Genomic DNA, 71,406 nt, shown 5'->3' on the forward strand with positions numbered 1-71,406 from the left:
CACAGAAACATCTATAATAACGTTGGATCTATAATAACGTTGGATACCGTGGCCTAACCAAGTTGACACACAAAATTAACCATCACAGATGGTGCTAGGAATTGAATTGCATCTCCCAAAAAAAAAGATACACTGAAGTCCTAACCCCCAATCCTGAGGAATGAGATATTATTTGGAACAGGAGCTTGACAGAGGTAATTCAGTTCAAATGGGTCATTGAGGTGGGCCTTGATCCAATATAACTGAAGTCCTTGTATAAAGGGAAATTTGGACAGATGGCCAGATATGCACAGAGGAAAGATCACATGAGGACACCCAGGAAAAAGATGTCACATGACTGAGGTGATGCATTTATAAGGCAAGAGAGGCCAAGGAGTGCTGGCAAAGGCCAGGAGATACAAGAGGTGAGAGGAAGGAGTTTGCCCTGCACCCATGACAGAGAGCATGGCTCTGCCAACACCTCGATGTTGGACTCCAGCCTTCAGAACTGTGAGACAGCACATTTCTATTTTAAACCATCTAGCTTTGGGTACTTTGTTATGGAAGTCCCAAGGGATTAATACTGATGGATAACTGGGAACCTTGCTTCCAGATCTGAGAGACCTCAAGCACGTCTGGGGCAGGCAGGAGGCTGAGCAAAACCTTTAACAGTCCCTTCTTCGTGAGCTCCTGTCTCTTCCCCATGGACCTTTGACAAGCTTTGGGGGATACAGGGCCTTCCCCGATGACTCAGCGGTAAAGAACCTGCCAGCAGAGCCCCTGCCCATCCGCCTCTGAGGGCTTTGGGGGAGGCCCCGACATGCACTTTGTATCAGCGTCCCAGCTTCCCTGCACCGCCCCTCCCCGCCGGTCTTCCACGGTGTTGGTCCCTGCTGTCTTCCCGCCTCCTTCTCTGCTTCCTCCTGCAGCCCTCCTTGGGTTTTCTTTTGATACCAGTTTATAGTCTTTTTTATAAAAGCGTTTGATTTTTGTAACAGGCAGCCCCACCCCAAGTCTCCCTCCGCCCTGCCAGGGGCCCCACAGAAACCGATAACATTTTGCCACTTGAAACAATAAAGTGTTTTGGGAATTAAAAAAAAAAAAAAAAGAATCTGCCAGCAATGCAGGAAAGGAGACATGGGTTCAACCCTGGGTCAGGAAGATCCCTTGGAAGAGGGTATGGCAACCTGCCCCAGTATTATCGCCTGGAGAATCCCATGGACAGAGGAGCCTGGTGGGCTACCGTCCATAGGGTCACAAAGATTCAGACATGACTGAAGCAACTGAGCACACACAGGGGAGACAGAGACCTGAAAGGAGCCTGGAAAGATTCTACTTTCCCCCAGAGAGGCAAGGATCTTCCCTCGATTTCTGGATCACCAACTGGAATGGGAATATGGGGGTCCTTGGGAGGCATAGGTGCCTGGCCATCTGTGGAGGGAAATAAGCAATGATGCTGGCTCCCCATCTGTGTGACCACTCACCCTTTGGGGATGAGCAATCCAGTGGAAGCCACACTGAGTTCCCCAGATGGGCAACCATGGGGACACGGGACCAGACAAGCCTGGGTGAGTCCCAGCTCTGCCAATCACTAGCTAATGATAGCAATAATGGCTGTCATTTTCTTGAATGCTAAGCACTTTAGGTACATATCTCATTGACACATTCTAACAGCTTATTTAACAGATGAGAGGCTGGAGTTCAGAGAGGTTAATAAACCTTTCCAAAATCACACAGCCAGCTAACATTCTAATACAGGCAATCTGACTCCTAAACCCCAGAGTCCAAATTCATAACCACCATACTCCCTCAAAAACGTACCATGGCCCAGAGTAAATCTCTGTACTGAGCCTACCGGCAGGTCAGAAGCATGCACTCTGTTAGACGTTCTTAAAGGTACAACAAAAAAAAGCAAGATAGGGCCTTGGCCTTGAGGTGTTAAAGGTCTAGTGACAGAACACCCATTTGGGAGTACTTGTGACTGACTTGTGCCCCCTTCTTCGGGAGTGTGGAAAGTTTAAGTTCACCCACAGGGAAAGCTCTAGCTACTAGGAGCATCACCATTTTTAATGAGTTGGCATTTGGCCCGCTATACACATCAGCAGGTGAAGGCGTCTTATTAGAAGAGTTCTGTGGGCATTGAGAGAGAGTTGGCAACTCGAGGAAGTTAGATCATTATTTAAAATTCTAGGCAGCAAGTCCAAATTGTAGCTCATCACTACCCTAGGCAAGTCACTGATTAATTTAGATTTTATTTCCCCTGGTCTTTTGTGTTCTTTCACATTGGTGCTGCCTACCTGACTCGCAGGAATGGGTGGGGGTGAGGGCTGGTCACATAAAAGCACTGTCGCATTTGCCAACCAAAGGCAGTGTGCCTTCACCAAGTTATTAAGACAGTACATCAAGAAATGGCTTCAACATTAATCACAAAGGAGAAATCATGAAACCCGTATCCTGGAAACGGAACAGCCTTGGAATATAAAGGAAGGGCAACGCCCTGGTATTAGCTGTCCACTGCCTCTAGGCTCCTGCCTGTCCAGAGCAAACAGTGGGCCTCTGGGAAGCCACTGAGTTCAGAGTGTGTTCAGAGGACAGTGGAGGGAAGAGCTCTCATACAGGGTGGGTCCTCGTGCTGGGAACTCCAGGACCCGGTGGCTTCACACAGTGGTGGCAAAGAGGGTGGGGAGCCATGGGTAAGAGGAGCCCACCTTCAAGATGTGCTGGAAGGAGAGGGTGGGACACCTGTCTGCAGAGGCTTGTTGCTGGAGGGCCACTGGGGTGGGGGGCACAGGCAGAGCAATCTTGTGTGAACGTGTGCTCGCTTGGTCGCTGGGCCATGTTCAACTCTTTTCAACCCGCCAGGCTCCTCTGTCCATGGGACTTTATAGGCAAGAATACTGGAGTTGGTTGCCATTTCCTCCTCCAGGGGATCTTCCTGACCCAGAGATTGAACCTACGTCTCCTGTGTCTCCTGCATTGGCAGGCGGGTTCTTTATCACTGCACCACCTGGGAGCAATCTTAGGCAAGATTCAAATCAATGTAGGTTGCCGGAGGAGGATCCTGATGACTGTTTTTGATTCTTATGGCGGCCGTAACAAAGTACCAAAAACTAAAACCTGAGTGGTTTGAAACGATGGAAAACTCTTGTCTCAGCCTTCTGGAGGCTGCTGGTGGTGGTGGTTTAGTTGTTAAGTCGTGTCTGACTCTTGCGACCCCATGGACTGTAGCCTGCCAGATTCCTCTGTCCATGGGATTCTCCAGGTAAGAATACTGGAGTGGGTTGCCATTTCCTTCTCCAGGGGATCTTCCCTGGAATTGAACCCAGGTCTCCTGCACTGCAGGCAGATTCTTTACCAACTGAGCTATGAGAGAAGCCCATTCTGGAAGCTAAAAGTCCTAAATCAAGGTGTTGGCAATGTTGGTTCCTTCTGAGAGCTTGCAGGGAGAATCTATTTCAAGCCTCCTTCCTGGCTGCTGGTGACCACAGGCAACCCTTACTGTTCCTCGGCTTATAGAGGCATGACTCCAATCTCTTCCTCTATCTTCACATGGCCTTCTCCTTTCGTGGCTCTGAGTCTAAATTTCCCTCTTTTAAGGACACCAGTCATAACAGATGAGGGCCTGCCCTTAATAATGAACTCATTTTAACTTGATTTCACCTGCACAGACCCTATTCCCAAAGAGGGTCACTTTCACAAATACTGGGGAGTTAGAGCTTCAAAATATCTTTTGGGGGGGACACAGTTCAAATCAATGAAGACCCTAATGAAGTTCCCCCCACTGGACTGTGAATAGTTGAAGGATGTGCACTATCTCATTGATTTCATATCCCCAGTGCCTAGGGCCTCCCAGCAAATAGCTAATGTCTGATAAGTGCTGAAGGAGTGAATCAGCAGTAATCTTTGCTTGATCTGTATGATATGGGTAATCTGGCCCAAATTCTGAGTGTAAAATCCTGGCTCCATTACATTCTACCTGGATGGTCTTTGGCATGTCTCTTAGTTCCTCTAAGTCTCGATTTTCTCCTTTCTAAAATAATATAACATGCAAGAAAGTGGTAAGAAGCCAAGACATAGAGTATATGAAACAGCTGGTACATTGTAAGTGTTCAGTAAATAGGAGACACTATTTTTAGAGGAAATCCAAAACTTAACCCTACATGCTACCCTCTAGTTCACATTTCTTTACAATGCATTCATTCCATTATAGCAATTATTCATGATATTTAAAAAGCCTAATATACAGGTTAATCTAACTGTAATTTTCAGGATGCTTTGAAAATTAAAAAAAAAAAAAACAAAACAACACTTTCAGAAATTGGATTGGCAGAAACTCCATTCAAAAGGGACCATGGGGACTTCCCTCATGGTCGAGTAGCTAAGACTCTGAGCTTCCAGTGCAGGGGGTCCTGGGTTCAACCCCTAATGGGGAACTAAGATCCCACATGCTACGACTAAGACCCAGTACAACCAAATAAATATTAAAAGAACAAAGTGATTATTATTTTTTTTTACAAAGCAGCATGGAAGGTATTTATTAGCCCACATAATACCCTACCATTCTGGCTTCAGGCAAGTCTTGATCCAGACTGCAAATAATGCTATCAGGGATTTCCTGTTTCTCTAACTGGCCCTCATCCTGTGGGTACCAGAGCCTCAGACTGAAATCCTCTGAACCTAACCCCCAGGGAAAGACACAGCTTTCCTGACGGCAGCATCAGAAAAGATCCAAAGAAGATCCCAGTTTTCTTGACTTGGATCACGTACCTGTCTGTGGCCAAGGGCATGGGGTACCTGGACTGGGCAGCTGAAGTGGATTCCCTACGGAAAAGAAGGTTCTGTTGTAGAAAGAGGTGCTGGAAAGATTTAAATAAGAAATGTCCCTGATCCTTATAGCCCTTAGAACAGAACATTTTAAATGAGGCTAAGAGCCATCAGGCTTCTGGAAAAGGACCCAGCATAGTTTTTGAAGAAAAAAACCAAACAAACAGAAACCATAGCTTATATATAATAACTTGCAGCTTCAATATAGAAATACTGCCTTTGAGATTTTCCTGGCCATCCAGTTAGAAGCCGGTGCTTCCATTGCAGAGGGCATGGGTTCAATCTCTGATCAGGGAACTAAGATACCAACATACCTCATGATGAGACAAAAACAAACATTTTTTAATAAAAAATAAAATCAAGCATTATCATTTAGGGATTTGAAGATGATTAAAAGTTGCGTATATGTTAGTTCATCCTAAGAACCCAATCCCAAAATATAAAAAATAAAATGAAAATACTGCCTTTGTAGTTCTCATAGCACATCAGTTACTGCTGGGGATGAGGAGGGCTGCTGGGAGTGGCATAGCCTGGGAGGGTCTATCAACACATCAGCTATTACCACTGGATGTCCCTGCAAGGGAGACGGGACCACGGGCAGGTGAGGCAACTCCAATGGATACACTCAGGTCCCCGCAGGATGAGGATGGAGTAAGAGGACATTCTGTGGCAGGCGTGCCAGTGCACCCAAACAGCCATCACTCAGGACAAGCTGTCCAAATCCACTTAAGTTTGCCTAACAATTTTTTTTTTTTAGCTTGTTAGTTTTATACTAGACTTTGCTTTATGAAAAATACCCCATAACTCAGGTTTAATTTCCCTGGGGGAGACAAATTTGAAATAACCATCAAATTTTTTTCTCCTCTTTTTGCTGCTCTAAGCAAAGTGGGAAATATTTTCCCCTGAGGGACGATAGTCCGGTCACTCATACAATAATCATTTAAATGTTATTTGCTTTTTCTTTTCTTTTCTTTGTTTTCACTTCTCAGCAGTGTTTGCATACAGCCCTCCCCACTTTATATTCCTACTGATACATTCTTTTTAATGAGTAAGACCGACAGGATGTCCATGTTTAGGGCTTTGTTGAGAAAGTCAACTTAATGGCCAGGGTAGATGCAGATAAGTCACTGATGAAATTTACTAGGATTTGTCCAGTTTAGCAATGTATCCATAAATTGACATTTTATCTTGCATTCTCATTTCACCATCACACAATCTTCCTGGCCTCATTTTATAGATAAGGAAACTGAGGCCCAGAGAGTTGAATTAACTTGTTAAGGTGCCACACACTGTGTGTGTGTGGGGTGCTGAGGGGATGTGCCTGCACCCTCATTCATGTCCAACTCTTTGCAACCCCATGGACTGTAACCTGCCAGGCCCCTCTGTCCACGGAATTTTCCAGTCAAAAATACTGAAGCAGATTGCCATTTCCTTCTCCAGGGGATTTTCCCAACCCAGAGATCAAACCCACATTTCTTTCATCTCCTGCCTTGGCAGCTATGCTCGGGTACCAGCTGAGCCACCAAGGAAGCCCTCACCCACAGGCTTGAATGCAAACAATATTAGCTGACATTTACTGTTCTAAACAGTTGCATGCAGTGTCTCATTTAAAGTGCTCAAAAAAATTGTGAGGCAGGATAGAGTTATCATCTCCATTTGGCAGATGAAGAAATTGAGTCTTACAAGATTTAGATACATTGGTAAGATTGAAACCCAGCTCCATCTCTCTACAAAGATGCACTTAAATGCAGAACTTTCCCAAGATCTCAGTTGACTGTGAAAGCTTCAGATTAGGGAGAAGTAGAAGCAATGGCTGTGCCTAGAGCCAGAGCGGGAGTGGTCAGATTTACCCCCACGCTCCAAGGAGAAGCCTTCGCCTGCCAGCCAGCTCTGTGGATGAACTATTTCCAGAACTTGCTAGTCAGGAGTGCTGAGGCAGCCTGGATGGAGGCCCAAACCCTGAGACGAACTTGCCCGTGACAAAGCAACAGAGTGTGCTGCTGCCTGCTGGCCTCAATCACTGAAAACGTGGGGACCCCCATGTCCACAAAGATGCTGTAGACAGAAAGAAATGCCTGGTCAGCAGAGAAGTCCCAGTGAGACCAACCACCCACTGCAGCCAACAATTGCAGTACGTGCCCATCTTCCCATATGGGGTGTGGACCACACGGATATGGGGGAGGTTGCTGGAACACACTGATTCCTTAACCAGCTACTAAGGGCAGCCTTAGCATCTCTCATCAGCCCTAAGCGTCCTCCTCCGGGCTCCTCTACATGACAAAGCTCCCACTAACAAGTGAATCAAAATCCTGACCATGAATAGGAAAGGAAAAAAATACTCCATTAATTAAACTCTCAAAAGATGCCAATAATAACAGTCTATAGATTCTTTCTTGCTGTACTAATCCTTCAGGGAGACCAGACACCAGCAAGCAGTGTAAGAGTCACAGGTGCTGTGATTAGGCTTGACAGCATGTAGCTGTGACAAGCGGAATAGGGAAAATTTTTAATCTTCCTGAAATCCCAAGCTTTGAAGGTAATTAAATAATTAATGAGAAGCAAAGCTTTCCCTGCTTTCCCAGGAGAGATTAAACTTCCCAACTATCTTCCCTGTATAATAGTTTCTCTAAAAAGGCTGGAGAATATAAGAAAACAGGTATCTTAAGTCATTCAACAATTACTTATTGAGCAACTACTATGTGCCAAATATTCTGAAAGGTGCTAGAGACGCAGAAGGTAAGTAGGTAACATCTCTGCCCTCATGGTGCTTACATTCTAGAATAAGGGGCTGTGGGGAATGTATAAACAGGTGGGTTGAGGGCATTGTAGGAAAGAGAGCAAGGAGATGAATGGAAAGTGAATGGAGGGAGATGAGGTTGGAAGAGGCGGGCAGGGACAAGTGATCTAGAATCTTCTAAGGACATAGTAAGATGTTTGGCTATTATTCTAAGTGATTAGGAAGACTTGGAGGTATTTCATCAAGAGGTCATACAATCTGGGCTTTCCTGGTGGCTCAGACGGTAAAGAATCTGCCTGCAATGCGGGAGACCTGGGTTCAATCCCTGGGTCTGGAAGATCCCCTGGAGAAGAGAATGGCTACCCACTCCAGTATTCTTGCCTGGAGAATTCCATGGACAGAGGAGGAGTCTGGGGGGCTACATTTCACGGGATCACAAAGAGTTGGACACGACTGAGAGACTTTCACTTTTACACAATCTGATTTCAATTTCTCAGTTAACCCTGGCTGATAGGTGAAGAATGGTTATGGGGATGAGTGGCAGGGGTGAAGGGAACAAAAATATTCAGTAGGACCAGCAGTCCATGTTAGAGCATATTGCCTCTGATAGAGCCAATTTTTGATTGACTTGACTACACAACCTGTTGGTATTTTCAGAATGAATTTTCTCTGTGGTTTGACAGAGTTCCATCATTTCAGTTAAGACTTTCTAGGGTCTTAACAAGTATTTCTATAAGCTGATCTACACTTTTATCTTTCTAGTGGTTAAGGAGGTGAGGCTTTTAAGAGGTGCTTATGACATGAGAGTGCAGCCTTCATGAATGGGATTAGTGCCTTAAAAGAGGGGGGGGGGTTCAGAGATCCCTCCCCCTTCTACCACATGGCAAGAAGGACACAACTTATACAGAATTAGGACCCATATCAGCCATGCTGGCACCATGATCTTGGGTGATGATCCTAGCCTCCAGACATGTGAAAAATAAACGTTGTTCATGAACTACCTGGTCTATGGCATTTTGCTAGAGCAGCCTGAATGCACCAAGACAGGAACTAGGTCTGTTTGTTTGACTTTTAGCCCATCCATGCTCTTATAGTCATAAAAGAACAGAGGTATAAAAGGTGGTTTAATATAAGAAATACTGAAATTTTATTTGTCATCTGCCTGGATAAGAAATTTTCACTTATTTTTTGCTTCAGTCTCTCTTCTTCCACAGAATAAGGACTTCTACACATAGATTGATATCCAAAGGATAAAAGCCGAATCTTCTAAAACTAGGATCTCACAGGACATAGAGATGGTGCTTGTTGCTGATGGGAAGTCAATCTAGATTCACTTTTGGCTGGAAGGGAGCAGGCCAGAAATTCAGAGTTGTAGGTCCCTGGCCAGGGCAGATGTGCTAGAACATGAACCATAAACCTCCATCACCTATCTTGGCAGATAGAAAATGGGGATTTGGGAGGAAAGTTGCATCAGGCACTCAGACCAGATAAATACTCTGCTACTTGCTGAACTCCCACTCTGTATTCCAGCTAGCAGACTGCAAAGGATGCTCAGCACTGGACCCCTGGAGCCACTTGGAGCACTTGATGATGATTCCATGCCACCATTCACTTTCTGTCCTGCTGTTTCTTCTTCTTCACATTTGTTCTTCTGCCCAGTGACACTTTGGTTATGCCAATGGGGACTGACTTGAATACATTCTGTAGGTACCAAGATTGTAAGATGACAACAGAAGAGAGAATGGGAACACAGATTCTTTAGTGGGTTCAATCCTGACTCAGCCACTTGCCAATTATGTAGATTTGGGCAAGACTGAATTTCTCTATGCCTCAGTTTACCCATCTGTAAAATGGGGATAAAGTCTGGCTGGAGATTAGATGAGCTCAAGTATATAGCAAGTAGGCACTAAATGTTTGTTGTTGTTACTGTGGTTATTATACTGACAGAATTCAGTTAAATGGGATGTAATCTCAGGACTTCCCTGCTGGTCCAGTGACTAAGATGCCATACTCCCAATGCAGTGGGCCCAAGTTTTATCCCTTACCAGGAAACTAGATCCCACATGCCACAACTAAGACTTGTCACAAATAAATAAAAATTTTAAAGAAGATATAATCTTTCATTCAGTTCAGTCACTCAGCCATGTCTGACTATTTGCCACCCCATGGACTGCAGCACGCCAGGCTTCCCTGTCCATCACCAACTCCTGGAGCTTGCTTAAACTCACGTCCATCAAGTTGGTGATGCCATCCAACCATCTTATCCCCTGTCGTCCTCTTCTCCTCCCTCCTTCAATCTTTTCCAGCATCAGAGTCTTTTCAAATGAGTAAGTTCTTGGCATCACATGGCCAAAGTATTGGAATTTCAGCTTCAGCATCAGTCCTTCCAATGAATATTCAGGACTGATTTCCTTTAGGGTTGACTGGTTTGATCTCCTTGCAGTCTAAGGGACTCTCAAGAATCTTCTCCAACACCACAGTTCAAAAGCATTAATTCTTCACTGCTCAGTTTTCTCATAGTCCAACTCTCACATCCATACATGACCACTGGAAAAACCAAAGTTTGACCAGATGGATCTTTGCTGACAAAGTATTGTCTCTGCCTTTTAATATGCTGTCTAGGTTGGTCACGGCTTTTCTTCCAAGGAGCAAATGTCTTTTAATTTCAAGGCTGCAGCCACCATCTGCAGTGATTTTGGAGCCCAAGAAAATAGTCTCTCACTGTTTCCATTATTTCTCCATCTATTTGCCATGAAGTGATGGGACCGGATGCCATGATCTTAGTTTTCTGAATGTTGAGTTTTAAGCCAACTTTTTCCACTCTCCTCTTTCACTTTCATCAAGAGGCTCTTTAGTTCCTCTTCACTTTCTGCCATAAGGGTGGGGTCATCTGCATATCTGAGGTTACTGATATTTCTCCCGGCAGTCTTGATTCCCGCTTGTGCTTCATCCAGCTGGGCATTTTACATGATGTACTCTACATATAAGTAATATAAACAGGCAGACTTGATGTACTCCTTTCCCAATTTGGAACCAGTCTGTTGTTCCATGTCCAGTTCTACTTGTTCCTTCTTGACCTGCATACAGATTTCGAAGGAGGCAGGTAAGGTGGTCTGATATTCCCATCTGTTTAAGAATGTTCCACAGTTTGTTGTGATCCACACAGTCAAAGGCTTAGGTATATTTAATAAAGCAGGAGAAACTCCAATATTTTGGCCACCTGATGCAAAGAGCTGACTCATTTGAAAAGACCCTGATGTTGGGAAAGATTGAAGGCAGGAGGAGAAGGGGACGACAGAGAATGAGATGGTTACATGGTATCACCGACTCAATGGACATGAGTTTAGGTAAACTCCAGGAGTTGGTGATGGACAGGGAGTCCTGGCGTGCTGCGGTTCATGGGGTCGCAAAGAGTTGGACACGACTGAGTGACTGAACTGAGATGTTTTTCTGGAATTCTCTTGCTTTTTCTTTGATCCAATGGATGTTGGCAACTTGATCTCTGGTTCCTCTGCCTTTTTCATTAAAAACTTAAAATCTAGTATGTGAGATAAAACCACAAATGATTATAATACAGACAAAAGGAGATAAACATTCTAATCAGTATGTGGGTAAAGCACCAAGAAAGCTGTGCTGGATTAAAGTTAACTGCAGAACTGAGGTCTAGCCCCTATCGCATGCTCTAACCTCCTGCCCCTTGAATCTAGTCCATCTATGACCTTTGGTAAAATGATTACAGGTGTGCCTTCCAAGTCTTAAACCATCAGAAGTCTGTGGCTCCCTCCTGACTTCCTTGGGATAATCCCTCTCAGGACAGAATCTCCATGCTGGGAAATGTCACCTATGGGTACTCCCATTGGCAGTCACTGAGCATCAGCTGTCAGCCATCTGAGATGGTCCAGCCCAGCTAGGCCTCTGGCCGACTTCAGTTTTACCAGCGCCCAGACACCCCTGAGATACAGAAGGCTTAGTAAAGCCACAGCATTTCAAGAGATAGTAAAACATCACTTTAATATTTAAATGCTAAGTTTGGGGTAGCTAGTTACGCAGCCAAAAATAATTCAAATGGGAGTTTTGGAGAGACCAGTTCATTTAAAATCAATTGATCTAGAAGCTTTCCTAGAAAAAGAGGGGTCTGAGAATGTCCTGGGAGAGAAGGACTGTGACAAGAAGCTCTGGGAGAAAGTCATCCAAACACAGGGAAGAGTGAGAGCAAAGGCACCAGGCAGGCAAAGGCGGCGGCATTTAGCACCCGACAAATAGATTCAGCTGCCGGAGTTAGGTGCTGGGAGAGACGCGAAAGAGAAACCCAGAAGGTCGTTGGGGTCAAATAATGGGAAGGGGATCACTTTGCTGCCAGGAAGGAAAACTGATTTCTGCTCTTCTGAGTAAAAGGGCTTTGTGGGAAATAAGGTGGTCCCGTGGGTAAGGAAGGCGTCCGTGCAAAGAATAAAAACCATAGAGTAACTGGACTTCCCCAAGAGATGGCAGCACTGGAAGGTTGCTGGGGATACTGCGTGGCTCTCCGCATCACACACACACAGTATCATCCTGAGTCCTCTGCGTGGCCTCTGATGCCCCTGGGCACCATGCTCCTGCCTGGGCCACCTCCATGTCCCCTCGGTTCACTCCGCTCCAGCCACGCAGACCTCCTTTCTGTTCTTGGAACAGCAAGCATACCGTGTGCTCACCACTTTTGCACCCAGGACCCTCCACTTGGATGGTTCCTCCTCCAGATATTCACAGGGCTCCCCGCTTCCCTTCACTCAGATGTCTGCCGCCTTCTCAGAGAGGCCTTTCCTAACACCTAAGTAAAAATAGTTGCCCTCCCATCCCCCACTCCAACCCCAAACCCCAGCCCCTTGCTGGCTCAGTTTTTCTTTCCAGCACTTCTTATTTTGTCTATCTATCTATCAAATATCCCTTTATTTTCTTTTCATCTGGAGTAATCCCTTCCCCCCTCCCCCAGGTTTTTGTTATAACATGGATTTTTTTCCCCCTTCAAAGTCTGTTTCTTTTCTCTAGCTTCTGAAGAAATTAAAACAGCTTACTAAACCTCTTCTAATGGTGGGGGGAGGGTTTTTTAAAAATAGACTTTATTTTTCCAGAGCAGTTTTAGGTTCCCAGCAAAACTGAGCAGAGTACAGACAGTTCCCATATGCCCTCTACTCTCATATGACACACAGCCTCCCCCACTATCACCATCCAGAGTGGAATGTGTGTTACAAACCGTAAACCTACACTGACACATAATTATCATCCAAAATCCATAGCTTACTATTATGATTCACTCTTGGCATTGTGTACTCTATGCATTTGGACAAACGTATAATTACAGGAATCCATTATTACAGGAGCATAAAGGTATTTTCACTACCCTTAAAATCCTCTGGGCTCTGCTTCATCTCTCCCTATTCCCTAACCCTGGCAAACACTGATCTTTTTATCATCTCCTTAGTTTTGCCTTTTCTAGAAAGCCACACAGTATGTAGACTTCAGAATGGCTTCTTTCACTTAGTAATATGCATTTAAGGCTACTCCAAGTCTTTTTCTTCATAGCTAATTCTTTTTAGTGCTGAATAATATTCCACTGTCTGTACCACAGATAATTTATCCATTTTCCTACTGAAGGACACAGTGGTTGTGTTAGGGGAAGCACACTGACTGAAACCGCCCACCCTGGCCAGGCACCATAGTAACCATTCGCATGAGTTGTTTTATGACAGGAGATCCTGATAAGGAATACGGAACTAATAAGCCACCACCAACCGGAAGGGTTCAGGAAAGGTCGAAAGGAGACACCGCGAGTCCGTCCACTTCCCGGAATCCTTCTTGCTAGCATCCATCTTGGCTGAGCGATGCGTGCACCACCAGGGAAGACTCTGAGTTAGAATGATTGGCCAAAGACCACCCGGAAACTAATCCCATCACCATAAAACCCGAGATTGCGAGCCATGCAGCAGAGCTATTCTCCTGGGTTCCCTTACCCTACTGCTCTCCACCCGGCTGTCCTTCCCAATAAAATCTCTTGCTTTGTCAGCACGTGTCTCCTCAGACAATTTTTTTCCGAGTGTTAGACAAGAGTCCAGTTTTGGGCCCTGGAAGGGGTCCCCTTTCCTGCAACTGTTGCTTCCACATTTCAGCAATTTTGAACAAAGCTGCTACAAACATCCACATGCAGGCTTTTAAGCGGACCGATGTTCTCAGCTCCTTTGGTATTGTATGGGAAGAGCATGTTTAGTTTTGTCAGAAATTGCCAAACTGTTCCCGTTTATTTTTGTCTATTTATTATTTACCTCCCCAACTAGAATACAAGCGTCATGAAGGCAAGGACTTTGTCTAATGCTTAAAATTTGTTGTTGCTGTTCAGTCGCTCAGTCATGTCTCTTTGCGACCCCATGGACTGCAGCATGCCAGGCTTCCCTGTCCTTTACCATCTCCCAGAACTTGCTCAAACTCATACCCATTGAGTCGCTGATGCCATCCAACCATCTCATCCTCTTAGAATAGTGTCTGGCATATAACGGGTGCTCCATAAAACTGGTAGAAATCAATGAACGAATACATGAATCCCAGGCAGTCCTCAAGCTTAAGGTATCTCGTTACTTCTCAGCAGCAGGATTTGTGAATCTTGGTTTTCACTCTCCTCCATCATGCCCTGCTTCCTGTTACTCCCAGGCAATTCCTCCCCCATCTACTCAACCCAGCTTTTCTCTGACAGTTTCTACTAACTCGTCATCCTGGCTTACTCAGAGCTCCCCTCGTGCTCCTATCACCTCCTCCTGTTCATCTGTCCAACTTCTACTCCCTCTGCTGAGCTCCAACTCTCCCTGACCTACCAGCTGAAATTTCAGGGGCAGAGAGTCTGACTGGGTCAGCCCATTCCCCATTTAGACGGAGATTTGTGGTCTTTGACTATGGTCTGGGTTTTTCAACCCTGCTGATTCAATCAACCATGCCCATGGCACAGAGTCAGGCAGCCAAGACGAAGAGCACTATTGTCTCATGCAGCAGAACCACATCGAGGCAGAAGCGCTTTAATGGCCTGTTGACCAGAGCCTGGGGTCCTGGATGATAGGTCCTGCCCCTTCAGAGAGACACTGAAGCCTTCTGAGAGGAGTAGAATTGATTGACCAGATCTATGGTTTCAGAAGATGATTTTGGCTCTCCCACAAATGAGACAGTTGGTGGCTGAAGAGGGTGACACATGCGAGACAAGTTGGACAGCCGTAGCCAAGGTCAGCAGGTGAGGCCTCAAACCAAGCCAGTGCCGTGAAAGTGATGGGCAGGGGAAGCAGGAGTGAGTGGGTCTTGAACCCGAAGCTGGCCATCAGGCACATGAGGCTGGGTCTAGACACCCGGAAGTCATAAAGGAACTAGTTACAACTGTAAGGCGGATAGCTGGCAAGAGAGAAGAAGCCAAGATGGATATTTGGGGGAAATCTCTTAGATATAAGGGCTTCCCTTGTGGCTCAGCTGGTATAGAATCCACCTGCAATGCTGGAGACCTGGGCTTGACCCCCTGGGTTGGGAAGAGGCTACCCACTGCAGTATTCTGGCCTGGAGAATTCCATGGACTGTATAGTCCATGGGGTCGCAAAGAGTTTGACACGACTGAGCGACTTTCAATTCAATTTAATTCTTGGATATAAAGAACACATCAAAGCAGAAAAACTTGACAAGTGATATAAATTGGAAATATTTATACAGACAGGTGGGGACTGAGAGAGCCACAGAGCTCGAGAAAAACAGGGAAGCATTTCCCCGGCTTCCTCTCGTATTCTCAAAAGAACAAGTCTAGAGGGTCCTGTGTTAGACCTCACTTCTCTCCAAAGCCCAGGCTTCCAGTCTGTTTTCTGGCAGAAGGTGACGCTACTTCCTGGGAATCCACAATAGTCTAAAAATACAGCAGCCAAGCTGCAGCACCACAATTAGTAGAGCTGCTGTCCCAGGAAACCCTCGTCACATTTTGCTCAGATCAGAGAGCGGATTAACTTTGATATCTGTCTGAACTCCGTGCGAGACACCACTGGTGGTCTGCTTCCTGCAAGCATTCAATCTTCACATGCAAGGCAAGAAGGAGGAAGTGCCGCACAGGAGCCCAAACAGACTTTTTTTTTTCTCTTGGTGACTGAGATGAAAATATGCACCCTAGGACTCCTGACATATTTGATTTGCATCCCGTCTCCCTTCATCCCTTGAGCTCTCTCTCCCTTTGTGTGACTACCTTCCCAGACCCGAACCTCCTTTGGCATTCACAAACATTAGCACAGCTATGAAGCTCCAAGTCCTTCATCTCTGCTGTGTGTTGGAGGTAATTCTGGGCATTTCTTTATCTATTAGGGCTCCTGGTGGCATGCAACTGAAACTGACTGACTAACTGAAATCCAAAGGGAGTTTACTGGAAGCATATGGCGTGACCTGTAGAATACAACAAACAATCGAGAATCAGGCTGCAAGATGGGACAACGAGGCAAGTGCACACCTAGGACCCCAGGCAAGTGGGAGATACGCCATAATCCTACCAGAACATTAGCAATGGAAGAAATCCACTGCAACAGTGCTGTCTGTCCTTGGGTCATCATCCTCATGATTCTTATTTCCAAGAGAAAAAGAACTGGGCCTGGTTGAAGCAACCCATACTCAGACAACATGAGCTCACTGACTTTACAAGTCAGTTTAGAGGGGTGGTAAGGGCTGGTCTCTGCAGCCAGACAGCATGGATTTGTATCCAGGTTCTGCCACTTACTAGCCTTGTGACCTTGAGCTAGTCCTTTTTCCATTGCTCCAGATTCGGCCCCTGCAATGGGGATACCTAGCTATGGGGGTTGGTGAGTACTGATGGTGTAAACCTGTCAGTGACTGGCACAGGGGAAGTATTCTACAGCTTTGGTGTCAGTACTGCTAGGAATGCATAGGGCCCCTGGATTTACAGTCCAACCAAGAATGCCAAGATGAAAGGTCAGCCTCAGAAAAGAACCAGGAGGTATCATTAGGAGAGGCTGAGTGTCCAAAAAGTAATTACTATCCACAGCCAACACCTCTGCCAGATTGTAGCCACCACGAGGACAACAGATTCTCCTCTCAATTCACTGTTGCATCCACCAGCACCTGGCTCAGTGAACCTCAGTCCGATATGCAAATACTGATCTGACTGCTTCCTTTTTGTGTTCCTGATCAACCAGCACAGGGCTTTGCCTGGAGTAGGCTCAAAATAAGTATTTGCTGATTGAATCTGTAGATCAATGGGATTCTCAGAAAGGGGAAGAACTTTGGGATCAGAGTTGTACCTGGTAGGAGTCAGTGGCAGGCAAGTGACAATACAATGACGCTAATATATCATTTATCTTGTCATTTGTACGTCAAACTGTATGTGACATTTGTATAGATTATAGGTTGGCTGTTCACCAGGCTGATACCTCCGGTTCAACAAAAGGTGGCGGTAGAACCACCAGTTACTTGCCACACTGCCTTGGGGAGGGGGGTGGCTCATCTGTCCCATGCTGGTCTTGTTCCTGCCTTGCAGGCACCACTGGTACCTCACAAGGACATCCTGGCACCCTTTGCACTGGCTTTAACACACTCTGTGGATAGGACTCAGTCAGCCATCTGCCAAGTCTGCTCACAAAGACAGTAGGATGTCATGGAAGAGCCTATCCGATTAGGAATCCTCAGAGTTCAGCCCTGGCCCTGGCTCAATCAATGGTGTGAGGTCTCTGGTTCTCAGTGTTCTGATCTAAATAATAGGGTAATCCTTGATTTGGAGCTTGTGGAGGTGTTGAGCAAATGAAATCACACCCATGGTGATTTCATCTGGAACTCCTTCTGTTTTAAAAGACAGAAGCCAACTCAAACTGGCTTCAGTGAAGAGGGGACTTTATTGGCTCATGTTACTGAGAAATCTGTTTGGGGGCACAATTGGCTTCATGTGCTCAAATGTAGTGTCAGCATCTGATTTCTCCCCAACTCTCAGCTCTTCTGCTGAGAGCTCTGCTGTTCTCATCCTCAGTCTCCAAACGGTGGTCCCCAGCAATTCCAGGGTCTCACACCTTCAAGTTCAAATCCAGCCTCCCAGCAGCTGGGATAGACTATGGTTGGCTCTGTGTCATCTGGCGTGGAGGATGCAGCCACAGTGGACAATCAGACCTGAGTCCAGTGCCGATCAACCCCTGTGATGAGTAAGAGAGCTTGGTCAGGCTTGGTTGTATGGTTAACATTCAGAGCTGGAAAAGAGTAAGGGTTGGAGTTAGGGGGAGAAGGTCGAGTTTACCTCACAGATTGAGAATGGGAGAAGAGTGGTCTGCCAAAAGATATTTGGGGTACTATTAACAGAAAGAGAAGTGGATGCTGGGAGGCTAAAATATGCACTATAACTGGGATTTTTTTGTTGTTGTTGTTCCTTGGGTCTTCTTTGCTGCCTGCAGACTTTCTCTAGTTGCAGCAGCAGGGGGCTACTCTTCACTGTGGTGCCCTGGCTTGTCATTGTGCTGGTTTCTCTTGTTGCAGAACACGAACTCTACAGCATTGGTTTCAGTAGCCGTGGTGCACAGGCATAGTTGCTCCGCAGCATGTGGGATCTCCCAGGACCAGGGATCAAACCTGTGTCCCCTGCACTGGCAGGCAGATTCTTAACCACTGGACCACCAAGGAAGTCCTATACCTGGGATTTTTATATCACGTGATATAAAGCATGCATTGCAGCCTCCCTCTTTGCCGTGAAGTCTTCTGTCTTCACCCCAAAAAGCTCCTGCAAGCACCCAAGGACCAGCTGTCTCACCCTACTTCCTGGCTCTGAACTCCTGTAGCCCACAGGATCTTATCACTCACCAGCAACAGGCAGAGTTGGGTCATCAGTTATCTTATTATGTATATGTCCTTTCTCTTCATCCACTTGGCAGGATCCTGGAGACCAAGGGTCACATCTTATTCATCTTTGTGCCTCCCAAAGCACTTTGCCTGATGCTTGGGTCATAGAAGACTGTCCATAAACTTGCTGACAGATCAAACACCTAATTTACATGCTTCTGGAAGTATGGAAGTAAATAGTAGCTTGCTGCTGCTGCTGCTAAGTCACTTCAGTTGTGTCCGACTCTGTGCGACCCCATAGACAGAAGCCCACCAGGCTCCCCTGTCCCTGGGACTGTCCAGGCAAGAACACTCGAGTGGGTTGCCATTTCCTTCTCCAATGCATGAAAGCGAAAAGTGAAAGTGAAGTCGCTCAGTCGTGTCCAACTGTTAGCGACCCCATGGACTGCAGCCTACAAGGCTCCTCCGACCATGGGATTTTCCAGGCAAGAGTACTGGAGTGGGGTGAATAGTAGCTTGATTCAACTACAAAACTACCAAAACAGGAAATCTGTGCCCTCTACACCATTTCTGAAGGATCACAGATAATTTCCTGAACTAACAATGATGCTGGGGTCAAGATTTGCTGGGATCTTCTTTGCTCCGTAGCCCCCAGTAGCTGGTATCATTCTTTTTTTAAAATAAAGTGATTGAGTGAAGGCCCAAGGAATCTTAGTGTCAGCTGCCAGTACCCCTGGTGGGTCCTGTGCCAGCAGAGCAGACATAGAAGCCTGGAGGATGACAATCATAGGAAGAGGAAGCAGATGTCTGTCCTCAGTGGCTCCCACCTCAGGCAACAAGGCAGAGCCCCAAGGTCCCTTCAGTGGGACTAGCTGCTGGCTCCCTGCCCTGTGCTGATCTCTATTCACTCTCTATCCTCATCCATAACCCTGACATCCAGCAAGGGGAAGGAGAAAGGAGGACATGGAAAATCAGTCGGAAAAGATCTGCTTGTAGCTTGGATGTTGAAATAACATTCCTCCCGGGTTAATCTTTGTCTGAAGCTCCTGTGGCTCCGATTTCAGAATCCCTTGCAGGCCTTCTTGGCCAGGCATTTTGCACTTTTGTCTCTAATCCCCTCAAATCGCCCTTTAGGCCAAGTGACTTGTCCAAATCCGCGCAGCCAAGCCAAGATTCCCTCACCTGTAAAAGATATGGAGAAGGAAACGGCAATCCACTCCAGTATTCTTGTCTGGAGAATTCCACGGACAGAGGAACTTGGCAGGTTACAGTCCATAGGGTCGCAGGGAGTCAGACACGACTTAAGTGACTTAGTAAAAGATTCGAGGATTAAATCAACGAGCTATAGAGATCCTCCACCTCCTGTTAGTGTGAGGCTTCCCCGGTGGCTCAGAGAAGGATATGGCAACCCACTCCAGTATTCTTGCCTGGAAAACCCCATGGACGGAGAAGCCCGGTAGGCTATGCAGTCCACGGGGTCGCAAAGGGTCGGACACGACTGAGCGACTTCACTTCACTTCACCTCCTAGTGTAGTGAGGAAAATCAAATCAGTTGCGGGGAAAGAACCAATAAGTTAGTAAAGGAGGGAGTGGTAGACAAGGTCAGAAGAGCGGTGGGTGGGGCAGCTGAGAGAAAAATTAGGCTTGGCGGGTAGCGACTGGGGGAGGGACTGGGAACGGAGAGCAATGAGCAATTAATCCTCCACTCTTAATAGCGGTTGGCTCTCGCTGGGCGCTAAGCGATGCCGGGACTACCGGGGAGGCGGTGCGCCGGGCCTGAGGCCCCGCCCAATATCTCCTAGCCCCACCCACCCCTAGGCCCCGCCTCTGATCCCACCCCTGCTCCCACCTCGCTCTGCCTCGGCCCAGCCCCAACTTCTAGCCCCGCCCCCAAGGCCCGGAAGCGAAAGCTGTTCCTCCTCTTCCGAGCGGGGTCACGGCCCAGCCGGCGGGAGCCCGGTTTGGAGAGTCCGGGGCCCTAGGAGAGTCCCGGTAGCCCCGGCTGGAGCCATGTCCCGGAACCTGCGCACTGCTCTCATTTTCGGCGGCTTCATCTCACTGATCGGCGCCGCCTTCTACCCCATCTACTTCCGGCCCTTAATGCGGCTGGAGGAGTACAGTGAGTGACCTCTGACCCCACGCGGCGTCCCGGCCCCGGTGACAGTGATCTCTGACCCCGCGCGGCCGACTGGCCCTAGTAACCCCCCGCTTTCCCTCATCATCCCCACGTGGGGCCATGGACAGAGGTTGGTTCACGAGTCAGCGAGACCCGGGTTCGACTTTGGCTGTGTGACCGGGGTCAAGTGACTCAACCTCTGAGACCTTCACCATCCTCAGTAGTAGTTATCTGTGTGTGTGTGTGTGTGCGTGAGTGCGTGCATGCTGGGTCGCTCAGTCGTGTCCAGCTCTTTGCTATCCCATGGACTGTAGCCCTTCAGGCCACCCTGACCATGGAATTTTCCAAGCAAGAATATTGGAATGGGTTGCCATTTCCTACTGGGATCTTCCCAATCCAGGGATTGAACTGCGTCTCTTTTGTCTGTATAATATCTGTAAAACTGCCTGGCATCTGATGAGACTCAAAGGTGGTAATAAAAGCAGTTGACATAGTAGGTCAACACTAAATCCTAGTTCATACTGGTATTGACTGGAGGCTTTATAATGTGTCTTCATTAAGCACGTTGCCAAGATCTCCTGGAGAAGGAAATGGCAACCAGCTTCATTATTTGTCTTGAGAATCCCAGGTACAGAAGGGTCTAGGGAGCCCCAGTCCATGGGGTCACAAAGAGTCGGACACGACTGAGCAACTAATACTGGATCACTTAATTTATACAACCTCATTTTGAGGCAGGTTAGTATTGTTTTATGGATGGGAAGTCTCAGAGAGGCTGTATTACGTGCCCAAGGACACACAGCTAGTAAGTGGCAAGAATAATATTCCAACTTCCGCCTTCGTTTCCGGGCCTTCTTCCACACCCCGAAGCTGGGAATGGTGATGTTGTGGGGAGGGATGGCCCCTCATTATCCTGAGCTTGAAGGTGTTTTTATTTCCACTTCATTTCCACTCCCAAAGATGTCATTGAGTGGACATATTTCGAACCTGAACTGTTAACCTGGATTTTTGAGTTTTTCCTCTCCTTTCTCCTCAAATCTTTTTTTTCACATTCTGCTGTCTTCCTTGGTTTTAAGCCGGCTGCTCACATGACAATGGCGAATATCCTGGGAGTAATTTTCTTCCTTAATCATTCAAGTCCTATCATTCTAAAAGCCAAACTCTCCTTCCTTGAGACCTATACCTCAGCAAGGATTAGCACTTTGATACATCTGAAACCATCTGTCAGAGAGAAAATATCAGGCATTAGAGGCTCATTTTGTTCTCCAGGAAACCTGAATCATCCTGAAGATGGAAGAGGGCCAGCCTTGCCCCTTGACAGTATTAGCGGAGGCTGAAAGCTTGGCGATCTAAAGCCGAAAGCTCCGTGTAAATGCTCTGCCCATTACAGATTCTACAGCATTTTGTTTCTGAGACAGAGCGTTTTAAGCACACACTCAGATTTCCTTGCAGCTTCTTTTTTATCACCTGGTATTGAAATGGTCTCTGCATTCTGCCTTCCAGCCTGTCTCTGTGCACCCATGTGCGGGGTAAATAAAAGTGGGGTTGAGTGAGGCCTTGCATAATCTGTGTTATCCCTCCTTACAGAATCCTTGCTTCACTTTTTTATGATAGCCTCTAGAGTTGAACTTGAGTCAAGAGGGTCTGCTTTGGATCCCCCTAGCAAAGTTTCAGTCTAGGAAGACTAGAGCAGTGGTTTTTCAACTAGCGGTGATTCTTGACTCCCAGGGACATTTGGTTCTCTATGGAGACATTTTTGCTTGTCACAAAATGGGTGCCATGGGGTAGGGTGGGGTGGGTGAGTGTGCCACTGGCATCTAGCACATAGAGGCCAGACTCCTAAAGTTTGTGCAACACGTAGGACAGCCGCCCATAAGAAAGAATTACCCAGCCCGACATGTGAATGGTGCCGAGATTGAGAAACCCGCCTCTGGTTCAGGGTGTGGGTTTGTGCTGTGTCTCCCAACAACAGTCTTACAGGTCCATAGACTATGGTTAACTGAGTCACTTTAAGACAGACGAATTAGGCCTTTTAAGTGAGCGCTGAGTGTGTGGCTACAATATCAGCATTTTTAAATGTGTAAGGCGGTCAACACCTGCCCACATTTCTGGTTCAATTTTAATTACTTTGGACACTTTTATCTGAGTTATAACTGAGTCCTTAAACAGGTAAATAATACTGTATAGCTGATATGTATTGAAAATGGATTATATGTCTGACACTCTTCCAAGCACCTTTTCTATATTAACCCATTTGGTGCAAATAGCAACCTTTTATGGTAGTTGCTATGTGATCATCATCCCCATTTTATACATGGACAGACTGGGGTATAAAACAGTTAACTTGTACAGAAACCCACAACCAATGAGTCCCAGATTTGAACCAGTGCCATTCACTATTACACCAGGGCACCATACTGCCTCTCTAAGAGGATAGAGGGAGAAAGTCAGATGAGGGTCTAAGTCCCTTCCTAGAAGAGGATCTTAAGATGAGCTACTTAACCTCTCTGAGCCTGGCCTGTTTCCTCATCTGTAACAGTGAAATTGCAGGACTGAATTTACATGTTTTGGAGTGAATTAAATGAGATAAAAGGTGTAGAAATACTGATTTTTTATTTTTGTTTTGGTTGCTCGGTTGTGTCCAACTCTTTGCAACCCATAGACTGTAGCCCGCCAGGCTCCTCTGTCCATGGAATTTTCCAGGCAAGAATACTGGAGTGGGTTTCCGTTTTCTTCTCCAGGGGATCTTCCTGACCCAGGGATCAAAACTGTGTCTCCTGCATTCACAGATGGATTCTTTGCTGCTGAGCCACCAGGGAAGTTCATATTTTTACATTAGGAATCCCATAAAAACATTTCAAAAATAAGGAGCTCCAGGGGCAGGGAAGTGAGACAAGGAGATTTAAGCAGATGCTCAGACCCAGGTGAGGCATTCGTGACCAGGTCATGGAGATGCACTGTGAGGACGGAGCTTCGATTCATTTCGGCACGTTCAGTTAGCATTTACTTGGCCTTCTTTCCATTTTTTAAAAACCTGTGTTTTAACAGCAGTGTGCCTGGCGCTGTTAGGTGCTGGATATATGTGGCTGGACGAGTCAGAGCTCTCCTCTCATGTCACCGCCCCACCCCTGTCCAGCCCCTCTCCCGCCACCCACGGCCTGTGCTCTGAGTTGTCTCCCTGCCCCACCAGCACCACAACCACCCCGCTCTCTACCCGGCAGCCACCCTGGTCTTTCTGGTTACACTATCGTTGCTTATCTACCTTCTTTGCATTTGTGGTCGAAGAATGCAGACCATGTGATTTTGATTCTTTGATGCTGGTCAGGATTTGCTTTGTGACTTGGTACAGGTCAGTTTTTGTGAATGTTCCCTGTATGCTTGGAATGAGGTATGTTCTCTTCTTTGGGGGTACAGAATTCTGTGTATGATGGTTCCAAATCATTCTTAATTCTATTACTTATATGTCTTGAGGCCATATTAGTTGTTGCTCACAATCTAGAATGTTCTGAAGAATTTTTTTTTTTCAATTATCATTACGTAAGAGTCTTCTTTATCCCCTAACATTCCTCCCCAATTCTGTTTTATCTAATATCATCATAGTTACCAGCTTTCTTTGGGTTAGTGTTTTCCTGGTATATATATTCTCTTATATTTAGCATTTATTTAAGTCTTTTAAGCATTTACTTAAGTCTTATAAGCAACCCAAACTGGGATTTTTTAAAAAAAATCCAGTCTGATAATCTTTAAAATGTTGGATTGTTTTCCCTATCTTATGTTTTCTATTTAATCTTGTCTCTACTTTTTTTTTTCCTGTCCTTTTCTGCTTCAAGGCTTCTTTATTTAATTTTCTTGCCCTCTGCTAGTTTGAAAGTTTTACATTCTGTTTTCTTTTTCTAAATTGCTTTGACAATTTAGAGCTAGTCAATATCTTTCAGTTTAGTTCAGTTCAGTCGCTCAGTCGTATCCGACTCTTTGCAACCCCATGAATCACAGCACGCCAGGCCTCCGTGTCCATCACCAACTCCCGGAGTTCACTCAGACTCACGTACATTGAGTCAGTGATGCCAATCCAGCCATCTCATCCTCTGTTGTCCCCTTCTCCTCCTGCCCCCAATCCCTCCCAGCATCAGAGTCTTTTCCAATGAGTCAACTCTTCGCATGAGGTGGCCAAAGTACTGGAGTTTCAGCTTTAGCATCATTCCTTCCAAAAGAAATCCCAGGGTTGATCTCCTTCAGGATGGACTGGTTGGATCTCTTGTAGTCCAAGGGATCTCTTTACCTCCTATGAAATAAACAAAGACCTTAGAAGGCCTTAGCTCTTGTTCCACACTCCCCACCCCTCCTGCCTTGTGTTTCTTGCTCCCCAGACCACTTAGGACCATCAGCGTTTTACACAATCACTGATTGTTTCTCTAGACCCACATTCTTTATTCACTGATCTGTCTGTCTCACACCTTTCTAGTTTCAGTTTTCTTCATTCTGAAATACATCTTTGTGTCTCTTTGGTGAGAATTTGTAACTGGGAAAATACATGCGTGTGTGTCAGAAAATGTACAGAACTCCAGGTTTTCCACTGTGCCTGTTGAAAAACCTATTGTTGTGCCATTTGCTCTTAGAATTTGATCATCTCACTTGCTTATTTTAAAACACTTGAATAACCCTCTGCTGTCCTCAGAGTCCAGCTGGTGGAAAGTCATTGAAATGTTTTAATCAGGAGAGCAAGGTGATCAGATTCAGCCTTTCCAGGCATCTCTGACTGTATCTGGCGGAGGGGCCGGAAGGGCCAAGGTTGAAGGTAAGAAGGCCAAGACCCAGGCAGGCTGTGCTTCCTGTGACTTTAGGAGAGATGACGGTAGCCTGAACCAGAATGCTGGTGGTTATGGGAATGGGCAGAAGGACTGAGTTCAGGAGCCAGGTTTAAGAAATAAACCCTCTATAGGGATTTGTGACTGATTAGCTCAAGGGCAAGCAAGGGAGAGGAAGGAGACTGGCCCTCAGCTTTGTGGCTCCAGCAGTTGAAGAGATGTGGTGCTAGGCATTAAGGAATACATGAAGTCTGTTTGGGGGGCGAAGGGACAGGCCGGTTCAGTTTGAGATGTATTGAGTGTTAGGTACCTGGATGTGCTCCTGGAGGTTTCCCCTAGGTGCTGGGATGTGCCAGTCTGGAGCCGAGCCACAGGGTCTGAGCTGGAGCTAGAGACAGCACATCTTCAGCATCAGATGGGAAGCAGAGTCACTGCAGCAGGTGCGGCTCCAGGCAGCATTCCGGGATTGAAAGCGACCCGCTGGCCCAGGACGGAACGCAGCTGAACACTGGCACTCGAAGGTCTGCAGGGCAAGTGGCAGGGGAGGAGGGGCCTTCTAAGGAGACTGACAAGGATTGGCCAGAGTAAGGGCCTTAAAACCGGAAGAGGCTGCAGTCATAAGCCCCAGGAAGATAGCTCTTCATGGCAGAGGGTGTGATCAGCAGGGCTTGGCTGCTTAGAGACAGTAAGGAAGATAAAAACTGAAAATATCCATTGGATTTAGCAAAAAAGAAGGTGAAGCTCAGTGGCTATTTTGTTAAGAGTGCTTTCAGTGGTTTGACAGTGGGGAGAAGGCAGATTGCAGCGGATGAAGAGTAAATAATATATTAGGTTGACTGTATAAAGACGTTGGGCTGTCTGAAGAGGAGAATGAGGAATTGTATTTGCAGCTGGTCGAGGGGGCTAGGGAAGCAGAGGTTCTGTTTTGTCTGGGAGCATTGGGGAGCCAAGAGGGCCTCTGGATAAAGAAGGCTGCTGGAGGAGGTGGGGGAATCTCGACGTCAGATGGAGGAGGAGCCTTGGACCCAAGGCAGGACCCTTCTCCCACCAGTTGAGGAGGAAGGGTGGGCATGGATACAGCTTGACGGCGGTGTGGCTTTGGGAGGTTGTAGGTCCTTCCTGGTCACCTTGGCTTCTGTTCTCTTTGTGACGCAGGAGGTCGGGTGACTACACGTGAGAGGCAAGACCCCAGGCAGACTGCCCCTGCTCCGGACGCGTTCTTCCTCGGGCTTGGTGGTCCACCTCCACCAGCACTCCTGGCTTTGCTCTTTTGTTCCTACCTTTCATCCACTCCTTCTTAGCCTCTCTTGTTGGGTCTTTTCCTTCATACCTCTGTGGTCCCCAGAATTCTGGGCAGACCAAGGAGAAGCCCACAGTCCTTGGAAGGCCTGGGCAGACACCCAGTCCTTGACAAGGGGAGCGAGAGGCTGGCAAGGAGCCCAGGCCATGTAGGGCCCAAGAGCCGAGTCACTGTGGGACCTTTCAGCTGGGCCAGCTTGACTGATGCTGGCTGGCCTGGATAGGGGGTAGGTAGGTTCCTGGGCCCCTTGTGAAATAAGCCTCAAGGCAGTAGAAAAGAGGCAGAAGGCCCCTTATGTAAAATAAAGCCAAGATCTTCTGTGATTTAAAAGCAGACAGGCCACTATTGCAAGACTGCCATCTTGAATTTCATCTTGACATTCAGTGTGATCTTCAGCTCTTTAACTAACTCAGCCAGACTTTACCAAGTGTTAGGTAGCATACAAAGTCAGTTCGACTTGTGATAGCTGATACTGAAATGAGCCCCGGGAGATGGCAATTGTCAGTCCGAAACCAGAGTCTTCAGTTAGTTCTGCAGTCCTTCTGCAGGGGAGTCCGGATGTTAATTTTTAGCTTTCAGCCTGTCGGCCCAACTGTGGGAAGAGCCCATGTTTAGGGAAGCATGCAAGTGATACAGCTTGAAGCCTGATTGCGTTTTGTCTTAGAACCAGTCAGGGATCCTGAATGTAGCCTTTTAAAAATAACAGCATTTCAAGGCAACCTATGAAATGAGACAAAATAAGATCATTTCCTGTGATCCTGTACGTTTTTAACTAACTTTAATTAGGTGTGGAGAAGCATAAAACCATAGGGTTTTGCCAGGAAACTTGTGCTCATTCAGCCCCCACGTTTAGGGGCCTTGTTCAGGGTCACTTAGCACATTCATTCGGAGAAGGCAATGGCACCCAACTCTGGTACTCTTGCCTGGAAAATCCCATGGATGGAGGAGCCTGGTGGGCTGCAGTCCATGGGGTCGCTCAGAGTCGGACACGACTGAAGCGACTTAGCAGCAGCAGCAGCACATTCATTGCTGGGTAAATACTCGACCCAAACTCCCCAGCCTTGTCTGCTGCTTAATGTAGCCCAGTTTCACCTGCATTTAGGACAGAGGAGTGTCTGCCAGCAAAGCCAAGGTGGAAGAACCATGACCCCTCAATTCTTCCTCTCCTTGTGCCCCCACCCACAGTGTGTGATAGTTGGAGCAGGCCTGTGAGAAGTCACTTGATGAGGAATACCTCTTACCTTAAGAGGGCGTTTTCCCTATTCCATGGCAAGTGCTCAGAATATGCTTTTTATTCCTTTCACCTTGAGGAAAATGAATTGCACAGACTAAACAGGCCTTACAAAGCTGCCTGGATTTCATCACACACCCTGGTGAGAAACAGAGGTGTTCCCAGCATTGGGAGGAGCCCGTGCTTCTGGTGGCCCCTTGGTGCCCTCAGCCACTGGCTCACACTCCCTCCCATGGCACACACATCCAGCCTGGGTCACCCCGCAGACTGCAGCAGAGTGGGAGCACTAGAAAAGTACTTTTTCATTTTGTATTTGCTATTTTTAAAAGAGACTTTGAATTAATCATCATGAAATAGTGTTGTTAGACTTCCTTATACTTGTTTTGCAGTTGTGTATTTTTGTTGTTAAAAAAATGCAGCTGACAGAGAAAACCTAAGAATAGTGGGATGAATCCCTTTATGTCCTTCACCTAGATTTACCAGTTGTTAACATTTTGCCACATTTGCTTTCTCTTCCGAAGTGTATGTGACATGTCTGTACACACATACATACATAGAATACGTGTATGTTCACAGATTATACACATATTACTATTACTGTTATTTTGCTGAACCATTTGAGAGTTAGGTAGCAGGCCTTGTGAGCTTTGATACCTAAGACATCAGCATGTATTTCCTGAGCACAGGGACATTCTCTTACGTAATCACAGTTATCTAATCCAGGAAATTTAATGTTGACACAATGCTTTTATGTACTATACAGTCCCTATTCAGATGCTGACATCTGGCCAGTTACCTCGGGTGGTGAGTTGCTTGTATTTTAACTAGTTCATTGGCAGGAGGAGATGGAGAGGGTATTCTTGAGGTGGTGGTCTCACTGCAGAGGGTCCCGAGGTGAGATTCTGCACGTGCTTTTAGGCTTTTGTCTGCTAGTGCTCCCCAAGAGCACCGTCCCTGACAAGACCACTGAGGAGCTGGTGCGTGGTGTGCTGCGTCCATCTGCTGTGAATGTTAAATAAAGTAATAAGTCACACAGATTTCACAGTATGGACATTTAATATAAGGATGGGTTTAAGACTGTAAAAAGTCTTAAACTTTAAAACTTAAAAAAGTCTTAAAAGGTGGGTTTAAGACTCTTTTGCTACCGTACAAAAATGAGCCCATCTGCGTGTATTACTAAGTTCTGAATAATATAACTAAGAATCCTCGATTAAAACTGCAAATCAGCTCACTGCCTTAGCACCAGGGGGCAGAGTTGGGCTTGCTGAGACACTGGAGAGGGGACTTACCTAACTGACTTGCAAAGCTCGTAGCCCAGTGCTGCGTATTTGCATTTTAATCATTTCACTCCTGATAGAAATATGCTTACTACCAAAAAGTCAGTAATTAGCTTATCCTGATTTGCCCACACAGTTAAACCCCTGACTTCTGTATTGCCCTTTACCTGAAGCCCAGAGACGTCTGCTATTTCTCTAATGACAGCAAAATAGACACCTACTGTCAGCTTCATCAGGACGTATTTGCTGAGTCCCGAGGGGCCAGTTTGTTTGCCTTTAAGCATATCCCACATTCACAAATAAAGTGTCTTTGTGTCATATTGTGAATTTATAAGATTGTTTTGGTCTTCAAGGACTATGGAACATTAATGGATAAAAGAACCAGGGAGTGTAGATAGGATGCTAATACCAGTTATCACTCAGTAAGAACTAGTTCTACAAATCAGTTTAAATTGCCCGTCCAAGCCAAAAAAAGAGGTGGTTGCATAAGGACAAGGATTATAAAGAGATTATGGTCTATTTAAAATAAATCCTCAGCCTCTTTCCAACCTCATTAGCAATTAGCAAGGAAGTGTAAAGACAGGGATTTCTTTCTCTTCTGTTGGTTCTCTATTGCAGTGTAAGAGGTGAGAACACAATTAGGCATTCTGTTGTCACCGGAAGTCAGCTTCCTTTGATGCTTGGCAGACTGCCAGTTTCTTTGGCTTTGTACAACCTGCCTCTTGTAGAATGTGTTCCGGTACACCAGGCTATCTGATTCTCTTAAATCTGGACATCTAGAATGCTTTCGGGCAATCAAGTGTTTTTTTTTAAAAAAACTCATCTCTTCCTTTTTCCGTAATACTGGAGAGTGGACCTTTTAGGTATGAAAAATGATACCTATTTTTGTTCCTGGCACTATTGATGACAGTGTAGTCTTGTACTAGTTGGCATTTTCTAAGAGCATGTTTGAGACACATCGATACTTGGAGACTTCCATGGTGACAGCATGGTGGGGCTCAATCCTACAGGGATTCAACTTCTTAGGAAATAAGACGGTCTTTTGTGTTGAGTTATTTTAGAAAGTCTGACACCTTCAGGCTCCATTATCATCCTCTCTAGATGGAAGGCATCCTTTGGCATCTCTTGGTCCATAGGGACATGGTTGTCATTTACCTGCTACTTCAGAGAGGCCCAGTGAAACTGTCACCATTGTCTATAAGGGGCTTCTTTGTGCTGTATCTTCTCTGTCTCACTTAGAATTGGATGTCAAGATTCAGATGATCCCTACTGCCCAGTGTTTTAGTTGCCAAAGCAAAACTTAGCATTGATAAAACCTCAGATAGGTCCCTTAGGATTGACTTTCCGTCGTATCACCAGAGAAGCAAGTTCGATCAATATTCGATTTGGCAACACCCTGTTTCTTTTAACTTTGTGAGAATCCAGAGGCCAGAATAAAGAAAATGGCCTAATATTAAAGAAGAGTTAAATATGGATTTAAAAGAAACACTCTTAGCCTGATTAAAACAGAGGTTTGATTACAGCACTTAATTACTATAATATACTAGTAAACATCCTTTGGCTCCAAGTCTTTCTGCTGAAAAGCCACGATTTGTTTGTCAAGATACTTAAAATAATAAGTCTTTGTTTTTACAGCCCTTGGGTTTATTTGAAACCACTTAGAAAGATGTGTCAGAGTGCTTGAAGCCCACAGACATAAAATGCCCAATTTCTCTTGGCCCTCGCCTGTTGGACATCTCCAAAGAGATCAGCTAAGCCGCTGTCACTAGAACGCGCTTACTAATTGGTGCAGCACCTGCAGTCAATTAGGGAAGCTTCAATTATCCAAACCAAAGCCACCCACCCAAAGATTAATTTTCTGCTCTATTTCCTATCAAAAACATAGCATATTTAGCTCTAGGCCTTCAGTGGAGTACATTTTAGGCACAAACTGCATCGTTTTCTTGTTAATTGTACTGTTCCATCAATTCAACAGCCCTGCCCTCATCGCATCACACCCACTAGTTCTTTCAAAATTGTTCTTTTTCTGTTGTTTTTGTTGCCTTTCCAAACTGCTGATATCACCGAGAAAAGATGTTCATTGGGAGTTTTTCTTCTGAAGTATGGCTTGCTTGCTTTCCCTGAAAATATCCAGTCTTTTTGCTTGATAGGGTCCAACTTCCATTACCTAAAGGCTCTGGGCAGTGGCAGCTCTGAATTTAATAGCACTCAGATATATTGTTCTCTTATTGTCCCATGTAGATACAAAGAGTCCCACCATTCTGCCCCCCACCCCCTCTCTAAAGAGTAATTTTTCTGTTGTGTTTCTCAGAGAAGGAACAAGCCATAAATCGAGCTGGTATTATTCAAGAAGACGTGCAGCCACCAGGTAAACTTAAAAATCAAGACAAAAATCTCATGTGAAATACTGCATTATTGAGGGGAGGTATGTGCTTTGCAGAGAAATCTTTTTCACTTTGAGGCTAGATTGTGATTGTGTTATTATTTTTCAGCAGTTGCCATTTTAGAGGTTGCCACCCTGAGACTTCCTCTTAATATTTCACTCCGGAATAGTTTTTGCAAGTTTGCATGTTTCTGTTGAGTTTGATAAGTGGGCATAAACATGTAACAAGTGTGCAATTAACTATGAAGCATAAATAGCTGTTTTGCAGACTTATTTACCAAGCACCTATTTAAACACTACCCTCATGGGAAAATACTGTTTACTTGTGAGCTATTTTAATTGACGCAGGATTCTGCTTTGTACAGAAGCTCAGAATTTCCCTTTATGGCTGAATGGTTAGTTACTTTGAGACAATCCAAGTTGGCTGAGAATGAGAGGTTTCTAGCTTATTAGCCAAAACTCTTGTGGCCACGGTCTTTTTTTAATTTATTTTTTAACTAGGCCAGATACATATCTCCCTACTGTGGGGCCGTTTCTGAGCCATTTAAAAATCTCTCTCGGCTGCCACAGCTGCCCAGCCGTTCCATTCTGGGGTTCCGGCAGCTTGCCCGGACTACCTCAAACTCCGAGAAACTGCACGGCTCCATTCTGATGTCATCCTCTTTGTTTGGGGTTGAGGGAAGTGATAGGAAATTTAAAAACGATCCTGTTTTTAACTCATGTTTCTTTCTATAGGGTTGAAAGTGTGGTCGGATCCGTTTGGCCGGAAATGAGAAGACTAACACCACCTCTAATTATGAAAGTAGACAGAGACTTCATGCTTTCAGTCCTACAGCAAGTGCAGTAAGCCACCTGGCTAGAGAACACCGGCTGGAGCAGAAAACTCCAGCAGGCCGTAAAGAGTCCTGTGCCTGAGGATCACGTCCCTTCTTAAAAGAGCCCTGGAACAAATCATACTATTAGGAGGGTTTTCATGACTTGGTTTCCTTTCTAAAAATGAAGCTGTCTCACTCAGCTGGGCTTGAAGGCTATCTACATATTATTCAGTCTCTACCTCTTAGCCAGCCAAGCTGTGATATGAATACAGGCAACCAGTAGACTGGGGAAGATTCTAGACTGTTTTGCCATCCTCCAAATAGGAAATTTCAGGGGAAAACTACCATATTGAGCAGCCTCATAGGGCTCTTTGAAAATGTTAAAGTTGATAGAACTCTTTGAGGACAAGGTACATTGTACTCTTTAAGAATAAATAGTTCAGCTCAACTATCTCATTAGCAAGGTTGCTGCATATTGAGAAATAAATTTGAAGCAAACTAAATGGGTCTGCATGCCTATTAAAAATCATTGTTGAATTGACTGAAGTGAAAATGTGTATATTAAAATGGTTTCTCTTACTTCATAATGGTATAAGTGTTTTTGTACCTTTTTTATAGGCTCATTAATTATACTGAGAAGTACTGTTTGACTGAATTATATTTGACCAGACATTTGACTATGTGGTGTTTGTCAAGTAAAAATCTTAGCGGTAAATAGCAAATATGTTGAGACAAATGTTTATTGAATACAGTTCTCTACCAGATAGCTCACCACGTGCTGCAGAGATGAGCATGAGAATACTTGTTTCCTTCTCTGGTCTCTGACCTGTTATCTAGATTCTGTGCTTTCAAAAAAGAAACATCTTTTTCATTTTTGGATTCCCCCAGAGTGCCTTGCACATTGCTGTGTGCTCTCTTTTAGATGAGCTGCCTGATGACATAATTTTATTATTGTGAACTGGGAGTAGGCCTAATAGAATACTGGCATAATTATGTTAATTACTGTCAGAAAGAAATAAGATTGATAGTTCCAAAGTCATCGTTTCTGGTCAGCATTCCTTAACATTTAATTGACTCATAGTTAACAACCCAATAAAAGAAGTTGACTCATTTGGGATACATTTAACCACTCTTCCTTGGAGGGGGCACCAGGAGGTGTGACTTAAGAATCAAGCATCCTGTGGGTGCTTAATTGAGATTTCTCTGTGACTGAGGCCAGTGCCCGTACCATCTGCTTTGGAAGATACCCAGCTAAAATGACTGCGTCTGAGCATCATAGATGACAGGGGCCTCAATGGCCTGTTTGTCAGCTGGAACAGACTCAGTTTAGTCTGAGTGGGCTCTTTGTCCTGGCCTTGACCCTGCCCTTGGTCTACCTTTTTGCAGAGATTAAAGAGGTTTTCTGTCCTGCTCATCTGCCTTGATGTTTATAAAAAGGATCACTCTTAATGTTATCAGAGGTGTAGTGTCAGACTGTGCTGCCCACACTTGACAGAAGCCCAGGTTGTAGGGGATGGTACTTAATGAGGGTTGAATAAGGCCTGGTAGTTCATCCATCGGAGAAGGCAATGGCACCCCACTCCAGTACTCTTGCCTGGAGAATCCCATGGATGGAGGAGCCTGGTGGGCTGTAGTCCATGGGGTCGCGAAGAGTCGGACACAACTGTGCGACTTCCCTTTCACTTTTCACTTTCATGCACTGGAGAAGGAAATGGCAACTCACTCCAGTGTTCTTGCCTGGAGAATCCCAGGGACGGGGGAGCCTGGTGGGCTGCCATCTATGGGGTCGCACAGAGTCAGACACGACTGAGGCGACTTAGCAGCAGCAACAGCAGTTCATCCATGCCACTCCCAGGTGTGGCTTCAGGGTAACAAGGAAAGCACTCGAAAGGGGATCTTAGTCACAGTCATATACAGTTAGGAAACAGAGTCATTAAGTTCATTTGCTTCTCATTTCACAATTTCCAAGAGAGACATAACATTTCCCAAATGTATTTGATCACAGAACATTTTTTACCAGTTATCTTCTGGGCCTTGTGACTTTTGGGGACATTCGCCAAATAGTCTCATGACCCTTTATCACTTGAAAATTTTTGAGAACTCCCAAGTGTTTTTTCTTAAGTGGATTGTATCTATAGATGCTTAATTTATTAGAAATTAAAACAATTTTTTAATATTTAAAAATATCCATAGGAGACCTAAAGTATATGACATTTTTGTGTGAAAAATTTTATTTTCCAAAATAAAGTAATGAGCAAATTTATTTAATGCCTGGCTTAATAGAAGATTTCAGATTCTCGTGTCTATTTCTGTGTCTGATCTATTGCTATATCACATGTCATGTGACCTCTGGAAAACTACACCCTCATAAAAAGGCAAAAAGCCTTTGGTAGGATTGTAAAAATATTTTTGATCATGCAATACCCCTAGAAAGATCCTGGAGACCCCTCCAGGTACCTGAACCACACTTTGAGTCTAGCTTATTTTTTTTCTTGGTCTTACACCTTTGGAGAAACATGTATCTGGTTGCATTAGTTCTCTCAGAGTTGCCTGTTGAGGGAGATTATAACCGGAGGGGAGTAACATAAAATTTCCTTTGTTGTTGCCAATTGAAGTTGTTGGGTCCTTCATTTTCAATGTCAGACAGTATCCTCTTGAGGAAGACTGGTTGACTTTTTAAAAATCTCAGCACCAGAAATAGCCACACTCCTGAACAGTTGGTACATTTATCCTGTGAACATTGATTTGTGTAACTTGTTTCCCTCTTTGTATTGGCTGATAGGAGGCTCCACCACATTTGTGGTCCAACTTTTTGAAAAGTACCTTGTGAATGTATTCGAGCCATTATATTCCCTTTGTTCTTTTTTCCTCTGAGCTTATTTTCATTTCTGCTTTCTCACTTAGTTTTCCATTTTATATTGTACGTTAGACCGGTCATTTTAAAATGAGCTGGAGCACAGTGGTTATTTAATTGAAAACACACTTATAATCTGTTAAGGAAAAATGATGTAAATTCACAGATAATGTGGAATATTAAAGGGCCTTAAACAAGGTTCAGGGTAACTTCTGACACTGGGTACATGTAAACCCCGTGTCCCTGCAGTTCTACTATTTATGCAGTAGAAATGCATTTGTAAAGCTACCAAGAGGCATGGACTAAAACCCAGCAGCTCTGGAAACTCCCCAAATGCCCATCCACAGTACAAAGAGTAAACTGATACAGTCACACAATAGACTACAGTACAGCAATGAGAATGAACAACAATGCAATGAATCTCACAAGCGATGCAGAATGAACAAAAGCACGCTGCAAGAGTACTTTGAGATTTCATTTAGATAAAGAATAGAAACGGTAAATTAAGCCATGGAATTGGGATTCAGGGTAGAGACTGCTCATAGGAAGAAGCAGTGGGGTAGTGACTGGAAAGAGATACAGGAGGTCTTCAAGGCGCTATATTCTATATATATATATATATATATATATATATATATATATATATTTTAATTTGGATGCAAGTTACATGGGTATAGTGAGATTTTGAATACTTCCTTGAGCTGCACAATTTCACTTTCATAAATGTATGCCGTGCAGGAAACTTTCCAGAGAACCACATGGTCCAGGAGGAGGAGCAGAGGGTTCAGGAAGGATGATAAAACTTCCCCTTTGTTGTTGTTGGGGATGTTAGGAATACCGTATGCAAGGTACCTAGTGAATGCCGGGAACTGGCAGAGGTCAGAATAATGACAGCATTCATTGATGGACTAGCTGACATTTCAAGAGAGCTGTGAAAAATGCCTGGGATTAAGACACAGGTGCAGAGTCAGCAAAGCTAAGCATACCTTTGCGAGATGGTTTGACTGGGATGCACGCTGTGGGCGGAGCCCACCCCACCAGCCTTGGCTTGACATCCAGTGGGAACTCACGAGTATTTTGCATGGATTGAATGAGAAATGGAAAGAATGAATGAGGGAACAAATGAAGGATATGGTGTTTACGACCATGTGGTGAACACTCTCCAATGTCCACCGACAAGCTTTACTTAATTTTCAGACACCTACTGGAAGCAGGAAGTGGTCTGAACACTTTCAAACAAAGTAAGAGTGCTTTCCCCAGAGCACTGTGGGATGGTCACCTGTGAACCAAGTGCAGAAAAAAAGAATAAACAGTGAAAAGCGTCAATAGCAGTTTTTATCTTTTGAATCCGAATTTTAAAAATTGGGCTTTCCTTAACAAAGATTTACTGTGTCTTACATCCTACAATGGATAAGAATTCAAACAGTGATATATATATATGTGTGTGTGTGTGTGTGTGTGTGTGTGTGTGTGTGTGTGTGTGTGTGTGTGTGTGTATAACTGAATCACTTTGCTGTACACCTGAAACTAACACAATATTGTAAATCAACTATACTTCAATTTTCTAAAAGGTTGGGCTTTCCTTTTGTACTTTTTTGCTATTTAAAATTTTTAATAAAATTAATTTTATTATATGTTATAGGTGTTCGGTGGATTGGTGGTTAGAACGAACAACTGGGCTTCACCCCAGGTAGTCTGAAAAGCACTGACAGGGGGATGGATCTGAGATGTTCTCAGGTCTGGGTTCCTGGGCTCAGCTGCTGGTGACCCGGGGTTCCCAAGCATCAGCAGATGAAACATCCAGGTTTCTTAGCCCCGGGCAGGTCTCCGCGGACAGTGATTTCATTCTCCCAGACCTCCCTCGCACCTGCTGAGTGCAGAAGGCCCTCTGCAGTTTTTTCTGCCTGTTGATAACAAAATACACACCTCATTGGCAGCCCCCGTGTGGGGGAAGGTAGCCTGCCGCACTGCTCCACTGAATGTGGTCTGAAGGGGGACATTAACTCCACCGCGCTCTTTCCTGGAGTAGGTAAGCCAGGCAGTAGCAGGAGGTCGCCCTCCCCTAACATCCCCCAGCAGATTGGCAGCAGCGGAAGCGGGGCGGGATTTCACTCTTCTGCTTCCGCTAAGTTGTGTTTCCCAAACTCTGATCTTCTGAATACGATGCAGAGAAATGAAGTGTCACGGCTTCTTATAAGAGTCAGGCTGCCGTGCACAACAGTATCTGCCTAGGTTTCTCTATCTCACCATAAATGATTAAAATAAATGCCAAAAAAAAGGGGGGGGGGGTGCTTTGTCCAGAGCTTTTTGGTGGCAAGTGACAGAAAATCAAACTCCAAATAGTGCAAAAAAGAGAATTTGGTCATGTAATTGAAAACTCCAGAGTCACAATCATTTCCTACTGTCGTGATCATATCTTGAACTATAAAAATCAGTAACTGACAATCATTTATGAATGTGAAGAGTAATTATATCCAGCATCCTCAAGAAAGAGCCATGCTGGATATCCTAAGTGGGTACAGGTTTTCTCTCCTTGTTGACATAGCTGCTCTTGTTTTGTTTTGTTTTGTTTTTTTTGACATCACTGCTCTTGCTCTCTTTGCCCAACATCTTACTCTCTCTCTCGTGGGGTCATCTACTCCCCTCTAAGTCTTTTGTTCATCTTTCTCCCACTCTGTCTCCCTGCTTTGGGTAGAGTTAACTTCAACCCAAGCACAGGAGCAGGCATATGGCCCAAATTTGGCCAGTCAGAACCTCTATGCAAACTCCTGGCCAGCAGAAATTGGATCTGGGGTGAACGTAGAGCACAAACCAGGTAAGGCAGGTCTAGCTAGAGTTACTCTTGCCTGTTGGCTTGTGTGGTCGAATTAGAGGAGAATCTCTTATTCACCAGATTTTGCAGCCATCTTGCCACCATTAGGGTAGAGTTGATCTAAAACTAACACAACCTGGAAGGAAATAACAGAAGGGACCTCCCGATGGTCCAGTGGTTAAGATCCTGACCTTCCAATGCAGGGGGCTTGGGTTCGATCCTGGTCTGGGAACTAAGACCCTGCATGCTACACAGCACAGCCCAAAAGTTAAAAAAAAAAAAAATTTTTTTAAAACAAAACAACAGGAGATAGAAGCCAGGTTTAATAATGTTCACATCTCTTGGGTTCATTTGTGTCTGAAGCAAGGCTAGCTCTAGATTAATAAATAGTGTTAATAAATTTCCTTTCTGCACCAGTTTAGATTGGGTTTTGTCACATGCAACCAAGAGAGTCTTAACAAGGCATCTCAACTTTTTATTTTAATCATTTTTTCTAAAATGTATTCCACATGTTATTTTCACCTTACATAAAAGATGTTGAACATAATTCAGCCCTCCTTTATGACTTGGGCTTATTATTATTATACAGTTGTCCCTAAGGGACTATTGGGGTGGGTCAGACGTTTACCTACTGTGCTTGTGAGATTTCTGGCTTTTCTCTTTTTCTTATCTCTGCCCTGCCTTATAGTTATAAGGAGCAGGCTCTGGCTTCATCTCAGATTTACTGCTTCTAGTGTGCGGTGAGGTTGGGAAGCATTAGCCAAAATTCTGGAATTTGGCATCGAATGAAAGTAAACGCCTTTCATGTGGATTTAGAAGCACTGGTGAGGATAAAGTGCAAGGGCTTTGTGACATTTTGGCTCCCTGAAGTGTTTTTGTTTTTCTTTTCTTTATTTCTTCTTTTTTTAAAATGGTATTTGCTTTCTGTTTCTGCATTGTTCTGGATAGATGAGTTTTCTAGATGTTCCTGCTGGCTGAGAATTTTACCATAACAAAATTTTCACACTAAAAATTGTGCCATGTGAGCAAATTACGTAGGGCTGAAATGTCTTATAATTTAGCAAAGTTATTTAGTTTCTTCAAAGAAGGCACAGTAACCCACAGCAGTATTCTGAACCTCAGGCTGATTTTTAACTTATTTTTCTTCTTTTCTAAAATAGCCCTTTTATTTTCAACCTCTAATAGCATACACTGACTTGCAAGGGGAGGAGGGAAAAAAAAAGTTTGTACCAGAGGGAGCAGGTTTACTTAAGGCAGAAGTGGAATCAATTTGGGCAACTCTGAGTTGCCAATTCTGAACTTCCCTGCTAAGTACATGTGCCCTGGAATACATTGGAGCCACTTAAGCCCCATAAATGTGGAGCTGGAATACAGGATAAACACGTGTAGGGGGCACGGAGCTCACTGCCCTTGCTAAGTTGAGTGAAAAACCAAAGGGACATACTCCCTCAGAGAAGTTCAAATGAAGACAATTGTTTTCAGAAAAAATATAACCCATGTCTGGTTTTGAAATTCCTAGTAAAACAGCAGCTCTGGTGATTTATCTTGTGGAATAAGCAAAACCTGCTTTCTAAAATGGCTATTTTTTATTTGTGCTCCCATTTGACGTGGACTCACATTACAGACATAAAATGCTCAAGCAAAAAACCATTATTTAGTTTTCATAATGAAGAGAGATGGACTTGGTTTTTGCTGGTTCCTGCCTTTCGAACGTTTGGTCTGCAGCTTTGGAGAACAGTTTGTTGTTAGGCAGCAGCTTGAGAATCCCAGAAGGTGACTTCTGTCCTTCACTGACTCAACATGTGATTCCTTGGCCCGCTGGGGCTCCCCATTCATATTTGCACCAGCTTGTGCGAGACACAGTCATTTTCAGTGATGATGAGAGACATTACAAGGAGTGAGTGTCAGAGGATGAGGCATAACCAGTCCCCAAGGCCCTGGCCTTCAAGGTGTGTTTCCAGTAAAGGGGTGGGAAGACAAGGAGGGTGGTTGCATTTCTAGTCTCTAGAAGACCTAACATGATTACACCAACTAACTGGTGTCATGGGCTCAGTTGTGTCCCCTCAAAATTCATAGATTGAAGTCCTCACCCTCAGCATCTTAGGATGTGACCGCATGGGAGACAAGGTCTTCAGAGAGATGATTAAGAGAAAATGAAGTCGTATGGGTGGGCCCTAATTCAATATGCATGCGTGAGTGCGTGCCCAATCATGGTTGACTCTTTGTGACCCCATGGAGTATATCGCCCACCTGGCTCCTCTGCCCATGGAGCTTCCCAGCAAGAATACTGGAATGGGTTGCCATTTCCTACTGCAGGGGATCTTCCCAACCACAGGGATCAAACCTGCATTTCCTGCCTTCGCAGGCAGATATTTTGTCATTGAGCCATGTGGGAATCCAATCCAATATGACTGGCTTCCTAATAATAAGAAGGGAAGCCTCCAGAACTTTGAGAAAATAAATTTCTGTTGTTTGAGCCAGCCAGAGACTGGGTCTCTGTGCGCTCACAGGGCAAGTCAGAACTGCTAGGGAGTTGACCCCTGTGAACAGCCCCCAGCAGCAGAGGATGGCAGTTGGTGGAGAAACAACCATACTCTTGCCCTGCTACGGGGCTGAGCCCCAGATGTACACAGAAGCGGTTGACACACTGACACCCCTTAGCTGGTATCCTTCTCTCTTCTGTCCTACTTCTCCCTTCTCATATCACCTCCCAAATTAATGACATGTCTTTAAATCCTCATTTCAGCATCTGCCTTTAGCCTAAAGGAACCTAAGCCCATTTCCTGGTTCAAAGTATTAGAGTTGCAAGCCACTTTCTTAAAAACAGCCTTTGGAAGTGACCAGTAGTTTGGTTAGTTCAGTTCACTCTCTCAATCGTGTCCAACTCTTTGCCATCCCATGGATTGCAGCACACCAGGCTTCCTTGTCCATCACCAACTCCTGGAGCTTACTCAAACTCTTCCATTGAGTTGGTGATGCCATCCAACCATGTCATCCTCTGTTGTCCCCTTCTCCTCCCACCTTCAATCTTTCCCAGCATCAGGGTCTTTTCAAGTGAGTCAATTCTATGCCTAAGGTGGCCAAAATATTGAAGTTTCAGCTTCACCATCAGTTCTTCCAATGAATATTCAGGTCTGATCTCCTTTAGGATGGACTGGTTGCATTTCCTTGTAGTCCAAGGGACTCTCAAGACTCTTCACCAACACCACAGTTCAAAAGCATCATTCTTTGGCGCTCAGCTTTTTTTATACTCCGACTCTCACATCCATAGGTGACTCCTGGAAAAACCATAGCTTTGACTAGACAGATCTTTGTTGGCAAAGTAATGTCTCTGCTTTTTAATATGCTGTCTAGGTTGGTCATGGCTTTTCTTCCCAAAAGCCAGCATCTTTTAATTTTATGGCTGCAGCCACCATCTGCAATGATTTTGGAGCCAAGAAAGTAAAGTCTCTCACTGTTTTCATTGTTTCCCCATCTATTTCCCATGAAGTGGTGAGACTACATGCCATGATCTCAGTTTTCTGAATGTTAAGTTTTAAGCCAACTTTTTCACTCTCCTCTTTCACTTTCATCAAGAGGCTCCTTAGTTCTTTGCTTTCTGTAAGTGTGGTGTCATCTGCTTATCTGAGGTTATTCATATTTCTCCTGGCAATCTTGATTCCAGCTTGTGCTTCATCCAGTCCAACATTTCTCATGATGTACTCTGCATATTAGTTAAATAAGCAAGGTGACAATAAACACCCTTGATGTACTCCTTTCCCGATTTGGAACCAGCCTGTTGTTCCATGTCCCGTTCTAACTGTTGCTTCTTGACCTGCATACAGATTTCTTAAGAGGCAGGTTAGGTGGTCTGGTATACCCATCTGTTTAAGAATTTTCCACAGTTTGTTGTGATCCACACAGTCAAAGGCTTTGGCATAGTCAATAAAACAGAAGTAGATGTTTTTCTGAAACTCTCTTGCTTTTTCAATGGTCCAGCAGATGTTGGCAATTTGATCTCTGGTTCCTCTGCCTTTTCTAAATCCAGCTTGAACATCTGGAAGTTCATTGTTCACATACTGTTGAAGCCTGACTTGGAGAATTTTGAGCATTACTTTGCTAGTGTGTGAGATGAGTGCAATTGTACAGTAGTTTGAGCATTCTTTGGCATTGTGTTTCTTTGGGATCGGAATGAAAACTAACCTTTTCCAGTCCTGTGGCCACTGCTGAGTTTTCCAAATTTGCTGGAATATTGAGTGCAGCACTTTCACAGCATCATCTTTTAGGATTTTAAATAGCTCAACTGGAATTCCATCACTTCCACCAGCTTTGTTCATAGTGATGCTTCCTAAAGCCCACTTGACTTTGTACTCCAGGGTGTCTGGCTCTAGGTGAGTGATCACACCATCGTGATTATCTGGGTTGTGTAGATCTTTTTTGTAGCTCTTCTGTTTATTCTTGTCACCTCTTCTTAATATCTTCTGCTTCTGTTAGGTCCATACCATTTCTGTCCTTTATTGTGCCCATTTTTGCATGAAAATTTCCCTTGGTATCTCTTATTTTCTTGAAGAGATCTCTAGTCTTTCCCATTCTATGGTTTTCATCTATTTCTTTGCATTGATCATCGAGGAAGGTTTTCTTATCTCTCCTTGCTATTCTTTGGAACTCTGCATTCAAATGGTATAGCTTTCCTTTTCTCTGCCTTTCACTTCTCTTCTTTTCTCAGTTATTTGTAAGGCCTCCTCAGACAACCATTTTGCCTTTTTGCATTTCTTTTTCTTGGGGATGGTCTTGATCACTGCCTCCTGTACAATGTTAGGAACCTCCATTCATAGTTCTTCAGGCATTCTGTCTATCAGACCTAATCCCTTGAATCTATTTGTTACTTCCACTGTATATTCCTAAGGGACTTGATTTAGGTCATACCTGAATGGTCTAGTGCTTTTCCCTACTCTCTTCAATTTAAGTCTGAATTTTGCAATGAGTTCATGATCTGAGCCACAGTTAGCTCCCAGTCTTGTTTTTGCTGACTATATAGAGTTTCTCCATCTTTGGCGCAAAGAATATAAGCAGTCTGATTTCAGTGTTGACCATCTGGTGATGTCCATGTGTAGAGTCTTCTCTTGCGTTGTTGCATCTCTAGTCTCTAGAAGACCTAACATGATTACACCAACTAACAGGTGTCATGGGATCAGTTGTGTCCCCATCACAACTGAGTGAGTAAGTAAGAGGGTGTTTGCTATGACCAGTGTGTTCTCTTGGCAAAACTCTATTAGATTTTTCCCTGCTTCATTCTGTACTCCAAGTCCAAATTTGACTGTTACTCCAGGTATTTCTTGACTTCCTACTTTTGCATTCCAGTCCCCTGTAATGAAAAGGACATCTTTTTTGTGTGTTAGTTCTAGAAGGCCTGGTAGGTTTTCACAGACCCATTCAACTTCAATTTCTTCAGCATTACTGGTCAGGCCATAGACTTGGATTACTGTGATACTGGATGGTTTGCCTTGGAAATGAACAGAGATCATTCTATCGTTTTTGAGATTGCATCCGAGTACTGTATTTCAGACTCTTATTGACTATGATGGCTACTCCAATTCTTCTAAAGGATTCTTCCCCACCATAGCAGATACAATGGTCATCTGAGTTAAATTCACCCATTCCAGTCCATTTTTGTTCACCGATTCCTGTAATGTCAATGTTCACCCTTGCCATCTCCTGTTTGACCACTTCCAATTTCCTTGATTCATGTACCTATGCAATATTGCTTTTTACAGCATCAGACTTTGCTTCCATCACCAGTCACATCCACAAATGGGTGTTTTTTTTCTTTGGCTCTGTCTCTATTCATTCTGGAGTTATTTTTCCACTGATCTCCCCATACCCACAAGAGATGCTTAGAGGGCTCAAACAAACCTTGTGCACACCAGGACCCAGTGACCCCACAGAGACTGAAACAGAACTGTGCTTGAGTGTCTCCTGTGGAAGTACAGGTCAGCAGTGGCCTGCTGCAGGGGCAGGGGCTCTGGGTGCAGTAGACCTGGGTATGGCATAAGCCCTCTTGGAGGAGGTCGCCATTAACCCCACCATAAAGCCACTAGAACTTACACAGGACTGGAGAAACAGACTCTTGGAGGGCACAAACACAACCTTGGACCCAGGAGAAAGGAGCAGTGACCCCACAAGAAGCTGACCCAGACTTGCCCATGAGTGTCTGGTGGAGGCATGGGTTGGTGGTGGCCTGTTGCAGGGTTGGGGGCACTGAGTGCAGCAGTGCTTTCATGGAACCCTTTGAAGGAGGTCGCCGTTATCTTCATTACCTCCACCATAGTTTGGCCTCAGGTCGAATAACAGGGAGGGAACACAGCCCCACCCACCAACAGAAAATTGGATTAAAGATTTACTGAGCATGGCCCTGCCCATCAGAACAGAACCCAGTTTCGCCCTCAGTTAGTCTCTTCCATAAGTCTCTTATCCTTCTCCATCAGAGGGCAGACAGAATGAAAACCACAATCACAGGAAACTAACCAATCAGATCACGTGGACTGCAGCCTTGTCTAACTCAACGAAACTATCAGCCATGCCTTGTAGGGTCACCTAAGACAGACGGGTCCTGGTGGAGAATTCTGACCAAACGTGGTCCACTGGAGAAGGGAATGGCAAACCACTTCAGTATTCTTGCCTTGAGAACCCCATGAACAGTATGAAAAGGCAAAAAGATAGGACACTGAAAGATGAACTCCTCAGGTCAGTAGGTGCCCAATATGCTGTGGACAGGGAGGCCTGGTGTGCTGCAGTTCATGGGATCACAAAGAGTCGGACATGACTAGCGACTGAACTCAACTGAACTGAAGAATTTTAGAACCAGAGAACTAAAGGAAGCTTTTTATCTGGTGGATCCCAAGACTTCTTGGAATGGGTTAGAGATGGAGTTCCATCAAGGTAGCAATGAAAATCCCAGAACTGCATTCAACCTTCTGATAGCCTGAGAGAAACCATCTTTTTACCGATGGCTTCCCTGGTGGTTCAGATGGTAAAGAATCCGCCTGCAGCTCAGGAGACTTGAGTTTGATGTCTATTTGTTGGGAAGATCCTCTAGAGAAGAACACCCACTCCAGTATTCTTACCTGGAGAATTCCATGGACAGAGGAGCCTGGCGGGCTACTGTCCATGGTGTTGAAAAGAGTCTGACACTGCTCATCGTAACACTTTCACTTTCAGCTCCAGACTGCGTGCCACCTCTAGACTCCTATTCTCATACTCCTCACTTCATTCAGGAAGATGATGGCATACTGTGGGCAGTGTGGGACTGTTGCTTCATCTGAGGAACACCTTGCTGGAGCCAACATTTTCCTTGAAAAGCACAGTGAATGTATTTTACCCATTAGGAGATGAATTAGCTGCGATGACAGAATGCTGACTATTTAGGACAGTTAATGAGCTTCTCTGTAGGAAACAGCTGCATGGCATCCAAGGAATAGAGTGTGGTATGATTACATGCCAGCACATACCTGGCATGTAGTAGGCACTTAGTGCCCAACTCTTTAACCTTAGGCAAGTGACATGACTCCCTCTTTTTCCTAAAGTGGAAAATGTGGGGAGGGGAAGTCCATGATTTAGTGGGAAAGTCTGGTTTTTGGTCTTAGCTTTGCCATGGGATCCTGGGTGAGTCCCGCCACTTCTCTGAGCCTCAATGTCCACATCTGTAAATAGAGAATTAATTATAAGGTCTCTAAGGTGATTTTTAGCTAAAAAACTCAGAATCCGATGGCTTCAGTGTTTCCACATACCCCTTTCCAGCTCTCACACTCTCTGATTTAATTGGATTTAGAATTGATTTGTTTCTGAGATGGATTTTTTTTTTTAACCTGAGTAAAAATGAAATGACACTTTCCTTTCAGCTGGACTAATCCCAAGCCAGCAGCTCAGAGATGAGGAAAGAAGTGTCAAGTAGACAAAAGGAAGTGAGGGCAACCATGGCAGGGGCTTTCTGAAACCTGTCTCCTTTCAGCCAAAGGTGATCCTTGGGCCGATTACTCTCAACCATGTGCTTGCTGATAGGAAAGGAAGACTCACAGCCTTGATCTGACAAAACTCAGGCAAGGCGATGAGCAATCTATTGTTAAAATGTGGATTTCCTCAAATACTTGTTTTTAGATTCATTTTTGAAGAAAGCAGACTGCTTCGGGGTGTCTTGTTCCTGATCAAGCTCTTCCTAGAACTGTAGGCAGGATGTCATGTCTCCATCCCCAGCCTGGCCTCACTCATGGTGGGTGGTGGGTGCTCCAGGGGCAGAAACATAAGTTTTTGAAAAAATGCTGCATACAGTAAATCCTGCATTAGGATTTAATTCTTGATCTGTTTACAATGTGTGTGTGTGTGTGTGTGCACCTGTGAGGGTGTGGTAGTTAAATAATGCAGTTGATTTCTGTTTTACTTTTAGAAGTTATATGCCCAAATGATCAGACACCTGGGATAGCTATGTGCTTATCCTAACAATGCCACCCTAGAGAAATAATTTTGAAAATTCTCTATTCATTCTTGCTTTTAGAGTTGAAGACACAGTTTTCAAATTGTCCTCAGTGGTAGAGAAACAGTCTCTTAGGAGTGATTTTGAGTTTAAATAACCTGAAGTAATTCAGAGGAAGACTTGTGGATAAGGTAGGTTCTCTGGCTCCTTAAAAACATGCCTGATAAATGTGGAAGGAAGGAGAGACTTAGAAAATCATCATTTCATAACTCCTGGGGAAATCATTGATTCAGACAATGGTCATCAATGCATAAACTCGTTAGATAAAAGATTGATGGGGAACTTGACCACAAAGGGATCAGGCTGAAACTATCTAAACCAATGATTAATCTTTGTGTCACTGAAAGGAAGACATTGAATGCTTCCCAATGTGGTATAATGTGTAACAGCACATGGTACCTCCAGGAGGGATCCCTGCCACAAATGCCGGTGGTGCCTCTAGAGCCCATTTCCATTCATAGGAGTCACGGAGAATAAGTAAAATCACTCAAATGGCACTACAGGAAGCAAAGAAATGAACCTGAATGTGGGTCATTTTTCAGGAAAACTGACCCAGTTTCTACAAATTAGTGGTGGGAAATAAAGTTGGTGGCAGGAGTATTTACGGTTAAAAGAGAATGGGGTTGGGAGGGGGGAGATTAAAAGCAAATGAAGAGACATCAAATGAAAGGAATGATTTTTTTTTAAGAAAACAACTATTTAGGGGACACTTATGATAAATGGGGAAATTTGCTGGGGACTGGGTATAAGGCAATATCAGAGAATTCTTGTAAATTTTGTGTGGCGTGATCATAACTTTGTGGTTATGTGAGACAGAATTGACATGTTTTAGAGCTGCACATTGAAAAATGTAGGGGTGATATGACCCAATGCCAATTTTGGTTTGGACTACATCAGCTAGAACAAAAAACAAAGAATTTCTAGATGGATTAAGATAAAGGACATGTCACAGAATTAATCATTGCATCTGAGTGATGAGTGTATGGGACTCCATTGTACTAGTCTCCTCCGGTGGGAGGAAGAAGTGAGGGAACTTTCCAAAGCCGGTCATTCTCAAGGTGGGGAGCCAGATGTCACAGGCTCCCTGTGGTCCCATCCACGTCATATACATATTACTTTAAAAAGAAAGGAGGAGAAAAATAGAGCGGCAAGGAGAAGAAGGAGGCATATCTCCTTATATGGGATGAAATGATCACCAGGATATAATTTTTAGTGATAAGACAAGAGACAGAATAATGGGCTTAGAATGCTACCATTTGAGTTCTTAAAAAAGTGGGGAGAGGGCAGGGGTAAATCTACCTTCCGGAAGGACACAGAGGAAATCAACGGTTGTTGCTTCCAAGAAGAGAAACTGGTGGCTGGGCCAGGAAAGAAGGGAAATTGACTTGTGCACCAGGTACCTTCTGTACTTTTTGGATCTTGTAGTATGCATGTATGTATCACGTATTCGAAAGTAAAATTGGAAATAAAAGCAGCCAACAAAGAGATTGCATTTATTCCTCTGTTTCAAGCAGGGCGTTTCCAGTCTAGAGGAGGTCTTAACCATTGAGGGATTTTAGGTTTGAGGAGATGATGCTTCATTTATGCCTCTGCTTCTCAAGAAACACTTCCCATAGAATGTGCCGAAGGAATGGCCTGGGCAACACCATTTACAAGGCAGGCAGACGCAGCTCACTGACCACGGCTGAAGAGGACATGGGTTTCCTCCCCCTCCTCCACACTCTCTTCAGCCTCATTTCTTCTTCCTCTTCTCTTTCCCCTTCCCCTTCTCCTTCTCTTCCCTCTTTTAATTAAAAACAATTTTGCTTAGTTTTGGTAAAATGTACATAACATAAAATTTACTATGTTAATGATTTTTAAGTGTAAAATTTAGTTGTTAACACATCCACATTGCTGTGCAACCAACTTCAAGAACTCTTCATTTTGCAAACTGGAACTGTGTACATTTTTAAAACATTTTTTTATTGACATATAAGTGATTTACAATGTTGTGATAGCTTCTGATGTTCAGCAAACTGTTTCAGTTATGTGTGTGTGTGTATACACCCACATACTCTTTTCCATTATAGTTTATCACAGGATATTTTTTAGGTTCTATTTACAAATTTTTTTTTTAATTAGAGGAAAATTGTTTAACAATGTTGTGTTGGTTATCACAGGATATTGAATATATTTCCCTGTGCTATACAGTGGAACCTTATTGTCTATCCTATATATACTAACTTTCATCCACTGATCCAAAACTCCCAATCCATCCCTTCCCCACCCTTCCTCCATCCTGGCAACCACAAGTCTGTTCTCTGTATCTGTGAATCTGTTTCACGGGTCATATTTCAGATTCCACATATAAGCAATACCATATGGTATTGGTCTTTCTCTTCCTGACTTATTTCACTTAGTATGACAATCTCTTGTTCCATCCATGTTGCTGCAAATGGCATTAATTCATTCTTTTTTATGGCTGAGTAGTATTCCTTTGTATGTTGTTGTTTAGTCGCTAAGTTGCGTCCAACTCTTTGCAACCCCATGGACTGCAGCACTCCATGCCTCCCTGTCCCTCACTATCTCCAAGAGTTTGCCCAAGTTCATGTCCGTTGAGTTGGTGATGCTATCCAGCCATCTCATTCCATTGTGTGTGTGTGTGTGTGTGTGTCCATTCATCTGCTGATGGACATTTAGGTTGCCTTCATATCTTGGCTATTGTGAATAAGGCTGCTATGAACATAGAAGGTGTATGTATCTTTATAAATGATAATTTTGTCTGGATATAAGCCTAGGAGTAAGGTTGCTGGATCTTATGGTCACTGTGTATTTAGTTTTTTGAGAAACTTCCATACTGTTCTCCATAATGGCTCCATCAGTTTACATTCCCATTGTGAAATTGTGTACATTAAGCAGTAACTCCCTGTTCTCTCCTTCCCCAGTCCCTAGGGAAGTTCTGCTGTCTGTCTCCATGAATTTTATTACTCTAGGTAGCTCCTTTAAGTGGAATCATAGAGTATTTGCCTTTTTGTGACTTACTTAGCATAATACCTTCAAGGTTCATCCATGCTTATTTCAGAATTTCCTTCCTTTTTAAAGCTGAATGATATTCTGTTGCATGTCTATATCCCATTTTATTTATTCATTTATCTTTTGATAGGCATTTGGGTTGCTTTTAGCTATTGTGAATGCTGCTGCTTATGAATGCATGTTACAGTTATCTCCTCAAGGTCCTCTTTAAATTCTTTTTGGTATATACCCAGAAGTAGAATTGCTGAATTTTATGGTAATTCTTTTTAATGTTTTGAGAAGCTTCCATACTGTTTTTCATAGCAGCTATACCATCTTACATTCTTATCAACAGTGCACAGGGATCATATTTCTTCACATCCTGCCAACAATTGTCATTGTCTATTTTATGTAGTAGCCATACTTGTGGGTATGAGATGGTTTCCTTGTGCATTTCCCTGATGTCAGTTTCTTTTTCTTGACTTGATGCCTTATCTTCAATCCTGCTCTCTTGCTATAGCTCTTAACAAGTCTGTCAGTTTCTTGAAGGTTTTTGTTTTCCAAATGTACCAAAGAATTTTTTATTGGCTCTCTATAGGTTTTGGAGGCCAAAGACTTTTCTGACAGCATGTTATAAAGTTTCATTTAGGCAGTCAGTTTCACATGAAGCAGTAGAATAGCTGATTCAAGACAGCGAGGGTGAGAAAGCCGATTCACTTTGGCTCTAGAATGTCTGCTCCTCAGAGCTATCTTTGAAGTAGGTTTGCCTTCTTACAGTGAATATTTGTTAAGATTTTAGTTATTGCTTTTTATAATGTTGGCAAATTTTGGTATGCTCCAAGAGGCTCTGAGTGACTGAAGTGTGGGTGGTGGTCTTTAAAACCTTCCATCTCTCATGGGCTTCCCTGATGGCTCAGCAGGTAAAGAATCTGCCTGCCATACAGGAGACACAGGTTTGATTCTGAATCAGAAAGATTCCCCTGGAGAAGGAAATGGCAACCCACTCCAGTGCTCTTGCCTAAAAAATCCCATTGACGGAGGAGATGGCTAGCTAAAGCCCAAAGAGTCTGATATGACTGAATGTGAGCATGCACGTCCTCACACACAGACACGCACACACACACACACACACAGACATACACACATATTATGAAGGAAGACGTCCTGTGACCATCTAAGGGAAATCACTCCAGGAAGGGTGCACAATAAGTGCAAAACCCTACGGCAGGAACTTGCCTGAGTCCCCTGACCACAGCAAGGCAAGGCGGCCAGTGGAGCTGGAGCACTGCTGAGAGGGGTGGGAATAGGGCGGTAACCATGGTGATTAAAGGGGCTGCTCCTTTCCTAGGGCTGCCATAGCAAGTACCACACTGAGTGGCTTAAAACAATGACGATGTGCTGTCTCATAGTTCTGGAGGTTAGATGGTCAAAAGCAAGATGTTGGCAGTGTGGGCTCCTTCCAGAGACCATGAGGGGGAGTCCATCCCATGCTCCTCACCTAGCTCCCGGTGGCTGTGGGCAGTCCTTGGCATTCCTTGGCTTGTGGGTACATCACTCCCATGCGTGCCGCTGCCTGCACGTGTGTGGCGTGCTCCCTGTGCATGTCTGTGCCCTAATTTCTCTCTTCTTATGCAGACACCAGTCATACTGGGTTAAGGGCCCTCCCTACTCCAATATGACCTCATCTTAAGTAATTACATCAGTAGCCTCCCTATGTCCCCAAATAAGGGCATGTTCTGAGGTACTGGAGTTCGAGCTTCAACAAATCTTTTTGGGAAACACAATTCAACCAATAACAAAGGCAAAACTTTGCTGAACTAGGGAGTTAAAAAAATGCATTATTTTAACCATAAGAGAGCAGAGCCCTCATACTAGATAGAGGTCCAGAGACCATACAACTGCAGCTTCCCTGGAGCCTAGAAGTTTAAAGGTCTGAGAACCAGAGTGATCAATGAAGCCAGAAGTCAAAGGCCAAAGGAACACTTGGCAAGCCCACAGACCCCTACCTATATGAGTCACGGGAAGGGGGCAGGGGTGGTCCACTGTTCCAACACGTACCAGAGCCTATTCTTTAACGGGTGGGCTGAAGTGTGGCATGGTAGAGTAGATGTCAGGAGCAAGGACTGCCTAGGTTCAAATTCAAGTGTTATGTGATCTTAGGCAAGTTACTTTTCCTCTTTGTTTCTTGGTTTCTTTATCTGAAAATTGAGGAAACAATGTAATCTGTCTCAAAGGGTAATCATGAGGATTATATCTGTCAACCCAGAAAAAGAGCTTAGAACCTTAGTGGGGTGCCTGGCCCCTCATCACTGACCTCCACAGGTTAGTAGATCCTCCCCTGGCTGGGGCCGGGAGTTAGTCCTGCTCAGATGCTCCTTTCCAAGTGGGAAGATGGTTAATTCAAATGGAAGTTGAAAAGAGGTTAATGAAGATGGAGATGCTATTTTCAGAGGCTTGGGCAGAGTGAAGGGAACCAACAGAGGATTATGAAACACCCGAGGACCAGCAAGAACAGGATGCTAGAAGAGGGGAGAGGGGGTTTGTGGATATGAGTGTGGAAGGGACTGAGGCCGCCTTCCAGGTGCTGTAGCCGTGGGGAGAGGAAGTAGTGCTGCCAAGTCAAGGCTGGCAGGGAGGGAGTGAAGGAGCAGCACCTTCTGCCTCCCTCTCCTTCAGCTTCCCATTCTCTGCTGGTGATTTCCCATTCCTCTGCTGGTAATTTCCCATTCCTCTGCTGGTGACTTCCCAGCATGCATTTTCCCCTGACTAAACCCAACTGGAAGCCAAAGGGCAGAGGAATCCAGCAGATTCCAGGTCCTAGAAGGACAGAGGATGGGTCTAGGGTAAATACAGAATTAACAGCCCCTCTACCCAACATGAGGCTTCCCAGGTGGCACCAGGAGTAAAGGATCCATCTGCAATGCAGGAGATGCAAGAAATAAGGGCTCAGTCCGGATCAGGAAGATCCCCTGGAGGAAATGGCAATCCTCTTCACACTCTTACCTGGAGAATTCCATGGACAGAGGAGCCTGGTGGGCTAAAGCCCATAGGGTCGCAAAAGTTGGAGTTGAGTACACGCACACACATCCCCCACAAAGACTGTTTCTTATTGGGAATCCAGGGCAACATATTGAAAGTGTATGTTCCCTGAGCCACATCAACTGGAGCTCACCCCAAATTTCATGTGCTCCCTATGGAGCAGCTCAGGGTCTCCTGACTACTTTGGGCCAGCGGACTGGCAGCAGAGGGGATGCATCACATTCTGGCCCAAGCAGTTAGGAGCCAGTGGGACTCCTCCATCTCTCTCTCCCTCTCACACAGAGAGACTGTGGAGGCCACAGTTTCAAGACAGTGCAGCTTCAAGATGGAAGAGGAATGACCACCCTGCATCAGATTTAGCCTCAGAAAGAAGAAACTCTTTCCTGGGGTAAGCCTGTGAGATTTGGGGATGGAGTATAATCCATCAGTCCCAACATGCAGAAGAAGATGAGGACTGCCCTGATGGTCCAGCGGCTAAGACTCTGCGCTTGCAATGCAGGGGGCCCAAGTTCGATCCTTGGTCAGGGAGCTATATCCCTCATACTACAACTAAGAGTTTGTGTGCCACAGCTAACACCTGGAGCCCCAGATAAATAAACATTAAAAAAAAAAAAAAGGAGGAGGCGATGACCCAGGCCAGGAGGTGCCCTGGGGAGTGGAGAAAATGTCCCTGATGAGACTTGGAAATATGCTGGAAAGAACTTAAAAGAAAAGAAATCACCCCACCCACCTCTATCCCAGAAGGCCCCTGGACATCGACTGTTTCCTGGGATCCTACCTGTGTCCTCTGAGTGAGTGGGCCTCAAGAAGGAGAGCTTAGGGGCAAGGACTAGGGGGACTGAAGGTGCAAAGTGGAGATGGGGAGCAATAAACCAGGGTCTCAGTTTCCTGGGTGGGGAGGGTAGAAGTAGGAGAGGGGAGGGGTACTTCCCTGGAGTCCTCAGCCTGGCAAAGGCTCTAATTAGAAACGACACGATTCAACAATGAAGCATTTTTTCTCTTAAGGAGCTGAGGTGCTGAGGTAAATATATCCTTTGAAGATCTGTTTGTGCCATGAACATCAAAGAGTAAGGAGGGTCCCTCTCTGAAATTTAAATGTAAGGCTTTACCTCTCAACAGCTTGCTGCTGTTTCAAATTAATGCCTAGAACATCACAGGATTCACAGAGGAAGCAGGAGGCCAGATGCATGAGCTGTGCCCAGAGGGAGCAGGCGGCTGGGGCAAGTCCGGGGGTGAACATCCACACGGGCCAGCAATAGGACAGCTGGGCCCACGTCTGGTCAGAGCCCGGAGTCTAGGGGGACCCAGGGGTCGGTGGTGGGGCTCTTGGCCCTGGAAGCCCCACACAGAGAGATTCAGACCCAGAGACAGAGGTCTGTCGGCAGGACCTGTCAGCTCAGTCAGCCTTGGCCTGGGTCTTGGGGCTGAGAACTTGGTTGGGGACCTCACAGGACCCTGACATGGGCAGCGGGCAATGTCAACATGGAGAAAGTGAGGCGAGGCTGAGAGAAGGCACCAGGAGAGGACAATTCTCAACCGAGTGTGGGAGCTGGGTCAGATCCTTGCCCAGCAGGGAAATGCGAGGCTCAGCTGGCACATCCCTCAGGCTCCTGAGACGGTGGGTGCATGGCCATTGCCCAACACAGCCATCAGAACCAGGGTACTGATGCGGAAAAGATGCCAAGGCTTAGGCCACACCCCAAACCACTTCAGTCAGAGTCCCAGTGGCCCGGTGGTCCCAGGTATGTATAAAGCGTCCTAGTGATTCTCAGGTGCAGTCAGGCTATGTGAGGCCAGGGGTTTTCAGTGTGGGGCCCCCAGGTCAGCAGCAGCCCCTAGAAATATGTTGAGAATGCAGATTCTCAGGCCCTGCCCTATTGCATCACAGACTCTGGGGGTGGGACCTGGTGAGCTGTTTCAGTGAGTCCTCCAGGTGATTCTCACAGACACTGAGGTTGGAGAACCGCAGCATTTTGGAGGCAGAAAGAACCACCTGTCTGTCTGTCTCTCTCCTGCGCAGACCGACTCTCTGCAGCAATAATCGTAGCAGCAGATGCTGTGTTCTGGCCGCAGAGAGCTCTGACGGTCCTATCCAGTCTCTGAGGCAGGGGCTTTATTTCTCTCCAACATAATCTGGAAATAGCCCGGCAAGTGACGATGCAAAGAAAGGAGGGGACGGACGGCTGTGTTGTGTGTTGGTAGCCTCTGTCTTCTCCTCGGGCCCTTGTGGTCTCTCAAGAGCAGCATCACTCTGGCAGGTTCTGGGTGGGTTGCTAAGGGAGGCTAAACTGCTCTGCTTCTCCCCAGTGGGCTGTGCCTTTGAAAGAGACCCAGCTGTTCCATTTCAGCTCAGCTTCAATTTCCCTCCCAGCCGGGTAGCTCCCCTGCCTGATTTGGAGCAGATGATCTGGTAGCTGCAGATTCTGCACCCCTTCTCGGGACTGAGGGCCCCCTCTGCCCTGATCAGAGAGATACAGAAGAAAGTGCTAAGGAGTACAGCGAGGCCTGGGAAACTGCCTGCCTTGGTCTCCCCATGCCAAATGCACAGTGAAGCAGGAAAGGGTAGCCGAGGAGAAGGGAGTATGAATCCATTCTCTCCAGAAACTTCTATCAGCACTATATGAGTCAGGATTCTCTGGAGAAACAAAACCAAGAGGAGATTTTATATGTATAAGATATTCTGAGAGAATAATACATAGGAGCAGAGGAAAGTGAAGAAGAGAAACAGAGCTCCAATAGCATTGGAATTCCTGGTGCCAGGAACATTTCAGCTCTCCCCTTCTTGTGATTTTCTTATAAGAGCAATCCAATTCCAGCAGTTTACTTGATATGTGTATATTAGATTTCTGTTGTCAGCATGTCAAAAGGCCTGAGTTATACAAGGAAGGAACTGGGCTGGGTGGGGGCAGGGCAGGCAAGGCCCCCAGGCCCACCGTGCAAGGAGGAGTCACCAGACTCCTGCAAGAGCAGAGCTGGCATCAGAAGTGAGCTCCTTCTCACATTCAGTGCCCTTGCCCTTCTTTTCCCTCACTTGTCCTGGCTCTGGGTAGTAATCCCAGTATTTGGCCACAAATGGAAGTTTTTAATTTGGAGACTCAAAATAGAATTGCTCACTGACTCCTTTGTTTGTTCATTTATTCAACAAACAGTGATTGGAAGCCTATTGGGTGCCTAATGTTGTGATCAGCACTGGAAGCGGCAACAGATGAAGCTTTGTCCCTGTGGGGCTGACTGTCAGGCCAGAAAGACAAATGCTAAGAAAGTAATAACTTGACTGATGAATCCTGGAGAAGCAGAAGTATGGGTGTGTTGGTGTATGTAGCTGCAGGATCTGGAGCAGAGGCTTTAACCGAGTGAAGAGGAACTAAAAAGCCTCTCGATGAAAGTAAAAGAGGAGAGTGAAAAAAGTTGGCTTAAAGCTCAACATTCAGAAAATGAAGATCATGGCATCCGGTCCCATCACTCCATGGGAAATAGATGGAGAAACAGTGGAAACAGTGTCAGACTTTATTTTTTGGGGCTCCAAAATCACTGCAGATGGTGATTGCAGCCATGAAATTAAAAGACACTTACTCCTTGGAAGAAAAGTTATGATCAACTTAGATAGCATATTCAAAAGCAGAGACATTACTTTGCTGACTAAGGTCCGTCTAGTCAAGGCTATGGTTTTTCCAGTAGTCATGTATGGATGTGAGAGTTGGACTGTGAAGAAGGCTGAGCGCCAAAGAATTGATGCTTTTGAACTGTGGTGTTGGAGGAGAGCCAACCAGTCCATTCTAAAGGAGATCAACCCTGGGATTTCTTTGGAAGGAATGATACTAAAGCTAAAACTCCAATACTTTGGCCACCTCATGTAAAGAGTTGACTCATTGGAAAAGACTTTGATGCTGGGAGGGATTGGGAGCAGGAGGAAAAGGGGACGACAGAGGATGAGATGGCTGGATGGCATCACTGACTCGATGGATGTGAGTCTGAGTGAACTCTGGGAGTTGGTGGACAGGGAGGCCTGGTGTGCTGTAATTCATGGGGTTGCAGAGTCGGACACGACTGAGCAACTGAACTGAACTGAACTGAAAGATGAATACAGTTCAGATTGCAGAGAGAAAGAGGGAGAGAATGTATATATTAGAGAAGAGAACATCATCCCAGGTAGAGAGCAGCATATGCTCAAATACTCTCATATCTGTTCGATAAATGCTTGTTCAAAGTCGTCAGGGATTATGGAGATAAATTTACCATCCTACCCTCAAGGAATCAACCCTAACAGGGAAGGAACCAGACAAGTTAGGGGACTGTGACCACACAAAGCAATGCACTGTATGGGGTATAGAGCAGGCTGTTCAATTCAACCAGAGTGGATAAAGAAAGGCTTCCAGGAGGGGTGGTGCCTGCCTGTGCTGGATTTTGAAAGACAAGTAGACATTTGCCAGTCAAAGAAGCGATCAGAGCAAGCCAGGAAGAGATCAGCCAGGGAAAAGCCGAGAGGTAAGGAAACACAGGATGATGCTTCAGATGATCATTAGATGCCCAGGTTAGCCCATGCAACTTAACACAGACCTGAAATGCCATACAGTTGCAAAGAATAGCAGTAGAAATAATTCTGCAGTGGAGTAGCACCCTTAGCATCTTTCATTGAGTCCCACGCACCAATTTTTCTTCCAGGATGAGAACAGATAGCTATTTCTCCAGTGAAACACAGGATGAAACAGTTGGCTTACATCTGAGGATTTGTGCTGCATGAGAAAATATACGTCTTTAAACTAGAATGAAATTTAGGGCACCGAGGTATTTTCACCATTAGTCTAAGAAGCAGAAGGAATTGAGATGGACCAACAAATCTCCAGATTTATGTCTCATAGTTACCGTTCTCAAACTACCACACAATTGCACTCATCTCACACGCTAGTAAAGTAATGCTCAAAATTCTCCAAGCCAGGCTTCAGCAATACATGAACCGAGAACTTCCTGATGTTCAAGCTGGTTTTAGAAAAGGCAGAGGAACCAGAGATCAAATTGCCAACATCCACTGGACCATGGAAAAAGCAAGAGAGTTCCAGAAAAACATCTATTTTTGCCTTATTGACTATGCCAAACACTTTGACTGTGGATCACCACAAACTGTGGAAAATTCTGAAAGAGATGGGAATACCAGACCACCTGACCTGCCTCTTGAGAAACCTATATACAGGTCAGGAAGCAACAGTTAGAACTGGACATGGAACAACAGACTGGTTCCAAATAGGAAAAGGAGTACGTCAAGGCTGTATACTGTCATCCTGCTTATTTAACTTCTTTGCAGAGTACATCATGAGAAATGCTGGACTGGAAGAACCACAAGCTGGAATCAAGACTGCCGGGAAAAATATCAACCTCAGATATGCAGATGACACCACCCTTATGGCAGAAAGTGAAGAGGAGCTAAAAAGCCTCTTGATGAAAGTGAAAGAGGAGTGGAAAAGTTGGCTTAAAGCTCAACATTCAGAAAACGAAGATCATGACATCAGGTCCCATCACTTCATGGGAAATAGACGGGGAAACAGTGACAGATTTTATTTTGGGGGGCTCCCAAATCACTGCAGATGGTGATTGCAGCCATGAAATTAAAAGATGCTTACTCCTTGGAAGAAAAGTTAGGACCAACCTAGACAGCATATTAAAAAGCAGAGACATTACTTTGCCAACAAAGGTCCGTCTAGTCAAGGCTATGGTATTTCCAGTAGTCATGTATGGATGTGAGAGTTGGACTGTGAAGAAAGCTGAGTGCCGAAGAATTGATGCTTTTGAATTGTGGTGTTGGAGAAGACTCTTGAGAGTCCCTTGGACTATAAGGAGATCCAACCAGTCCATTCTAAAGGAGATCGGTCCTGGGTGTTCATTGGAAGGAATGATGCTAAAGCTGAAACTCCAATACTTTGGCTACCTCATGCAAAGAGTTGACTCATTGGAAAAGACTTTGATGCTGGGAGGGATTGGGTGCAGGAGGAGAAGGGGACGACAGAGGATGAGATGGCTGGATGGCATCACTGACTCGATAGACATGAGTTTGAATGGCCTCTGGGAGTTGGTGATGGACAGGGAGGCCTGGCATGCTGTGATTCATGGGGTCACAAAGAGTCGGACACGACCGAGCGACTGAACTAACTAGAACTATCGCTTCTCGGCCTTTTGGCTAAGATCAAGTGTAGTATCTGAACTAACTAGAACTAGTTACCGTCCTCTCTGGGGCAAGACTAACTGTAAAGAAAAGCAGGCAATTGTCTACACATTTAAATCATTGTTCTCTCTTTCTTTCTCTTCTCTTTGACCACCTAGGTATGAAAATTACATATGATGCAATTTTACTATTTGCAGAAAGTGATAGTCACTTGGTTGTGTGCGACTCTTCGCAACACATGAACTGTACCTGCGAGGCTCCTCTGTCCATGGAATTCATCAGGCAAGAATACTGAAGTGGGTAACTGTTCCCTTCTCCAGGGATCAAACCCAGGTCTCTTGCAGGCAGATTTTTACTGTCTGAGCCATCAAGGAAACTCTTTGCAAGCGGCACACATAACCTCTTGGAAGAATACAGGCTGGAACCAGAATGCCAGTTCCACTTTCTGTGTATCCTTGAGCAAGTTACTTCTCTTTTCCTCAGCCTCCTCATCTGTAAAACAGGAATAATAAATGAGAAACAAATGAGTCGCCAAACACAAAGTGCTTTAGCACGTGATTGCACACAGGAAACGCTTTTAAATAAGAGATTTCGTCATTGTTTTCATTGGTCTATTATTTTATGTGGACTATTTGTTTTTGCAAGTCTTTATGACATTTGTTTCAATATTACTTCTACTTTATATTTTGGTTTTTGGCCGTGAGGCATGTGAGATCTTAACTCCCCAACCAGGGATCAAACACACACCTCCTGCATTAGGGAGGCAAATTCTTAGCCACTGGACCACCAGGGAAATCCCTTCATTTGTCTGTTATTTTAAATAGTCTTGGAGTAGCAGAATTACCACCTTTCAGACACTTTTCTGTTTCTGTGGGAGAGGCAGGAGGGGGCCCGTTTTTGCCCACAGGAGCCATTGTTGAAGGGCTGATGGGGGAGGAAGATAGGAGACCAAGCCGGGTCAGGGTTTGAGGAGTTGGGGGGTAGATTTGAGGGGTATTGAACCCCAGAATGAGAACTCGCCCCATGCCACCTCTGGATCAGAGCTCCAGTAGAGATCAAGTATGCTTCATTCCTTGATATTGGTAGTAAGGGGCAGATAAGGTCAGTTGGCCGAGGTACTCCCAGCATCTCTTCATTTGGTCCATATCTGGGGCAGCTTTGCCCAGAACAAAACACTTTGTCAGGCCTGGCCAGAGGTAACCCCATGGGAGGTGGGTTTGTCTTTGATGTGTAACTCATTCCCCAACCATCTCCAATATCCAGTTTGTCCGGTCTTAGCCCTGCAAGTCTAGGATCTTTGTCCTATGAACTCAGCTGTGGCTCCCTCTAACCTGTTCCTCCCTCCCCCAGCCCATCAAGACCCCAGGCCAAATCCTTCCTCCCCATTCAGACCCTTCAGCCTGAAGTCTTGCTACTCAAGGTGACTTCAGCAGCCTTGACACCACCTGGAAGCTTGTTCAAAATGTGGAATCCTATTGAGCGAAATCTGAATTTAATAATTAATAAGATCCTCATGTAACATTATTTGCATGTTACAGTTTGAGAGACAGTGACTTAAACCTACAAGATGGATTCCTCTTCTGACCTCTTTCCCATGGTCGTTGCCAACCATCTGAAAACTGGCCTCACCAGCTGTGCCCGGAGAATTATCATCACCTTCTTACCATTGTGCTGGAGTTCATTTCACACTTTCAGCCTCTCCATCCGCTATACATCAGCTGTCCTCTTTCGGCCCTACCAGTCTTGAGAGCACACCCCCTTTCCCTTGAATTTCCCATGGCAGCACACAGAACCTCTACTGAAGCCCTGGGCTATTATACTGCAGCACAGCAAAAAATAATAATATTATTGTTATAGTTTAAAACAGGGGCTCCCAACCTCCAGGATCTAATGCCTATAGATCCGAGGTGGAGCTGATGTAATAATAATAGATATAAAGTACACAATAAATGTAACACACTTGAATCGTCCCAAACTCTCCCCTGCTCCCTGTTCCAGTCTGTGGAAAAATTGTCTTCCATGAAACTCGTTCCTGGTGCCAAAAAGGTGGCGACCGCTGCTTTGAAATGTATTTTTAATTAAAGTATCACATCAAAATTTAAAAAGTCAATGAAAAGTGAGAAATACTAAAACACAGTAATGCCTTGTTCTCCTCCATCCCTGCTTTGCTCCAGAAAGTCAACCGTTCTAGGATTTTTTCAGGTAAAACTTCCATGGGCTTCTCAGTTAGCTCAGTGGTAAAGAATCTGCCTGCCAATGCAGGAGACACAAGTTTGATCCCTGGGTGGGGAAGATCCTCTGGGGAAGGAAATAGAAACCCACTCCAGTATTCTTGCCTGGGAAATCCCATGGACAGAGGAGCATGGTGGGCTACAATCCATGGGGTCTCAAAAGAGCTGGACACAGCTGAGCAGCTAAGCAACAATAAGCTTCCACAGACCATCATTTCTTAATTCAAACATTTTAAAACTTTTCTTCTTGGCTTCCTATTTTGGGACATGAGGTTTAAAAAACCCATCCCTTCATCCATTTCCCAAATATAGTTTTAACACAATCTTTGGTCAAACCAATATTTGATGTTTTCAATATTCAAGGTTTCCCTACAATCAAGAAACATGCCTTTCTGTTTGGGCAAATTTTCTCATGTTATTTCTTTAACAGTTTCATCCTTTGCACTGTATTCTCTATTTTCTCCATCTCCAGACTGTTCATTCACTCATCCTGTTATTTTTATATCAATCTTGCCCACTGCAGAGATATCCAGTGTTTCAGATTATATATTCACTTTTGTGTAACTTTTAATTTTTCTGTAGTTAATTGCATCATTTGATCGCTTTTCTTTGAACCTATGACTATGTTCCCCACATCATTATCTTAGCCCCCACGCAATCTTCCGCTTGGTTATAGTGATCAGATAATTTATCGTCCTTTCCCACCAGTCTTAGGTTGGGCTGCTATAACATATTACCATACACTTGGTGGCTTAATAGGGCTTCCCAGGTAGCACAATGGTAAAGAATCTGCCTGCTAATGCAAGTGATGAAAGATACTTAGGTTTGATCCCTGGGTTGGGAAGATCCCCTGGAGTAGGAAATGGCAACCCACTCCAGTATTCTTGCCTGAACAATTTCATGGCAGAGGAGCCTGGCAGGCTAGAGTCCACGGGGTGGTAAAGAGTAGGACATGACTGAGCGACCCTAGCACACACAGTAAGTGGTGGCGAAAACAATGAACGTTTATCATAGCTCTGGCAGCTGGGAAGTCCATGAGCAGGATGCCAGCAGATCTAGGTCTGGTGAGATCTTTATTCCTAGTTTGCAGATGGCTGTTTTCTTGTATCTACACATAGCAGAAAACAGAGAAAAGAAAGTAAATAATCATGTTTCCTTAAAAGGGCACTAACCCCACTCATGGGGCTTCACTCTCATGACTTAACCACTTTGCAGAGGCTCTACCTCCAACTGTCATTAGAGTGGGCCTTACGATTCCAACAGGTGAATTTTGGGGGGACAAACATTCAGCGCCTTCAAATATTCTCTACTTTCCAACTGCCCAACTGTAAATCTGGGATCTTCTGCACCACCCTTCCATCAGTTCCTTTTAACTCTCTCCTGTGAATCGCATTTCCTGATTTTCCTCTTTTTTTTGTTTACTTCCTCATTTCAACTAAGAAATATCTTCCAGTAATTTCCTGATACAAGATACACTGAGATAAATTTTTTGAGACTCTGGATGTTTGAAACTGTCTTTAGGTACCCATGTCCACACATAATGGTTTGGCTAGGGACAGAAATCTAGGTTGCAAATTATTTTTTTTCCTCACAATTCTGAAGACATGCTCTACTGTGTTTAAGTTTCTAGTGTTGGTGTCCAGTGCTATCTTTAGTACTTATTTTGGGGGTATGACTTTCTCTCCCTTCATCTCTCAAGAAGCTTTTAGTGTTTTCTCAGTGTTTTGCCATTTCACAAAGATGTATTTTTATTCACTGTGTTGGGCATTCCAAGGGTCTTTTTAATCAGGAAGCATGTTAGTTTACGGAATGCACTTCCATTTGGGAAACTTCTTCTATAATTTCTTTAGTAATTGTCACTATACTGTATTAACTATTTCCTCTTGATCTGGAATTCATTCTTTGGAAGATGATCCTTTTGGGTGAGTTTCCTAATTTTTAAAACTTTTTTATTCAACTCATCATCTTACCTTTTTCCTACTTTCAAGATTAGTATTATATTTTGGCTTTCATATTTTTCATTTCCTAGAGCTCCTTTTTTACTTTTTCTTCTAAACGTTCTGATGATACTTGACTACTTGTTTTTACTTAAGACTGAAAATCTCAAAGCTGATCGGAAGCTCAAAACTGACTAAAATCTCTGAAATGAGGTGAGGGTGCTTGTCTACTGGTGGGTTCAACTCATGGGTGGTTTAAGGGGATACCTGTTTATTTACTAGAGAATTCCTAATGTCAGTATCTGTAGACCTGTTCTGAAGATGAGCAAGAAAGAGGGCTGAGGATATCACCATTCAGATTTTCACTTTGTCCCTGTTTTTAGCCTCTCAGCCCCACTCAACCTCCTCTCTGCGTGTCCTTGAATCCACGGCCTCACAGAGTAATTTATTTTCTAGAATTTACATCTCATGTCTCCACTGGAGGAAAGGTTGAAGGTGGTTTCTTCCGTGTCTCTGATTAATTTCTTCTAGAATTTATATCTTATATCTATACTGGAAGTGGGATTAGGAGTGGTTGCCTGGGCCTCTCTGATTAATTTTTTCTAGAATTTATATCTCATATCCACACTCGATGTTGTTGCTAAAAGATAAACCTGGAAGTTCTAACTGCTCCTTACTCTTTCAAAGGTGTCTTTCATTTTAACACACAACCACACCCTCCCTTCTTGCATTCCCAATGACCTTCATCCCAGAACGGAATCTTCTGCTCTGGGATTGCACTGGGTCCTCTTTAGTACCCCCATCTCTGGCACTCAGGTTTACCCTCCCGGATCTGCCAAGTGGTCAGCCATACCTCCTATTTTCTTGTTTGCCACGTGTAATTGTGTTATTCCCATTCCTTTCTGCCTATAAAAGTTTCATTTTTGTATAGCTCCTCAGAGCTCCTTTCTATCTACAAGATAGGATACTGCCCAATTCAAGTTGATGTTTGTGCAAATAAACTCTAAATATCTTTAATATGCCTCAGTTTATCTTTTAACATTAGTAAACAGTAGAAGATATTCTTGGCCCTCATGTTTACCCACTGCCCTGATTTATCTGGCTCTCAGGTGGGAAAGTAGACTGATGATTATTACTGTCCCAGAGCTTCTGTATTATTAATATTTCCCACGGACAACTTTCTGTGAGTCCCCAGTGGGCGCTGAATAAAGTCAAAACAGCCTGACATGCAAAGCCCTTCACAATCGGTCTAGGGGCCTTTCTCGTTTTCCCTCCCATTCAGCTTTTACTGTTTTCATTCTCCAAACCACCTGGGCTCCTCCCTAGCTCGGGGCTTCTGCTTGATCGAGCATGTATGTGTGCTCAGTGGTTCAGTCCTGTCAGGCTCTCTGTGACCCCATGGACCTCCAGGCTCCTCTGTTCCTGGGATTCTCCAGGCAAGAACACAGGAGTGGGTAGCCACTCCCTTCTTCAGAGAATCTTTCCAACCCAGGCATCAAACCCCGGTCTCCTGCATTGCAGGTAGATTCTTTACTGTTTGAGCCACCAGGGAATTTTGTGCTAAACTTCCTCTATCCTCTATCCCCTTCCTCTATCCTCCTGGTGAATTTCTGCTCATTCCTCAAGATCCAGTCCAAAAGGCACTTTCTCTGTGAGCCTTGTTTAATTCCCATAACCAGAATTCATTTTTTCTGCCTGGTTGTTCCCTACCATTGAGAACACAGCTCTGTCTTAACACTGGCCACGTCATAAGGGAATTTGGAGTGTCTGTGTCTATCCCAAGCTACACTATGAGATATTGTCATGTCTATTAAGCACTAAGAATCAATCCAAGGCAATTTAATTTTCTATGTTTTCTATAATTTTCTATGTTTATCATCTAAATATAAGACAATATAGGACAGTCCTTTCCTTGTAAGAGGCCGAGGAGGGTATGGAGTCCTGGAGAAGGGACATGCCTCCTTCTGTATTCCCTCTCAGTGTCTGAGTCAGGCTTACTCCAGGCAGCTCAAGAGTCAGGGGCTTATTGAATGAAGCTCAAGAACCAGGCAGTTATAAAAAAAATCAGAGCTCAAGGGACTGACTATTCCCTCATCTTCTCTCTCCTACAGGCTGCAGCTTTTATCCGCCTGTCTGTCGCTCCTCTCTTGGTGAAGTATACACCCCTGGGCCCTGCCCAGAGCCCCCAGACCTTGCAGAGTGCCAGTGTGTGCCTAGAGAATTACTTTTGGAGCCATGAACAGCAGCTCCTTTCACAAGCAGCAGGTCAGAGTGCTAGAAAATCAAACTCTCTGGGCTCAGCTCTCAATCAGTGACTCCCAGGAGTTGCTGGGGAGACACCCCAACCCCCTTTCCTCCTGGCTGGGGATATGTCTGAGGTGTACATCTTCCAACTCCCTCCCCTGGATAAAACGCCATCACCCACGTCCATGCACCTTTTACTGTCTACCTTTCCTTGCCTGAATCTCTTCCCCACGCCTCTCCTGGAGTTTCCTAGGACCACTGCCTAACTATTTTGAGTGCAAATTTGTGTTCAGATTGTTGTCTCAGAGTCTGCTTCCGAGGGAACCCAAACTAAGAAACCTGGCCACCTTGTTCTCTGGAACTTTCGCTCTGTCCTCTTGCTGCCGTTTGGTTTATCCTTTCTTCTAATCTCTGGAACCTTGTAAAAAACTTCACAGCTCTGCTCTTTGATGTCTTTTGCTTGTGTATTTTGAGAATTATTTCTGCTTTTCATTACTTGCACCATCTTCACCTTGAGCTACCGTATGCTATTTGTCCTTATATCTCATTTCGTTTGCTATTCCCGCTGCTAACTGCTTCACTCTTCTGATTTCTCATTTCAAATCCCAAAGGAAGGAACTTGAGGGCCCAGCTCATCTTTGTTGCATAGGACACCAGCTGGCCCGTGGATTGGCTGCACTCAGGTCAGCTGATCATGGCTAGTCCAGTCAGCTGCGCCAGAGGAGGGATATTGCGTAGGAATCTTCTATATGGACAAATGATGCTTTCTCAGTTTTACTGTATTTTTTCCCTCTTTTCTTTTGGCTACACTCCCTAGCATATGGGGGTCTTAGTTCCTCAACCAGGGATCAAACCCATGCCCCCGATCATGGAACAGTGGAGTCCTAACCTCTGGACCGCCAGGAAATTCCTTTTTAATTTTATTTTGTTTACGTTTTAATTAGTTAATTAAGGCCACGCAGCTCGGCATGTGGAATCTTAGTTCCGTGACCAGGGATCGAGCCCATGTCCCTGCAGTAGGACACAGTCTTAACCACTGGACTGCCAGGGAAGCCCCTCTCAATTTTATTTTAGATATAACTTCAACTTCTCCTTCCCGATCAGAGTGTTCCACTAAGTCACTCCTATACTGAGATTCTGAAGCTACCACAGGTTTGTATAAATTAAGACACGGCCACCCAGGAACTGGCCCTCAGTCAGGCTGTAGGCAAGATCTTTCCTGGGAAAAGTCTGTGTGTGTGTGTACTAAATCACTTCAGTCATGTCTGACTCCTTGTGACCCTATGGTTCTGTAGCCCAGCCAGGCTCCTCTGTCCACGGGATTCCGCAGGCAAGAATACAGCACTGTGTTGACATAGCCTCCTCCAGGGGATCTTCCCCACCCAGGGATCAAGCCTGCGTCTCTTATGTCTTCTGCATTGGCAGGCTAGTTCTTTACCAATAGTGCCACCTGGGAAGTCCAAAAGGCTGTGGACATGGGGCCAATTTATTTTGGCAAGTTTAATACCCCTAGCTTTCTATGACCCCACTCCAGTACTCTTGCCTGAAGAATCCCACGGACGGAGGAGCCTGGTGAGCTGCAGCCCATGGTGTCGCAAAGAGTTGGGCACGACTGAGCAACTTCCCTTTCACTTTTCACTTTCATGCATTGGAGAAGGAAATGGCAACCCACTCCAGGGTTCTTGCCTGGAGAATCCCAGGGATGGGGGAGCCTGGTGGGCTGCCGTCTATGGGGTCGCACAGAGTCGGACACGACTGACCCTACTTAGCAGCAGCAGCAGCAGCTTTCTATGAAAAAAAAATTTTTTAATGGTTACAAAAGAGTTTGGAAAATAAAGAAAAGCACGAAGGAAGAAAATAAAAGCCACAGGAAATCCCAACACTCTGAGATAATCACTCCTTGCATTTTAGGGCCTTCCCTTCTGTGTGCGTGTCTCTGCTTTTAGAGGGAAATATTTCTTCCCGTAATAAGAAAACCGTCCTACATAGGCTACTTTTTCTACCTGCTTTTTTTCACCTTATCACTGAACATTTTTCCGTGCCATTAAATATATTCGAATGGCCTCATTTTAGGTCAGCCTGGCCTTCAGACACCGGGCCTCCTGCCCTGAGGAGCTGAATTCTCAGCCCACCCCTTCCCAGGACACTCAGCTGTGAAAGGCACCGATTTACACAGGTGAACCTCATGAGCTTATCTTGCTTCCTGCTACAAAATTTCAGCTAAACCTACACTGACGGCTGCCCCGTGGGGCCTGGGCTGTCTACTGCAGCAGGAGCATCCCTGAGGGCCATAGACTCTCTGGGGAAATCACCAGTCAGCCCTCCTCTTCATTCCCCACATACTCTCTGCAAATCCAGCTCAGGACACTGTAAACTCAAATCAAAAACTCAGAACTAGAAGCTCCCTTAGGAGGTTGCTCCAGCCCCCACGAACAGAAAGGAGGAACCAGGACAAGAGAGGGGAAGTGACATAACCACACTCAGCCAGGGAGCAGGTGGCAAGGTGAGGACTCGAGCTTGTGTCCCTGAGGCCAAGCCCAGTCTCTACTTTATGAGACTCCAACGCCTGTTGTAAACTGGGGGCTCTGCCCTTGGGCCCATCCACCCTGCAGGGCAAGGTCCCATACATTCCCAAGCCCCAGATGGAACTTGCAAACCTAAATCAACCAGAATCAACCCTGGAGGATGTGGCTGCTGCCCCAGCCTCCTCCTGGACCAAGCCCTGGTTTCACATTCCTGGGTGTGGCGTGATTAGAACAGAGGCCCCTCTGGCTGTCTGTGGTGGCGTGCCTTGGAGCTCTGTAAACACTGCAGCAGCATCAGGCCTTCCTGCCTCTAGGGCCTATGCTGGGGAAGTATCTGGGCTCTGGAGAAGCAACAGAGAAGGAGGCGACAGCTTTGCAGATTGGCACTAAATCACTAAGACCTGCTCCAGGTCTGCAGGCTGAGTCACAGGGCAGATTGTTAAGAGTAGCCCCAAGAGTCCCGAACACCTCTGCCCTCCCAGCTGCTCTGTCCTTCAGAGACACCCTCAGGGTTGACCCCCCAGCCTGTGGTGGGAGTTTCTGGTTGCCAGGGGAATCTAGGGGAGGCTTTGCCCCTGCAAGATGGGAGAATTTGCCTCAGGGAACAGATCTTCCAGCTGGAAGCCAGCTCACTCAGTGTGAAATGGGAGGATTATCCCAGCGCCCAGTATACCGTTCTGAGGAGTCCTGGGCTCTCGCCTGACTGCAGAGCCCTGGGGCCTTTCACTGAAGCAGCAAGAATGGAATACCCAGGAAGCCTTGTTTTCCCCTTTTACTGAGCCTGGCTCCCACAGGGGCCAGGCCTAAGGCAGAGAGGAGGTGCCCCTCAAAACCTGGCAGCCAAGCACTTCTTCCCTCCCACCGCTGTGCCTCAGACACGCAGGCTGCTTTCACTCACTGTCTAGCTGGGGTCTCTCTTCCACGGGGAACATTTGGTAGATGTGAGCCTCCTCCAAGCATAGACCCCTTTAGCTCTCTTTCTGCATCTTAAAGCACATGTTGCCCTGTTTCATCTTCAATCCACTCGCTTCCCCTGCAGATTTTATGTGGCAAGCAGGACCAAAAAATTCCTGCTTGCTGCCATGTTTGTTGAAAACACACTGTTTTCTTACTGCCTTAGAAACCGGAGGAGTAAGACAATGACTGACCCTGGGGAAATGACAGGTGCGCAAACTCTCCAGTTTAATAATGATTGTGGATCATTCCTGATTTCCTTGATTGGAAGCCAAGCCCAAGGCCCACCTATGCTTCACTCAAGCATCCTCACCATCAGGAACCCTCTGCTGACTGCTGACTCCCATCTCTGGGCTTGGAAACCAGAATTCTTACTCTGTCATTTCCTTGGGTTTAGACAGGCCACTGTGATTTCCACGCTGCTAAAGACGGTATCTATGATCATCACTGCAAACTCGCAAATGCAGAGTGCTTCCGCCATGACTGCAGGGAAAGGAAAGAGAGATGCTGCTGGAGGGGTGAATGGTCCTGAGCTTGGCTGCCAAGCAGAGGCAGGGAGAGTTGGAGAGCAGGGTGAAACTAAGGGACAGGGAGATGAGGGGTGAATGAAGAGAGAAGAATGAGTGTGCACTGGACAGCCAAGCCCCAGACTCACCAATCCTGCTGCATGCACCACTAGGAGAAGCAGGCTCGGCCAAGGGCCACCCTGCCTAGCTCTGCTTATGCATGAAACCAAGAAGCCAGCAGGGCCAGTTTTCCAGGCAAGACAGGCTATGTAATTTGTGGGACCCCCAGTGCAAAATAAAATTGTGGGGCCCCTTATTAAAAAAAAAAAGAACTTCAAAGACTTGCAGAGTATAAAACCAAATGTAGGGCCCTGCACAAGCGATTCCAGTGAGACTGGTGTTTTGATGGGTCACTGGGTTGATTGAGCTGCAGTTTATTAAGATTAAAAACAAACTGGGGGGTGACAGGATTAAACTGAGGGATGGGAGCTACATCAAAAACAGTTAATTATTGAGCACCTGATATATGTCAGGCTGTCTTCTAACTAAGCACCTTCTGTATGTTACCCAATTTAGTCTTACGACAGCTGGACAGGGGAGGTGCTATCATCATCATCACCATCATCTCCCAGATGAGAAAGCCCAGGCACTGAAATGAATATATTGATAAAACCATTAAGTAACCATAATGGAAATGGTTCCTTATCCATTGTGAGCATGAGAGTGGAGTAATTTGCTCAAGGAAGTAAAGCTCTTAAATAAGAGAGCAGGGATCAGAATGTGGCCCAGAGACTTCCCTGGTAGTCCAGTGGTGAACTGTCCGCCTGCCAACTCAGGAGACAGGGGTTTGATCCCTGTTCCAGGAAGATCCCACATGCTGTGGAGCTACTAAGCCCATGCATCAAAGCTGTTGAGCCTGGGCTCTAGAGCCTGGGCTCCGCAACAAAAGAAGCCACCGCAACGAGAAGCCCGCACACCGCAGCTAGAGAGGAGCCCTAATTCACTGCAACCAGAGGAAGCCCATGTGCGGCAACAAAGACCCAGCATAGCCATAAATGAATACATAAAAAGCGGTGCAGCCATAAATAAATAAAAAACATGCCCCAGGGCCCAAGCCCCTAGCCAGTTAACAACACTGCCTGTCTATAAATACGGAGCACAGCTCAACCAAACAGATCTTCCAACAGATCTTCTATCTTACTGTAGAAAGAAGGTTCTGACCGAGTTATTCAGAGAGGCAGGGGCTGGAGATGTTTGAAAAAGAGGCAGGAGGGCCATTTGTCAAGGGGAATCCAGCCTCACTGGGGTGCTGGATTAAATAATACCAATCCTAATAACAAGAGTTGCCACTCTCTCAGTAGTTGTGATGAGTCAGACGCTGCGCCAAGCACTTAATAAGCATCTTTAGGGCCTGGTCCCCGTTTTGCAGAAGGAAAGAAGTCCAAGGATCACAGAGCTTGGAGCTGTCACTCCCCAGTGTCAGGGAGGTAGACTGGAACCCAAACTGCCTGCTTCCAAAGGCCTTGCTTCCAACAGGCTGGCTTTCAAGGTCCCTCTCACCTCTAAGATGCTGCAACTCTAAATCTCCTCTGGGAACTGATTCTGTACCCGCCCATGCTATTTCATTTTAGCCTGTGTTGATATTTTTGCTGAGAGTTTGGAGCCTGCTGGAGGCCCAGGGATCTGTTCCCTATCTTGAATCAGTCCTCTGGAATGTTGGCCCGAACCCTGGCCAGATCGTTTCAATTCTTTCTCCTTCACATTCTACAATCTGGGTTTCCGGTAAGCTCTAGTGAAGGCCCATGCTTCCGATGTTTCATCCTTATTTAAGCAGATAGCTTCACGAGTGTGGGCATATTGTCCAAAAAAGCTAGAGAACTTTTTCTCTGAGCCAGAAAGTATGTGACAGCCCCGGTAGGCCCCCTACATACGATTGAGTTCTGTTCCGAGATAGCATTCCTGAGTTCGTTCATAAGCCTAGTTACCCAACTATAGTTGACAATCGGTAATATGGTATTGCACTATAATAGGTTTATAATACTTTTCACACAACTGAGACATAGAAAACAAACACAAAAAAATTAAAAATATTTTTAATCTTAAAGTACAGTACTTTGAAAAGTACAGTAGTACCAGCTATGTCGCTGCTGCTTTTATGCTTGCTTCCAGAAATACTGGGCTTGAACTAAAGATACTATACTACTGTGTTCTGTACAGTCCTAGTCAGTAAAGTACATGAAACTACAACTACTTGTAGAGGATGCGCACATGGGACAATGTGCGCTGGACCCCTGAACTAACCTAAGGGATTGGACAAGTGAACGCATGCTTAAATCTTTGAAAGCAGTTTTAGCTTTATGTGCTCAACTACATTAGTTTTCTG

At 45.1% G+C, this 71,406-nt stretch overlaps 1 protein-coding gene, 1 long non-coding RNA gene, 1 other non-coding gene and 1 pseudogene across 4 annotated transcripts; 3 read left to right on the top strand and 1 right to left on the bottom strand.

Annotated features, from left to right (window-relative positions):
* Window positions 1-15,160: 15,160 nt before the first annotated feature.
* On the bottom strand, window positions 15,161-19,891 carry LOC105608876 (uncharacterized). Its single transcript, XR_001041081.4, has 2 exons — window positions 18,368-19,891; window positions 15,161-17,709 (listed from the first exon to the last, which is right to left on the bottom strand). It is a non-coding gene; the product is annotated as an uncharacterized LOC105608876 (long non-coding RNA).
* A 357-nt stretch (window positions 19,892-20,248) lies between these two features.
* SMIM20 (small integral membrane protein 20) lies at window positions 20,249-32,857 on the top strand. 2 transcript variants are annotated; one of them, XM_004009751.5, is made up of 3 exons: window positions 20,249-20,465; window positions 31,384-31,440; window positions 32,191-32,857. In XM_004009751.5, exons 1-3 carry the CDS (start codon window positions 20,357-20,359, stop codon window positions 32,226-32,228), a joined length of 204 nt encoding a protein of 67 aa, XP_004009800.1. In that variant the 5' UTR covers window positions 20,249-20,356; the 3' UTR covers window positions 32,229-32,857. The 2 variants fall into 2 exon arrangements, with proteins under 2 accessions (XP_004009800.1, XP_012035154.1); XM_012179764.4 differs by having other exon boundaries at window positions 31,384-31,497; window positions 32,191-32,310.
* A 20,071-nt stretch (window positions 32,858-52,928) lies between these two features.
* TRNAA-UGC (transfer RNA alanine (anticodon UGC)) lies at window positions 52,929-53,003 on the top strand. Its single transcript has one exon. It is a non-coding gene; the product is annotated as a tRNA-Ala (tRNA).
* A 5,618-nt stretch (window positions 53,004-58,621) lies between these two features.
* On the top strand, window positions 58,622-58,838 carry LOC114115464 (U2 spliceosomal RNA; annotated as a pseudogene).
* Window positions 58,839-71,406: the final 12,568 nt, after the last annotated feature.

The sequence above is a fragment of the Ovis aries genome, chromosome 6 (genome assembly GCF_016772045.2).
Source record: "Ovis aries strain OAR_USU_Benz2616 breed Rambouillet chromosome 6, ARS-UI_Ramb_v3.0, whole genome shotgun sequence".
Classification (NCBI taxonomy): domain Eukaryota; kingdom Metazoa; phylum Chordata; class Mammalia; order Artiodactyla; family Bovidae; genus Ovis; species Ovis aries.

Excerpts from the sequence above, each read along its gene's own strand:
- SMIM20 (XM_004009751.5), top strand. The coding sequence starts at position 20,357 with ATGTCCCGGAACCTGCGCACTGCTCTCATTTTCGGCGGCTTCATCTCA. Across the intron at positions 20,466-31,383 it reads AATGCGGCTGGAGGAGTACA|AGAAGGAACAAGCCATAAAT; the intron begins GTGAGTGACCTC and ends TGTGTTTCTCAG. Across the intron at positions 31,441-32,190 it reads AGAAGACGTGCAGCCACCAG|GGTTGAAAGTGTGGTCGGAT; the intron begins GTAAACTTAAAA and ends TTCTTTCTATAG.